Below are 62276 nucleotides of genomic sequence, written 5' to 3' on the forward strand. Positions count from 1 at the left end.
GATATCTAGGTTCCGTTTGATTCTAGAAAATATTTTCTGCTTCTTATTTTCATAAAGTAATTTTCATTTTCAGTTTTTTGAAAATTAAAAAACATGTTTGGTTAATATAAATGAAAATTTGAATTCAAAAATAAAAATAGTGAAAATATATTTGATATCTAATTTATCTAAAATATATATGAATAAATAGTTATTAAATAATTAAATTTAAAATATATATGAATAAATAGTTATACAAATATAATGTTAACGCATATTGGAAATCAATTAAATTGAAAAACATGTAAAAATATTGTTTTAAACAAGTGCACAAAAAGTGTCATTAAAATAAATATATATATAGTTAGTGGTTTTTAGGAGCCTCATATTTTTGAAAAAAAAATAGTGTATCCATTGAACTTCTTTTTGCACTTGATGTTGATGTGATAATGTACGATATTATTGTGGCAGTATACGATGGATGAGGATGTGGTAGATGAGTTTATTTGATTTTTTTACTAAGTTCGAGGGTCTAGTTTATTTTTTAAAAAGTTTGCAGATTTATTTAATTTAAAAAAAATTAAGGTAGTATTTAAATATAAAATATACTAATTATTAATATATTCAATACATTAAATATAAAAATAATACAAAAATAAATTATTAAAAAATTCAATTTAAGGACTACATTGAATATAAAAAAATTTAGAGACCATATTATTTTTTTTGTAAAAGTTTGATGGTTTTATATACCATTAAATAAAAAATTGTTGCTAGAAGGATTTAAACAAAATGTTTTAGATATTTAGGGACCATATTGATTTAAAAACGTGTAAGTTAAGCTAAAATATAGATTTTGTGTTTTCCTATTTTTTAAAATTCCAAAACAATTTTATTGAAAAAATATTTTCATGTTTTCATATTTTTACTTATTTTAATTTTCATTTTTCAGAAATCATTTTCTAATTTTATAACCACACATGTTTTCTTTAATATTTTCTATTTTCTAAGAAAATAAAAATAGTCTATATTTTCTAAAATCAAACGGACTCTTGATTTTTCTTTTAAGGTTTGAGTTCTTCGGTTATAGAAGTTTTTTTTAATTTTTAAAGTAAAAAGTCAATGGTTTTTAAATGGAGTTTTTAATAGGTATTATTCTAAGAAATTTTATATTTATTAGGTAGTTATATATTTAATTTTTTAGTGTCTTTGTTCAAAATTTGTTGTAATATGCAAATTACAGGTTTTTAACTAAAAATTTTATGACATTTATAAATCTTAGGAAAGTAAGGGGACTATTATGTGTTATATGGGAGGGGTCGCGATTCTTTAAAAGTTTTTGGATTTAATTTTTTGTGCTTCTTTTAACTTAATTTTGAAATTAGATCAAAATTTTCATTTTTGGATATATTTGTTTCTTGGATTTCTCTAAGTTTCGAAATGAGGTAAATTAAGTCTTGGTCTACCATTTTTTTTGGTTTTAAGACATTTTAGATTCATTTAAATTTAAAATTAAATAAATTAAATTTCAAATTTTCATTTAAAATTAATAATTTAACAATTAGATTCTAACTGACATTTTATTTTGTTTTATACTTAGTAACATAAGCATAAATTTATGTTAGCAGTACAAGATTAAAAAATTATATATTAAAATTTTGGATGGTACGAAAATTTAAAATTTTAAGACGTGTAAAATTAGATAATTAATATAAATATAAAAAAATTAAAATTTTAAAGGATGCAACTGTACTCCCAAACATCCCTTTGGTCCATCCCTGCTTATATTTACCTTTGAAGTTTCATTCAGACTGTTTCTTGATAAAACTCCATTCCTAATGCATCTCTTAATATATATATATATATATATATATATATATATATATATTATTAAGCTAAGGTGATTACAAAGTATTATTTTTTCTAAATACTCTCAATCATTTGACAATAAAACATAATAATCTTATTGCAATAGTTGGTGTTCGAACCCGTCACCTCTTGGAACAACAATAATTCCTTTAACCGTTGAGATAAATTGATTCTTTTTTATATATATATATATACAGCCATGTTGAGATTTTAATTAATAGTAGGGATCATAGTTCAATTCTACTAAAAAAATCGCTCGAATACGTCAATATAATACTGACATTTTCATGCAAATTAGCAGCATTTTCTTTTTATTGAAGTGATTATATAGAATATATTTAAAAAATTATGTGATAATATATAAATTTACGTTAGTTTTATATGAAGTTATTCAAAATTTTAAAAATCAGATTTTTTATAAATATTAAAAAAACATTTGAAATTTGAATGTCTAGCCAAAATCATTTAACGATAAAAATAAAAGAATGAATACACTCAAACCCATAATTACCTTATTGGATTCCAACTCGTAATTACGATAAATACGGCATTGGATAACGAAGCAGTGAAATTATACTTAATACAGTATTCCGATTCTTTTAAAATTCATAATAATAATACGATATTTGAATAATTAATTTTTTTGGTTGCCTTTGGTTCCAAAGTTTTACCTTGACTAATATGGATTGACCCGAGTCGTAAATCTGATTTTGGTTGGTGAGTCTCCCGACAAGAATATTATGCATACACAAAGACTCGATCCTGAAACATTACTTAAGCGATATCAAGTTGTTTGCCACTTAAACCAATTCCGTGTGTTTAATAATTAAAATTAATTATTATAATACATATCAAATAGGTAATCAAACTATATAAATGTAATGGAAATGAAGAAATTTATTTGCATCGGTGGTTTATACAATATCTGTTGAGGTCATCGTTGAAAGATACGATCAAAACAGCTCTACATTTCTACCCATACGTACCTGTGTCTCGTCAGTGCGACAATAGTCCTGTAAAGCCAGTGATAGTTTGTTTCTGCTGCAAAATCAGCGAACGTGAATATAGTAGTACTATGATACAAAAAAGGAAAAAGAAAAGGAATATGGAAACCGGAAAGTGATATTGGCGCGGCTCAATCTGAGATCGTATCTTACAACCGAGTCCATGCGTAAATCCGTCTTCAGATTGAACCTCACCAATATCGCTTTCTTTATTTTTCTTCCCAAGCAACCAGCAAATTAGACCACGACTGCATCGAGAAGCACAACCCGATGGATGTTTAGAGTTTGTAGGTTTTATACACTTTGCATGCCTTACCGACCAAGAAGAAGAAGAAGAGAAAAGGGTACTTGAATAAAGAGGATATGGCCCCAAGGGCCAAGGCAATAAAATATGATCCTTTTTTCCAGTGTCCCTGTTTGGCCAAAAGAAGCCTACCTTCATGGAGTAGAAGGTGGAGATCATGGCAGTTCTGTTGGTGGTTGTGAATGATTATGACGATGTGGGATCTCTAATCATGATTTTTATTCCTTCATTACTTGACTCAAAATCAAGGCATTTCTGGTGCTAAACTATTAACATGTCTCGTCAATCAAGTTAAATTATGAAAAATCTAAAAAACACAAAACAAGAATGGGACGATAGAAGCATTTTACAGATCAGAGGAAATAAAAACCAGCTAGAAACCAACTACTATCCATGAACAAGACAAACACAGTCTTGATAATATGATGCTTCTTGGTGCACTAAGACATAGCATGTTCGTATATATTATGAATATGAGAGGGCAAAAAAATAGCAAAAGACAAATGGAGGAGACATTCTTCTGTTGATTAAAAAGTGTCTACAGTAAACCTCAAAGTTTCCAGCAAACTATACTTGAAAGCATTGATTTTATATGTATCACAGCTGTTCATCATGGAGTACCACTCAGATCAATAAAAAAACAAAGGCTTGATTTTCGAAGGTTTTAACTCAATTAGGGTTAAAAAAACAACAGATGGAAGTGATGAGATTGTCAACGATGATCAATAAAAGAAACAATTATGATATGGTTTTATGACTTTATTCTACGCACGAGAGAAGGATTAAGGGAGTGATTGCAGGCGAGGATTTAAATAGAGGTGTGCATCACGCTATTATGATAACTATTCAAAAATATTAAATATTGATATTTTTTTTGTATGCACAATAATGATAAATACGGTATAATAAAAAATACATGCGTTTAGAAGCTAGAACCATAGTTTACAGGCGAGGGGAATGATGTTAAGGAGAGCAAATTAAACATGCTTTTTGGGGTTTGTCATGCTTAATTTCCAACAACCCAAAGCGGAGACACCGGCGCTAAAGGAGCCTGCACTCCTTGGGTTTTGCTTTCTTTTAAAGAGGGTCAGCCAGTCAGGCAGGCCCCTCTTTCGCCTTGAAGATTTCTGTTTAAAAATTACATAAAGCAACTTTTAGTTTTTTAAAAATGAAAGCCTCTGGAGCATTGAGATGATTGGGTAATTGGAGACCATTTAGGTAATTGGGTTTCGGGGTTTATGAAGATCCTTGGGTGTTGCATTGCACATCTTTGGATGCGGTGTAATACCCCGAATTCCAGGTCAATAGTTTCGGTTAATCCAAAACCCATCAATAGAGCTCACTAGATTTTTTCCAAGCTATTTTAAACCAATTCTTAAAGGTATTGGGTCTAAGGTAGGCCCAAGAGTTTAGTTAAGTGATAGTTTTAATTTAAGGTAAAAAGGAGAGGTACCTATATAGCAATTTTCCCATAGTTGTTTTAAAGGTTATAAACCCCTTTATATCCATACTTCCATAGTCTACCACAGGAAATCAACCCACCTAAAATATCTTCATTCTTTCTCTTCTTTTCCTTCTGAGTAAGAAAAAGGTAGAAGCTTGTTGAAATCCAAACCTAGTTTGAAGTAACTAAGGTAAGAAATCAAATTCTCATCCCCTAAGCTTCCTTTTAAGCCCCAAATCTTAAGTTTTGAACTTAATTTTAGAAAATAGTTTTTTTATGAGTTTTAAGGAATCAAGTGATTCAAGCTATACTAGAAGGGAATTTGAATTATAGGGAGTGTATTTAAGTGTTATCCAACATTTAGTTGATTAAATAACCCATTTGCATATATTTAGTTTAATGAAAGAGATTGAAGAAAGTTCAAAAGCCAAGGGTAAAAGAAAGATATATTCTTAGATATTTGAAAGAGGTTTTAACACTTGAAGGATTCAGGTAACACACTCACATCTCCCTCATACCATTAGTGGGTCAATAGAAATGCAAATAGCGTATGTTGAGGATTGAAGCATGATGAGTTTATTTTCATGGAAAATTGTATGTTTTAGGTTTATTATATGTTTTAGAGCCTTGTTTATGTTCCTTTGATCACTTAAGACTTTAAGAATGATTGGGGACCTCTTAGGGTCTTTGGATTATGAAAAACAAAGTTTTTCGTTCTTGTTTTATGGTGTCTGCAGGTAGAGTATCGATACTATAGAGATAATATCGATACTTGTTCTTTTGTTTCTAGGTAATATCATGTTTTTTGGGTAGGAGTATCGAAACTCTTTCAAGAGTATCAAAACTTTGGGTCGTAGTTTCGAAACTCCCAGAAAGTATCGAAACTGAGCATTACAGATTGTTTAAAAGTATATGTACTTATATAAAGTATCAAAAATTTTGCAGGAGTATCGATACTCTTGGGCTAGTATCGATACTTTCAGTCTGTTTTAGGCAAAAAGGTCAGTTTTTTAAGAGAATTAGACTCGAGGTACCCCAACACTTCGTTATATCATCAAATAATACTACAAGTGGAATAATATTAATAATTAATCAAACGTGGAAACCAAATAATTAGGGCAAAATAAGAGTAGCCTTGTTTGATGCTCGGGAAATGATTTAGACACTCGAGTTCTTTTAGAAAGCTAGCAGAGTCGAATGTATAGACGCAGTATGGATATGTCCTTAGGGAGGGCGCGAGGCCCTTAAAACTGACTAACTAGAGCGCAAGGTCTGAACACCCGGGAGGGGTGGGTTAGTCGGGGGTATGGTGTCCGATGCAGAAATTCCTGGGGTCATATCCTCAGTAGACTATATGAGTGTGTGAGCTTCGAGATGTAGAGATCCCTCAGCCTCACCATGATGTCTACCATTAGAGTAGAGAGTGAATATCACGATGATATTCACTAATGATTGATTAGCTTGATGTAGCTCTATGATGCACTATTAGTATGACCCTGTTGTTAGTGTGGCACTGAGCTAGTTAGCTTAGCCTACGGATGTTTATGTTGGCAGGTTAGTAGATTGACTAGTTCGAGGAGCTTTAGAGAAACATAGGTCCAGACCCAGATTAGAGCAGAGTACATCTCAGCATTTTGAAGCGCGTGTGTATTTATAAACCCTAATATAAAGTTGAGTTATCAATTATAATTTAAGTGGTTTGTTTATTATTTTGATATGTAAATGATTTATTTTGGGAGCTCTCAATGTTAAAGTTTTCATTATATTTTATCAATGATTTACTCATGCAATTGGTCATGGTTTATGGTTGTTTAAAAGTAAGAATATTGAGAAAATAGTTGTTAAGCCACTTCAGTGATTTAGTGTGACACTCGATTAAGTCGACTGTGTGTTATACTGGTCTAAGGTGTTATATGTGGAGTTATGGGGTTCGCTCGAAGGTTTACATATAGCATGGAGCTTGGGAGCTCGGAGGATTAAAGTTGAGACAGACTGCAAGGAGGCCGTTGATTTACTGAAGAACGCATGTGGAGCAAGAGGTGTTTCCTCCTTAGTGCCACATCTAATTGATCTCTGTCAGCGAAATTGGGAAATATGTGTCGATCATGTGCCTCGTGAGTGTAATTCAATTGCAGACCAGCTCGCGAAGTTGACGTGGAGTCACCAACTTAGTTTGGTGGTGCTGCAAGTTCCACAGGATGAATGCTGTGACGCCCTTCTGGAATTTATGTTGAAGTTTCTGCTTTGATCAACGTGCTGTAGTTGATTTAGCTTATATTTATTTCATTAATGTATTCAAAAAAAAAATGAAAGCCTCTTCTTCTCAGGAGCTCATGATTTTAGGCGACAAGTTCGCGTGCCACTTGCCAGTTACATATCCCCCCACGCCTTGAACCATTTCATTCCCTCCTCACCAGATGATCTAGGATCCCCTGTTCTTTCCTTTTTACATTATTATGCTTTTGAACAACCAGTTCATGCCTTTTTTTATCATGTGACAAAAATTACAATGAAACAAATATATATATTTTAATTCAAAATAAAGAGTGAGTGGGTACATAGATTTCCAAGGTTGGGTTGGTTGATTGAAGGGGTGGGACAAAGAGACACCCATGTTTCTCACTCATGCAGGGATTTCTTCAACTTGTATGGGAATGGTCCATGATCATCATTCTCAAAGCAAACATTCTTCTTTTGCATCTCTTCAATGAAGGAGAGTTGTTGAATGGCTTTTGATTCTTCATGCTTCCTTACTCTCTCCTCTTGTTTGGTTTACTTAGCTAGGTCAAAATGAACCGTAGCCCTAAAGAAGCCGTTGAGCCTCTCTCTTTTCCTGGGTTCCTGGTAGGGAGGGTTAAGAACATCGAAGCAAGATTTAAGGTTTTAAGAAAACGTGGGAGAGAGAAAAGGTTTGCTTTTGGAAGGCTTTGCTTTAGGCACAAATCGACACATTTTCACCTTTTCATGGGGACACCTGAAATTAGTTCATGAGTTGTCGATACTGGTCTGAACAAAAACAACAGCATCGTAAAAGTACAAGAAAGAGACCCTTATTCTTCACTGATTATACTTTCTTTTCATGTCGTAGCAACAGTGCTGGTTTAACAATTTGACATATTTTGATGAATCTCCCAAGGAATTGAACCATTTGAAACAACTTCTAACATTTCGTGAAACTAAAGCATTTTAAAATTTAAAGATAAATCAATATCTTGGAGCATCATCGAGAGAAGAACGATAGTAGATGACAAAACCATATCAGTAACAGAAAAGATCAAGGGTAAAAAGAAGGTTTTAAAATTAATTACTGTTACTATATATAGAGTTTATTGGACGAGACACTGTTAATTTTTAGTCTTAGCACTTCGATTGGTCAATCTGATGAACCGATGATGGAACCGGCTAACAAACTTTTATGATGATGCAAGTTAACCTGTTCGGACATAAAGGAAGTGATGTGGCAGGAATTTTAGTCTACCTCGACGTTCGCATGCTTGCAAAATGGATATACTAGAGCATGGCTAGGAATATCAGGAACTGTTTTTGTTCATATTTGTGTACTATTTATTAAACAGTAAATTTCTAAGTGAGCTCTAATTTTGAAAAGAGTAACTGAATACACATTAGAAAGTTACTCGAATGTAAATATGGATTGAAAAAGATAAAAGATAATAGGATTTTGTTTCGTAGGTTCAAACTTCGATAGTTTTTTGTCCAGGTTTTGGGTTGGTAAAGCCCATTTAATACTGTCGCTGACCATAAAAAATGGTGGATCCATTATAAAAAAAAAAAAAAAAAAGTGGAAATCCAAGGGATCAAACCCTGAACCTCTCTCATGCAAAGCAAGCACTCCACCATTTGAACTACACCTCCGATCAAAATATCAAACAACCAATAATAATTCACACATTTAGTAAAACCGTAACGAGCAGACTCTACACGTGAATAGGTTTTTTACAAGGACACTGTAACCAGATCCGACGTGGTTGTGGCCGGACACATTTCATGGATGAAAGGAGCTGGAGATATATGGGAGAACATGTGTTCATCTCTTTATTTTCTGCTTAGGTCGGTTGTCCACTTGAATTAATATGGCTTGCTGCTTTAGACCAACAATTCATACATTACTGGTTGACCGACAAGATTTGGTTGATTGGAAAACCACCCAAGGATGTGTATAATGCAAATGTGGTTAGATTCATAATTTCAATTGGGTCCCAAAATTCACTCATAAATTTTCTACCCAACCTGTAATTTTTTTTAAGTGGCTTTGAAGGGACAAGAAGACATGACATTTAAGGCAGTTTTATCATGAATGTCATATTTTATACATATATAATATTTGTAAAATTTATAAAAGTAAATTACATATTTAATATTTAAATTATCATTTTTGAAGTAATAAGAGGAGGATGGAGTGTTTTGGAGATAATTTGACAGAGATCCTAAGGTCTTTTGGTGATTAAGAAGATTTTATATTGGAACATTTTAATATGAAATCGATAACATGTGATGTAAGGTTAATGTTTTATTGATAAAACCACAAAATACTTTTTAAGATATGATTGGACCATATCATAAATAATAAGTGAAAGGGGTATGGTAGATTTTATTGTTCGTGATAGATACAATAGGTGGATCTTGATGTGTTTGGTGATTATCTCTAAGAGAATAAGTATCCTTTTAAACATAGTTTAATTTGTAATACTAATTAGAATAACGAGTTAATTTAATTTCTCTAATTCAAGAATTGTATAGATTTGGACTACTTTGAAATATAGTTATATTATATAAAATTTAATAAATTTATATGTCAAGTCATTTGCATTATGTACGATTCTGGTGTTTTTAGGAAGGATGCAGAAAACATTGGAATATAGCAAAAGCGGAATAGGTCGGCTAAAAGTGAAGCAAACTTGGACCCGCTCACCAATTGCTACCTACTTCATCAAAACATTTACCGTGAAATATGAAAGAGATGAAGTGCACAAATTGTTAAATTTTTATACTATTAAAAATTATAAATGATCCTTAAAGTATAAAATGTTATTTTGTTGAGTTATGTATTATTAAAGTTATAAAATAGGTTGTAAAACTCTTAAAGACAAAGAATGAATTTGGAACACATTAATAATCGAATAATTCTTTTATAACTTAATAGTCGAGAGACTCAACAAAATAACATCATATAATCGTAAGATCATTTAATAGTAGTGAGGGTTTAACAAAGCACCGTGCTAAAGTCGAAGATTATTTGTGTATTTTATTCAGATAAAAAATAATATATATTACTATTTTTATTCTTAAACAATTCATATCTAGAAGAAATGATTGAAAATTTTACTTCTATTGGGATTGAACTCACAATCTAGAAAAAAAAATATCAATTGAAAACTTTTATCCATCCACTTTAAAGATTGTTGACAATATATATTATTATTTTAATTCAAAATAATATATTATGAGATATGATAATATAAATCGTTACATACATATAAAAAATTATACATGCTCCATACAATTGTATATTAAAAATAACTTTATAATTAATTGCATTTTACGATTTTATGGTTAAAAATTAAAGTAAAAAAATAAAAAAATAATACTAATTAATGATTAATAAAAGGTGCATTTACGTTTTAATTTGTTATTTATTTAATAATCAAACTTTAGAATTTAGTAGTATTTGTTTTATTGAACTTTAAAAAATAAAACCCGTATTCCAAAAGGCGTAGTAGTAATTCGCCCAATATTAAATTCTACAAACTTTAGCTACCAAAGAAGCGGATTGTTCTTTTTCCTCTTCTCTCGTGCCGTAGCGATTGCACTTTGCTTCTTTTAAAATATTGTTATTGACGTGCATGGAGCTGCAACTGGGACTCGCACCTCCAACTCCTCTTGTTCCCATGGAAATGTTGGACCTAAGTAGCCACGGCTGCCAGAACAGGGAGGCAAAGGGTTCCAACGCTTCGAGTTGGCCTTTGCTAAAACTGGGTCCATCGGACATTGGTATTAACACCAATAACAACAGCAGCAGCATTAGTTCTAGCAACGGCGGCGGCTGCGACAGCAAAAACAGCTGCTTTGATGAAGCAGCATTGCTTTTTGATGAGAGGAGAAGTGTTCCCAAAACGCTGCCTCTTTTGCATTGGAGTGACCAACCAAATGATGAAGACAATCCTAAAGAATTGGACGACAATTCTTCTTCTTCTTCTTCCATTTTCAGGTACTTCACTTTCTCATTTTTCTTTTTGCTCCTTTACGTTGTCTCGTGCCTTCTTTGCAGTTTGAGTTTACCCTACAAATCTGTCGTCTTTCCATTTTTTTATCTGCTTGCTTTCCGGAGCAAAAAAAGCAAAGACTTCAGTTGTTTTTGCTGGATGTGATGAATTTTTGTTTGTCAATCTGCCATTGATGGGATATATATATATATCAAGTCTTTGGTTTGATAGGAACGACGGAGAGAATTTAGTGGGGTGGCCGCCAGTGAAAACCTCGAGGAAGACGCAAGGCCACCAAATCTCCGATGGCGTAGCTGATAATCCCCGCACAATGGCGGCTGAAACGGTAGCTAATGGCAGAGGTGGTAGGGCTTCGAAATCCACGTACGTGAAGGTAAAGATGGAAAGAGTCGCAATTGCCAGGAAGATTGACGTTAGCGTTCACCACTCCTTTGAGGTGCTTAATAGCACCGTGATGAGAATGTTTGGCATACGTAAGTAAACGCCAAACCATGCTTAAACATAACCATAATTTCAAATATATTATGTTGGATTATTAAAAAAAAATAATCTGAATCAACTGTTATTTTTCCATCTTTTTTTACGAACAGCTGCTGAACATCGAGAGAGCTTTAAACTCTCATATCAGGACAGAGAAGGAGACTGGAAGTTTGCAGAAGATGTCCCATGGAGGTACTTTTGTCTTCTTTTCCTAGACTTACATGTCAGACATATTCTCCCTGTTTGTTTAAAACCTTTCTATAGAAACTAAAGGCCCCAAACTTGGTTATTTCAGGACCTTAATTCGCTCCTTGAAATGCCTGAAATTAATTAGATGCAGAGGCTAGCGAGTGTGTTTGTTTATTCATGTTTCTGTCCTAGAAGAATCCTGGCGGCCATTACTTTTTGCATGAATTTTTTAATGATTGTATGTGATACACACTAGTAATGTAACTCTTTTGTAATCTGAAACACTTATGATCAGTTCTAAGACGGCTACAAAAAGACTAATAATTGAATCTGCTTGAACCTTTTTTTTTTTCTTTCTAACAAAAAGCCTGATGTTTTTCAGATGTGACGAACAGCTGTCTTGGGCTATCCTGATTGTCTAGAAAAATTATTTGATGTATCAGTTAACCGTGTCATTTATGATATCAGATTTATAAACTTTAAAATAATTTGTAAATAATTACTCACTTCTTATTTATATATAACGAACAGATAAATATTCACCTTAAAAAATGAAATAGACAAATATTATTGGTTAAGACTACAATTAACGTGGTGAGTCAGGTCTATCTAATAATTTTTCTGTCTGTTTAATAGTCCAAATAGATATTAATATCATTGAACCTAATAAGATCACAAATGCAACTTTTTTTGCGCTTCCCGGTTTTGTCTTGATTAATTCGAACCAATTCGGGTTGCACACCTGGTTTTGATGGTTGAGTCTTTCGATAAGAATTTTCTACATATAAAATGATTTAAATTCAAAACTTACTTAAACGATATCAAGCTGCTTATCACTTCAACTGAGATCACAAATGCAATTTTAAAATGCGAGACGAGGGATATCCAAGTACAAAAGATTATAAAAACTAGTTAAACATGAGCATATATATTGAAACATATGAAGGCGAAGTACGTAGATAGCTATAACAGCTTTAATAAATCCAACCGTCGTGAAGTCGATCGATGCTAAGCAGTGTCCTCTCTCTACATAAACAGTATGTTTCAGAAATGGATTGCCAGAATAATTCAATGAATCAGTACAAAGGTGGCCAAGGCTGAGAGAAGCAAAGATAATGAAAACGAGGGAGCATGTTCCAAATCAGCAGAAGCAACTGTAACGTTGAAAGCAACCTTCTGGCCTTGCTCACAGTGGGTGCCAAAGTGCAGATGAAGTAATGGAATCCCTCCGTGTTTAAAGGTGCCCTTACCCCAGTTTCTGCAATCAGACTTATGTCCGCCGCGTTTCGATTGCAGTGCCAGTTATCGAAATCAGCCTGGTTTCTCACTTGAGCTGCAGTATGATTTCCGGTCTAGTTGAACACTGAAAAGGATTGAAAAGAAAAAGTTTAGATTTATGAAAACAATCAAGAAATTAGGGGTTAATACTGGTTACTTATTGTTTTACCTGCTGAATCTCCGACCTTGCAATCATATCTGTTTGCCCAGCTAGGATAGTAGTCAGTGGAGTTATTAGGGGGAAGATCCCACCCATAATCGTCTCCCACTACGTAATCAGTTGCAATTGCACCCTCCAAAATTGCCATCGCCACCGTTAGTAAGCCAATCAACCTCAAACCGAAGCTGTGGCCGGCCATTTTTCGGCTGTTACTCAGGTCGTCCCTTGGGATAATACCCTTCACTTTTTGCGTCCTTTGACGTCGATTTACCAAGAAAAGTTAAAATGGATAATTTGATAGCTATATGGTGCATATCCTAACGTGTATATATACAGGATGCAAGTCAATTAGAAGACGAAAGTGTATGAGAAAAATGGAGGAAAGGTAGAAGTTTAATACGTTCCTCTGTTTGAAATCTCTTCATTCTGATCGTTTCAAATATGGAGGAAAAGTATTATTGATTTTGAAATCCACATATATCTAACTGTTCTGTTGGGTTTACGTACGTGAGTTGGTTCTGTAAACATCAACAACCTCGGACGTGGTCCATGATCGTTATTTTGTTCGCGATATCCATTTTACCGTAATAGTGTTTGTTATGTTTACAATAACGATAAATATAATGCTACTAAGAACACGATCACAACTGTAATTTGAATCTGTGATCGGAACAGTATAAACAAACTGTTGCAGAGGTTGATGTATATTGTTTTTTCTTTTATTTCCTGCCTGTTTTATTTGATTTGATTGAGACTCTCAATTCGAGGATCATGACCTGGATTCTCCTGTTTTGCAAATAATGTCATAAAACTATAGCTTGCTTCAGCATTATAAGTTCACAATTACAGAATTTATATAGTATGAAGGTCCTTAATTTTCCCAAACACCACCTCCGAAGATCTCTCAACTCCCCTAAAGACCCTGAAATTACGTTCCTCCCAAATACAATACAGAAAGTTAGTCCAAGCAATATTTAAGATACAAACAATTAAACAGTTACCTTTCAAGTTACAGATTAGCCAATCGAGATTTTCTTCCCATGCCCGCAACCTACAAGGGAAGGGAGCCTGCAAGCCTGCAACACAACATCCCACAATCGGCAAGTATACTGACAATCACCAAAAATATAATTCCTAGACTCCTCATCCAACCCACACAATACACATCCTTTGTCCATCTCAATGCCTATACGAGCAAGCTTATCTTTCGTAGGAAACCTATCAAAAATGATCATCCAGGCCATAATAGAAAACTTAGGAACATGCCAAGAGAACTAAATTAGCTTCTGCCAATTAACTTTCTACCTCTTGTCTCTAATATTCTCCCAAATCCACCTATAATTCACCTTTATCCAATCCACACCTCTACTAAACAGGACCTCAGCCTATCCTCTCAACTTAATCAATTTCTTCAAAACCCAACTATGAAACGCTTTGCACTCCACCGACCAGTAATCCTGACCTTTTAGAGCATAAGTCTTGATCCAAGCCACCCACAAGGAACCCTCATCAGTAAGAATGTTTTTAATGATCAACATACAACAAGACCTATTCCAACAAGATAGATCCCTTACCCTCAAACTTTAACCTACAAATTTGCCCCCAACTCACTCTGGCTCCCTTAGTCAAAGCATCACTCCCTTTCCAAAAGAACCTTATGCATAATTGCTCAACCTTCTAATCACAACCTTGGGAAAAACCAGCTACCTGCACCAAAAATTGGATATACTGAATAGCACCGACTTGATAAGATGTAGTCTACCCCCATAACTTAGCTTCCTACGTGACCAAATGGCTAGTTTACCCCGAATTTTCTTCGACAACTGCAAACAATCTTTTTCAGTAAGTTTCCTTGTCACTAAACTCACCACAAGGTACCTAACAGGAAGTCTACCCTCAATGAATCCCATGACACCCTTAATGCTACCCAGAACCCTATTATCCACACCACAAACAAACATTTCAGTTTTATCAACATTTAACTTAAATCCAAAAATTTTATAAAATACCTCACGAACACTCTTCACTCCCACCACAGAATCCACAGAGCCTGTAATGACTTAAATAGATTAGGGAAATAGAGAAGAAGAAAAGCAGAGAGAAAGTAGTAGAATAGAGATGAAAGAAATCTGAATTCATTCAAAATATGTCTGATTTGTTCTTTACACATTATTGTTTTATTTGTTTACAATGTACCATAGAATTTAACTAAATGCCAGTTGTTATCCTTGAATAATCATTCTGTTATTTCCTCAGGTATTTGGCCACTAAATGGGCTAGCTGATCTGTTTGTGGACTTCAGCTCTCTTGTTGGGTAATTGACTTCCCCGTGCTCCTCGCGTGATCACTTATCAGGTAATTCATCCCCAATTCACTATCAATCTCTAACCCTTGACTGCCACTTTCCCCAATTTCTTCTTCGCGTCCTTCGTTTCTTCTCCCTTCTCCCCCGATCGTGACAATACCCGCCGCTGGAGACGATCCTCGTCCCCAAGGATCAAAGCCTGGAAACTGGCCTCTGAGGACAATATAATCCTCCCATGTATCGCTTGTCTCGTCGAGGTTTGTACATCACACCAATAACTGAGTCACGTGTCTGTTTTGTCGATTAATTATTCTTCTACCCAAAACTTTATATGGTTCGATTCGAATTTGATCTTCTTCATCCATGGCAGGAGGATCCATGGAAGAAACTATTGAATCTCTAATATGTTTCTTCAAGAGACGCACAAAAAAGACTGGATGCAATCGCGATGTCTCTGGTAAGTTCAAACGATAGGCAACTTGTCCAATTTTCTCTGTAATTTTGTAAAGCCCATAATATTTTGCTGCTAACTTTAATTTTTTTCTCAAGGCTAGTGAAGTCTGGCGATAAGGTTGCAACTTCAGGTAAACTGTATCCCCAACTGCAAATACTCTTTCTGACATGTGCTTGTCTGCTTGTTGTTTCATTCTGTTGCTTGCATTCTCTAACTGTTCTTTCACTAACTGTCGAATATCCTCTCTGCTTTCTTTGTTGACTTCCCATATAGTTATGATATTCTCCTTCCCTTGAAATGATCCTTTTCCCCAAGGATCAAACAATTTCTTCCTTACAAGGATGTGCATCCCATTTTGTTCAGTCTTTGTGAAAAAAATTTGCATACAAAACTCACCTTTCTCGAGCAATGCCCTTGCCAATGTAAGCACCCACTTGGTACTAGTTTGATTTGCTTCCCCGGATTCTAAAGATAAATCACTTGGCTCCTTGAAACCATGATTAATCCCAACAAACCTCGAATCAAGCTTTGAATAAGGAAACTTGTTCAAAGCATGAAATTCAATACATTCTGCTCCAACATCATCCAAATCTCTTATCACATCACCATTTGGAAGCACATCTCTAGAAAACCTAGGAAGTGTGATCTCTAACAAGGCCTCTATAATCTGATCTGAGTAGCTATCTCTAAATGTCATAACTATATGCATGTACTTCAATTTTGAGCGCCTATAATCATAAAATCCCCCCGTCATACCACCCTTCTTGCTAACTTGATCACCTTCCAAAGTTATGCAATCCAGTCCATCAATTCGAGCAACTCTTGTAGCAACATCTATGTCTCGGTAAATCACCATTCTACCAAACACCTATGCAAAGGCTGAAGCAAATTTGGAAGAAAAGTTCAATTTCTTTAACAGAGGTATCACATCAGAACTTTGTGGATATGTAACATGTGGAGCCTTCACGCGGTTAAGTGGTATGAAAGTAACACGCCCTCCTTTAAGTGAATTAAGATGTTGAATTATCTGAGTTGATGTCTCATCCGTTTCAACAACCACATGAAATAAACTGTTTCCAGTAGTTACTTCAACTGCAGTGAAAAACTTCTCATCACAATTAAGTAGCTCAATAATTGGACCAAACACTCCATCTATATTATATTCTCTGCATATCTTCCTAATAGAATTCAACCCCCTTCTTACATCTCCAGGAGTTGCATGATCAAGGCTCTTCTCTGTTTTCTCAACTTCTGATTTCAGCTTATCAATTTCAGCAGAAAGCTTACTTTCTTTCTCCCATAAGGACTTCCTTTGATCCTGCAGCTTATCTCTTTCTGTTTTCTGATAATTAAACCGAGACTTGGAAATTGAAGATTCCAACTCTGTGATTTCAGCTTTGTGTCTTTCAATAGAACTATCCAAGCGTTCCAACTCCTCATTAAGCCCAAAAGTTTCCTCCTGAAGCTTTTTCTCCTGCGATAAATTTGAATAAAGCAATTTTTCCAAATCCTCAATTTCCTTTTGAAGTCATTTATCACGAGCAGCTTTACTAGAAAACTGAATAGCACAAACTTGTTTCTGATAGAGGATGCTAAGTTTCTTTTCACGCTCTATGATCCCTTTTGTTATATTCTCCTCCTTTGTTAGATCTTTAGACATCTTTCTCAATTGATGATGGTTTCTCCTCTATCTTGTATCACAATAAGTGGAAATTCTCTTCCTTAGTGCATCTAGAATCTTCATTTGATGTTGATGCCCCTGTTCAAAATTTAACTCAGCCCTCATAACAGCCTTGTCATCTTCCATGGTTTGTTTCTGCTGCAACCGTGAATCAACCTTCATGGAACCGGTGATGGATGGGAATACCACATGATCTACTCTTGCTGACATTTTATCAAACACTTGCGAAACATCATATGTTTCTTTTATTGTCATTGAATTTGCTCAGTTTCCAGGCTTAGTGGTTCCTTATCATCTGTCCTTCCTGACAAGTCCTTTAGAATCTGCTCCAAATGACCCTTGTTCATTGCAATCCTTATCTCTAGGTACTGATCTTGCTTCACTAGCTTTGATAAGTCTTCAATCTGCTGTTGAATCGCAGAAAAAACATAGGATGCAACCATTGCTTTGCCAGGATTTGTGGCTCTGAATACCAATTGTAATGACTTAGATAGATTAGGGAAATAGAGAAGAAGAAAAGTAGAGAGAAAGTAGTAGAATAGAGATGAAAGAAATATGAATTCATTCAAAATATGCATGCTTTGTTCTTTACACATTACTGTTTTATTTGTTTACAATGTACCATAGAATCTAACTAAATGCCAGCTGCTATCCTTGAATAATCGTTCTGTTATTTCCTCAGGTATTTGGCCACTAAATGGGCTAGCTGATCTGTTTGTGGACTTCAGCTCTCTTGTTGGGTAATTGACTTCCCCGTGCTCCTCACGTGATCACTTATCAGGTAATTCATCCCCAATTCACTATCAATCCCTAACCCTTGACTTCCACTTTCCCCAATTTCTTCTTCGCGTCCTTCGTTTCTTCTCCCTTCTCCCCCGATCGTGACAGAGCCCTTTCAAAAGATGAGCATATCATCAACAAAGCATAATTGAGTCAGAGAAACCCTCTTACACTTAGGAAGATACTAAAAAAATCCCTTCCTTAGCTTCAACATCCAACAAGCAAGACAAAACATTCATCACTATGACAAACAAGTAAGGTGACAAAGGATCACCTTGTCTCACACCCCTCTTTCCACTAAAATACCCCACCAAACTGCCATTAAAAATCACCAAAAAATTTAGATGCAATAAAATATAAAAAAGGTATTGTTTAATATTTTCCCCAATTTTTTGATAAATACTATAAAAGTTTAATCACTTGACACAAATAATTAAAAAAATCATCTCAATAAGATATTTTATTATTCAAAAAGCAGAAATTCTGATTTAAAGTATATATATAGATCTAAAGACAAACACATGATTTTATGTTAGAGGGAGGAAGGGTGAACTTGAACTTAGGGGGATGAATTTGTATTTATAAAATTTTTAAGGACGAAAATAGATTGTCAATAAAAAATATGTAAAAAAAATCTAAAATATATAATAATTTAAATTTTTAGGAGGACGACTATATCTACTCATCCCTCGATCCATCCCACATTAATAAATATGAAAAACTGTCGAGGAATCTTTCCATTATACAGTCTAAATTTGGCAAAATAAAAATAGTATATTGTATTTTTGAGATGTTTAGTGTTGTTACAAATTAAGTAGTTGTCAACATGTGTAATTAGTATATAGATGGCAAATTTGTGGACCTATTTCATTGTTTTTATTTTAAAGCTTTGGCCTTATTAAGTGGTAAATCCAAAAATATTTTTCAAGGTAAGTACACACATAATAATATAAAACTTTTAAATGGGATTGATACAAATCAAATTTCAAGATAAGCGTCGTCCGTAAAATAAGTAATTAATCGAAGAAAACTCAGATTTCATTATGAATAAATTTTTTTTCAAAATGAACATTGTCGATAAAATAAGTAATTAATCGATTAAAATTTGAATCTCAAGATAAATATGTGTCCACACTCATCAAACTGTGGATCCGTTAGTAAATGCACTACTGTTGCTCAAGTCTAATCTTCCATTTGATATCTCTGTCTTTTCCTCTGCTTATCTAGTGTTTTCTCTTCTATTTTAATATTTGAGCAAGTATAATGTCAAAAATGTTGGGTAATGTTGGGATTTACTTTTTATATACACATACAAATTTCCATCGAATTTTAAACAATTTTTAAAAAAAATTAATAAAATGATATTGTTTGATTATAGAATTAACGGAAGAGTTGATATCTAGCATGACGCCAAGTTTTAGTAATGCTGATCTTTGGGATGGAGTTAGGTTGGGTTGGTGAGACTTGTAAGAAATTTTATTAAAGGAGACAATTAATACAAAAAATAAAATGTACAATCATGTGTCATTTCTTTTAGAAATATTTATTAGAAATTTATGAAATAATGTCAAAAACATAAAATAAAATTATAATTATAATTCAAAATAAAAAAATAAATCAAATCAATCTAAATTATGATAAAATAAACAATTTAAAAATGTAACCGAAATAAATCTAAATCACGTGAAGAACGTCTATTTTGAGGGGGGTGGGGACATGCACCTTTAAAGTTTAGGTCTATATCACAAATAGGGAACTCACGATGTTAAAGTAGTATAAATTAAGTGATTTTAATGATAAAAAAATTTAGGTTTGAAAATTAAGAATATTAAAAATATGAGTGTTCAATATCAATTGATTAAACATTATCTTTAAATTATTAATATATTATATTCACTACATATTAATAAAAAAATTTGTATAAAGTAGCTATCAACGTCTGTAGTTGTGGTACACATTACACAACACATGATGGAATTAAAGTCAAGGCAGAAAACCTTGAAATGGAACATTTTAAGTAAATTGGTTCCTGCTGTCGACTTGAAGATGACACCTGTTAGATTAAAAGTTCAAATTTCAATATTAAGTTATTACCACAAAGGCCCAAGGCTGTTGAAGATATTGGAGAACCCTGGCTAAAATGTGTTTCTAGGCAAGTACGTAATTGATGATAGGGTCAGGTTGACAATTTTTAAAAGCGTAAACTACGTAACTGTTGTTAATGCTTGAGTAATTTTTTATTTTTTTATTAAAGTTTTAAAAGTAACAAATTGATCACTAATGTTATCGATTTGTAATAAAATAATTATTAATGTAATCGATTTGTAACAAAATGATTACTAACATTATCGATTTGTAACAAAATGATCACTAACGTTGTCGATTTGTAACAAAAAAATACTCTACCGTGATACCCGTTAAACTGATGACGTGACAACGTTAAAAAAAAGGTTCATATTTTATTTTACCCCTAAACTACTACTAAAACATCAAATAGTGCTTGAACAATGAATTTATATCTAATTTATCCCAAAAGTTTCCTAATTTTCATTTTTTTCCAAACACTCCACCACCTCGATTATATTCAAACGATATTCTTTACAAAATGAAAAACACACTTAAACAATTAGGAGTAGTTTCCTTGGTATTTGTTTCAACCACACTTAAACAAAACATCTATATTTAGACAATAAGTTGCCTTCTCTTTTGTTGCAAATAAAAGAAGAAGAGAATGAACCATTCTGTTTTTTTTTTCATTATATATTTTAGACAACTAATAACCCACAAACCAAAAATCTAATGCTAAAGAGAGAATAGAGCACACCGGTAAGTACTTTACTCCAATGTAACGCTGTAAGATAAGAACAAAAACGACTTTCGAAGATCGGTATTGCAATTGAAGATAGATTTAGACTTTCAGGTTTTGTTTAAGTGCGGCTGGAACAAATACAAAGGAAAGTGCTCCTAATTGTTTATATGTGATTTTCGTTTTGTAAGGAGTGTGGTTCGTATATAGTGAAGATAATGGGGTATTTATAAAAAAAATTGAAATCAGAAAATTTTTGGGGGTAAATTAGATATAAAATCATTGTTTAAAGACATATTTGATACTTCAGTAGTAGTTTAGGGGTAAAATGAAACATCAACATTTTTGTTAATGTTGTCACCTCATCAATTTAACGGAAATGATGGTGGAATGACCATTTTATTACAATCGATAATATTGGTGATCATTTTGATTGCAAATCGATATCGTTAGTGACTGATTTTCTACTTTTGAAACTTTAGTGGAAAAAACAAAAACTTACTCAAATATTAGTGACCACTGCGTATTTTACCCTTTTTAAAAAGACCATGCAACGAAGACAAGGTTAGGTCGTTTTGCGGGTGGCTGCCACATCTACCACCGATGTCCATTTGTTCAATTAAAGCCATAACTCACAATCAATGAGGGTCTGGTTTTTTAGAAAGAAATGAATCAAAATTTTTATTCAAACATACAAAAATGTCGCTCCACAATCACTACAACAATAAAACTAATCAAAGTATCTGTGTATTGGGTACAAAGTCTGAACTCTGAACTTATGACATATGAAACATCACATAAAAAAAGAAAACAGGCAAAAGGGTGGAACATAATTAGCAGAGCAAAACTAAGGCAATGGACATGATGGCCAGAGAGACGGCGGCAACGAGGGATGAAGCCGAGCTAGGAGAACCGTTGGGGCCTGATCCAGGTATTCCGGGTCCGTTGGGGCTTGAACCGGGCGTGGGGGCGGCAGTCCTTGGACCATTTCGGACATCGACACTGAGCTTTTGTCCGGCGGTACAGTGACCGGGGACACTGCAAATGAAGTGGTACTCACCGAGCCTGTTAAGGGTAATTCTTGCCGGTCCGGTATTATGTGTAGATATGGGATTGTTGGTACCGTTGCAGCTGTCGTAAACAGCTTCAGTCACCTCCTCAACATTATGTGCTCCGGTAACAAAGTTAAACACTTCACAAAATAAAAGGAACATTATTTGTCACAAAGAAAGAAAAATAATCTATGAGGAATTTAACTGAGTTGGATTTTGGGATGAGAAACTCACCAAGAACATCCCCGACCAAGAAGTTCTTATTGTCAGCCCAGTTATCGTAGAATTCAGTATTACCCCCGGTAGGGACAGTCCAACCAGCGGTGTCTCCGACAGTGTAAGTTGCAGCGTATGTGCTCTGCAACACGTTTGAAGCCAAAACAACAGCGACAAGTGCTGCCATGCTGATAATTTTCATCGCCATCTCTGGATATTAACGTCCTGTGTTCTTTTCTTACAGTCGCCCCTAGATCTTTGTTTCTCTCTCTTTCTAATGAGTTGTTGGTTTATCCTTCTTCCTCTAATTCGTTTATATATAGAGTAGTGGAGGCCACGTTACAAGTTTCAGGGGAATTGTTAAAAAAAGAAGAAAGCATTGGGTCAATTAACTAATAGCCATGTGTTTGTGGGGAGCAGTTGTTGAATCGGTAAAAAAGAAACCATCGTCGTATTCATACCATATTCACATTCGCCGATCGTCACCGTCTTTTTAATCTTTGAACTTTCAACACGGGAAACAATGAGGTGTTGTTGAACAATGTTGACGGCTGGATTTTTTTCCCCATTAGCTTTTGTTTATTATTTCAACTTTAAAATCATTTTATAATTTTCAACTTCCTCCTTGCTTTTTGTGAACCAGCAAACGAAGCTGTTCGTTTGTTTAATAATATAATAGTCGAGTCGATGCTTCTTTTCCATAATCCCAACAACGTAATAAAAGTGGTCTTAAGAATTTGATTAAACTATTTCATATTTTAACTTTACCTAAATCTTCGGTTTCTTCTTTGACCAAGTCGCATTTCATACATGGTCTGACATTGCAGACATTTTTTAAAAGATTACCCCTTCGATCCTATTAGTATTAAGTCGTTCTTGAGTAATTATTTAAAATTTAATTAATTTTGATTTTAATTAAAATTTGCAACATAATAATATCTATAAGTATAAATATAATTTAAATGTTATATTTTTAATTTACAATATGATAATGTCTATATTGAACATTTTATCTTTTCAAACTCTATTTTTTAATCATAATCTCTAATAATTAAATCTTAAACTACACTTTTATATAATATTTTTAAAAATTTGTTTCTACATTTAAAAATCATTTTTCATAAGCTATATCAAACTGTCCTTAACAATCAGAACATTCTCTTTACCACCCTCCATTTCCTTCTTTAAGCAAGGGAGAGAATGAACCATTCAGTAAAACAATAATTGTTTATCTGATCACTAATTTATTAATAGAAGTTGTGTAGTATAAATATCAAAAATGGAGAATTTTATTTTATTGGATAAACTATACCAGTAATCACCCAATTATAGCCCTTTTTCACTTTGACCACCATTTTGAATTTTTGTCAATCAGACCACCCAATTATTTAAATGCATTCAATAATACCGTTTGTCGTTAACGGTTAGCAGAAGTGCTGACGTGATAATTAGAAAAAATGGTATAATTACACATTTGGTCACTCTTACATATATATTCTATCAATTTAGTCATAATTTTAATAAATTAAAATAAAAGTAATCTTCAAATGGGATGGTGTCATGTGTCAACGTTCAATTTGATGATTACATTTATTTTATTTTAATTAATTAATTAATTTAAATTTAATTTATGTGTCATCCTCTGGTGAAAAAAATTAAAGCAAATATAGGTGGCAATGGGAATCAATCCTAGGTCTCTTTGGTGAGAAGAAGAAAAACCAACTACTAGGCCAAACAATTTGTTTGGTTCAAAGAAGACTAAATGACATATATATCTTATATCATACGCCAAAGCTAAATGTTTGACCCAAGCTAATATTAAAAAATAAATTTTATTTTTATCATAAATTCACATCTGAACATTATATATTTAAGATAAAATTAAAATTAAAAATATATTTAAATTAAAAATATATTTTAAATATACTTAATTCAATCTTAAAATTATATATATATATAATCTTAAATTCATATGCTTTAGTTTTCTTTTCATTAGAGGGCGAGTTCATAGAAAATAGATATATTAAATTTAAATAAATGAATTAAAATAAAATAAATGTAATCATCAAATTGAATGGTGACACATGGCACCATCCCATTTGAAGATTAATTTTATTTTAATTTATTAAAGTAGTGACTAAATTGATAGAATATATAAGTAAGAGTGACCAAATATGTAATTATACTAATTTTCTAACTACCACGTCAGCACTTCCGTTAATAATGGTTTGATTGAATGCATTTAAATAATTATATGGTCTGATTAATAAAAAAATAAAAAATGGTGATCAAAGTGAAAAAGGGTTATAGTTGAATAGTACCGGTATAATTTTGTCCTAAAACTGTAGCCCGTGATTGGTGTGGATTTGATCCATTTAATTTGTAGGACATGGAGCATGACTCTGGACTCTGCCTAATGCCCCATAAAACTGATCAGCTCAAAGACAATTTATTAATATAATTTGGGCTTAAAATAAAGAACATAGCATCGACTTAGAACGAACGAAGAATTATTTTATTACACAAGTCGGACTCTTAAACTAATATGCACAGATAATAAGTTGGTAAAAAGCACATAAAAAGACGAAAACTTTTCCCTTTGCAGGCCTGCGAAGTAGAATGGAGAGAGTGCTACCCACGGCCAGTAAAGTAGGCAGAGAGCTGCACAGTCCTTGCCATTAAATGGCATAAATTTCCTTTTTATAAAGAGGAAATTAATATATGGGCAACAGAAGAGTGACATTAGATCCTGCAATTTTAAATGTAAAGACTTGAAAAGTCAAAAAAAAAAAACAGACACATTGTTCAAGATGCTGCTGTTTTGTATGCTTTGCTGCATTGAAGGAGGCGAAAGTTTTTTGTTCCCTATTTTCAAACCCAACAAAATTAAAATGCTTATATGATCTATTTAATTGGTTAAATGTTCAAATAAATGTTGAACTTCTAAAAACATCCAAGGAAGACCCTTTCTTTTAACTCACACAAATAAGAACATGCTTGGACTTTGTATGACGTCGTGTGAAACTCATGCATGGAAGGAATGTTTAGTTATAAAGGTTAACTATCGATTAAACTCAATTAATTAATGTGGTGTATTTTAATCAAAGTAATAGGGTTTAATTATTTAATTAAATAATATAAATCAAAGGGGCTGAAATTTTCAATATATGAAATCAAATGATTCATAGTAAGTGTATAAATTACGAAAAATACTATAGAGTATTGCTTTGTGAGTACTTTGATTGTTAAAAGTTATAAAATGGTTACCCAACTATTCATTATGTTCTAAACTCGTCATTTCTGTTACATCATTGACGGTATTATGAGTTGAACGTTAACTTACTGACTGTGATATGATAAAATATGATCCTAGAATCTCAAATGACTATCCTATCTCAGCCATCATATTATTGTCCAGCTTAGACAATCATCAAATTTTTTTAACGAAAAAAGAACGGGTTTGAAACATAATAAATAGTCGGAGTGATCATTTTGTGACTTTTAATAGTCGAGTGATTTAACAAAGTAACATTCTATAGTCGAAATACCATTTTACAATTTTTAATAGTTGCGGAATTTAATAAAATAGTAACCTATAATTAATAAATGGTCTATTTATGTACTTTATCCTAATAAAATAAGACACCCCGGTTCAACTGAATTAAATTTTTTCACGATAAAAAGCTCACTTAAACTATATCCCAAAAGAAATCATCCTATATTTTCTCTTGTAGAATTTAGAATGTATTTAGATTAACTAATGCGAATTATTTGAACTTAATAAGATTGAGTTCGAATCCTTAAAAACACAACAACATTATTTTAATGAAGATTTTGAGTTCAAAAGTTGCCACTCTCGTAGTCCTGTCCGATTTAACGTGATTATTCTCTATTTAGAGGGTTAGGCGAATAGGTGGAGAACCAGCTCGTTTAAAAATAAAATAGCCTTTTCATATTGGCTTGGCTTGTCTATCTAGTTTGGATATCTGATTCTCTCTCCGAATAAGAATTTTCTATTATATAAAGAACATTTCGTTTACTGTTGTGATATCAAAAGTAAGGAGTTGAGGGAATAGAACCTTTTTTTTTGTGTTGGGGGGGGGGGCCCTTCCAAGAGTTGCTTTCTTCTTGTGGTTTATTGCTACTTGTTGCAGCGAAGCACGATTGGTTCTCTTTACTTTACCTTTTTATTTTTATTGGTTTTTATTTGTTGATTCCAGCTTTCTACTTAGAGGTTGCTCTTAGCTTTGTTTTAAATCTTTTTTTTTTAACTTGGAACTTGGAAGACATGTCGACCTGCATCGATGTTGCGCCTGAGCAACTCTGCTACATCCCTTGCAACTTTTGCAACGTAGTCCTTGCGGTATCTCATATCATATTTCTCTTCTTTTTAAAAAAAAAAAAATTGGAGAGATCTCCACTTTTATTTTATGCATATTTTGGTTTTGGTATTTTTGTTCTCCATGTATATATAGTTATATATCATACGAAGATTTCTTTTTAGGTCCCGGAACCAAGCTGGTCCTTGCATCTGCTATCAGTGCTCTTTCGTTTTCTTTTTACTGAGATCTATTGATTTTGTTTTCTGGGGTTTCTTGTTTTTCTCTTCCCACTTACCAGTCAAGTCTCCATCGTCGGACTCTTCTTTTTCTTCTTCTTTTGCAGTCAAAGAAAAGACATAAAATGCAAAGAGGGGTGAAGAGGAGAGGAGAGGGAAGGGCTTAGCGTTAGCTAGATTTTACTAGTTTTTTATTTTATTTCTATGATTATGTTGTTTTTGGTAAAATAATTCTCAACGTCCAAAGTTCAAACACTGGCATTTTGTTGATAATTTGATGAGGAGAACACCTCAACTCCCTTGCTTCACTGCTGTTGTTGAATAGCTTTCCCTTGCTTAAAATATTGCAACAACCTTCTTCCTTGGCTAACTCGGTTTCTTTAGCTAATGGGGAAAGGAAAAAATATGAAGATTCTTTGTACCTTTGATAATTTCCCAGAAAGCACCCTCCTCAAACACATTAAGAAGCCCACCCATGCTCCCTTTGTTACAGTATTACGGTCTTACTATCCATCATCTTCGCAATTTGCGATGAACACGATACCATGGACAAAGAAAACTGCAGCTTAAATCAGCCGCGAAAAATCATAAAAAAAAAACCATTGACCATTACACTACTGACCTAGCTAAAACATATCGTCAAGAAAACCCAGTTGTTCAGAATCTTAGCTGATCAGGGATTCTTTTTCCTTTGTTTCTTACTACATATTATAACACAACTTTTCTCTCAAGTATACTAGCTTCTAATTATGGGGTTAATGCGCAGGTGAGCGTTCCATGCAGCAGCCTGTTTGATATTGTGACCGTCCGATGCGGGCACTGCACCAATCTATGGTCCGTAAACATGGCAGCGGCATTTCAGTCACTTTCCTGGCAAGAGGTTCAGGTGATATAAATAAATATAATACGTGTCTATTTCAGAATCTTCAAAGCCTCTGAAATCTAGGGCTTCTTGAAGTAGTAGTAATTATAAAGAGATGTTACTAAAAGTTTTTTTTTCCAACACCTACTCCATTAAAAAAGTTGCAGAGTGCTGAAACCCTAGCTCGCAGTCGACATGATCAAAACCTATTTTATTTGTTTTCTATAGGTCAAGATTTTGTCATCCGTTTTAAAGATTTTTTAACTCTCTCGAGCCGTTTTCTCATTTTCCTTGTAAGGTCTGCTTTCGGGTACCTTGATTTGGTTGACATGTGAGTTAGGGTTCTTTGGTCTAGTGATTTCTTCCCAAGAACTGTGCAAATAAATGCTAGAACTATAAAAGGGAAAGCTTTGTGAGTTTTGCATTAATTTCGCGCATTAATTTCTTATATGCTAAAGAGGAAAGCAAACGCCATAAGGTTGAAAGGACCCCATCAAAAGAGAAGATGTGTTATCTTCCTTGATTGATGTTTTCTCTTCACAGGCACCCAATTATGCAAGACAGGATTGTAGGACAACTCATTTGGGTTCGTCATCCAAAAGCAACAGGTCTCCGATGCAATCTCCTGCTAAAAATGTCGTCTCTGAAGAAAGGATCGTCAACCAACGTGATTTCACCCACTTTTTCTTGATCATCTGATCAAATTCTTCGTGGTTTGTATCTAAATTATACTCTCTCTCCTTTTCAGCTACCGGGAAGAGGCAGCGAGTACCTTCTGCATACAACCAGTTCATAAAGTGCGTAAACCCTAATGAATTTCATTCACATTACACACACTATTAATTTGTGTAATCGTTGCATGCTTTACTTAATTATGGAATGTTGTAGAGAGGAGATCCAAAGGATCAAGGCCAACAATCCTGAAATAAGTCACAGGGAAGCATTCAGCACTGCTGCCAAGAATGTAAGTAGTTCTTTTCAAGGCTGCAAAAATCCCAACAATTTTTGTCATTCACTCACTTGTTTTGGTTCCTATTTACAGTGGGCGCACTTCCCTCACATCCATTTTGGACTGATGCTGGAAACCAACAATCAAAACTAAGGTGGATGATGTAAGTAGTTTATCCACTTCTTGTTAAAAGGCATATATATATATACCAAGTAATATTTGAGATTAGCAATGCTGAACTCTATTAATTAAATGATTTATAACAGGCCTCTGACAAGCATCACATGTCAAGGACTGTACTGCTCAATAAGTGATTACTGTGTTTTCATGCTGTGGATTGAAATTTGAAGTGAACAATAGTGTTGATCCGATGTGTTTTCTCTTCAGGGACCTGAATTTATATCTTTAGTTTTATTGTATGAAGTAATATTATTTACTTACAACTGATCAGCTTTACTTTGCCTAGCATTGTGATCGTTAACTAGTGCGTGGGAATATACTTGTCTATTTTTTGTGAAAAATCAGAATCTTTAGTAATTAGACTTCTTATTTAATATTTTATGCAACATTTAGTCCTGATATATTAATTATATTAAGATTTTGTAACAACCATTTAGAGACGATACCAGTTTATCATATATTATCCTATAATAAAATCATCTAAATTAATAGCGACTTTGACATTAGACCTATTTTAAGGACTATTCAAATTTAGTGTGATCATATAATGAGCCACTTGACTTGCATAGGGTCAATATGTGGTTCCATTAGTTATCTCTAATGACGATAAAATATTTTTTTATCTGAAAATATTATATTATTGATTGAGTTTAATTCGATTGATATAATTACAAGTATAATATATATAAAAAAAACGTGTGATCGGATACGTTTAAACACTTAATATTTTTAAATGAAATATAAATAATTTTGACATGGTATCAAAAAAATAAATATTGATAACTTACTACGTTAAACAAATATTGAACTCACTTTGCTTGCTCTCAAATCCCAACAAACAGTGGTGGATCCAGCCTTTATTCATAACCTAATTTTTTTCAGTTAGTTACTTATTTAATTGATTGTACTCACCTTAAAATAAAATTGATCGTGCATGGAGGAGGAGAGGGAAAGACAAGTTGCATGTATCAATTTCATTGGCAAAGCACTTAAATCCATTGAATTATTGCAAGACTGAATGGAAGGGGAGAAAAAGAAGAAGCAACTCCTTCATTTGGGGGTCATTTACCGTCATATTATTTGTGTGATACTAATTATGCGTATAGTTTTAGGAGATATATTTAACCAAGATAAATGGTAAAATTATCTATAAAAAGTGATTAATAAATTTAACAGATTTATTTTCACAAGTATAAAATAGTGGGATATAAGGATAAAAAAGAAAATATAAGTGTTGTTGTTTGTTGACTTTTCTAATAATACACTTTGAATAGGAAAATTTTAAAAATTAAAAGAGACATATTTAATGTTACAAAGGAAAAATATTAATTTTGGAAAGCAAATATCTAGGAGAAGTCTCTGTCTGTCTAAGCATAGAGCTACACCAATGTGAAAAGTGGTATTTGGACCACTGTTTTGCTCCATCTCAACATGCACAGAATCTCCAAGAAAGAAAAAGCACTGAACTTCATAAATATATGGTTGTGTATTTCCAATCTCTGATTTTTTTTTCTTTTGTATTCAACCTGTTTGACTGAAAAATGATTTTAGGGTGCTTTTTATATCAGAATCATTAAATTTACTTTTGTGGTGAACAGTATCACTTTGATTCATGAAATGAGGAGACGCATTATATATGCAGAGAGACAGCAATTAGGGCATCTCTGAAAACAACCGGTGAAGTGGAAATGTGGTCACCTCCATTCCCACTGCTCTATTGTAGACCACCCACTTCCGATCCGTAAACACCCACACTTTTTCCCTTTGAATTGCATATGAAAGAAACCCCTTAACTGATCCATGTTGTTTGATTAGTTGAAGAAAAAGAGACTCTTAGGCATGTCATATGCCACAAAAAGCATCAAGTGGTAGGCTTATGAATCTGTTTACTAGATTAAGATTTGTTAGGGAAGTACCACAAACAACAGCAACTGGTAGAATACAATAACTAAACTGAGTAGAGGACTGAGGTTTACATGCCTATTGAGTGACCTCGGGATTTTACAATGTGTGAGCATCTATCCCTCCACGTCCACCTAATCCACAAAGCATGCCCTATCCAATAATGCGAGATAGTAGCAGATTCACAATGAACCAATTATAAAGTTTTTGTTGCAAGCCTTTTTCGGGCATTCAACATGTTGGTTCTCTTAAGTTAATCTAGATTTTAGCTTTAGATGATTCTTTCTCCTGTAATAAGGTAATGGTGCATAACTAATTGAGATTCTCACCGATCAAATTTGGACTCCCACGTCACTCAAAATGGTAAATAATATCATTCTTCTAGCAGTAGCATATGGTATCTTTTCTTATTGAAATGAAAGTCATACTTGACGACCTATGAGATCCGAAGTTGAACGTAATATCTGAAGCATCAACATGGTTAGGGACATTGCTTGATGAAGGGAAAGAAAAAAACAAGGGAAGGAGACAGTCTGCCTGAGCCGCCAAAGCTATACGAAGGTCCTGAATGTTATGTTCCTTTTTGGGCTGATGCAGACTGCTACCCGGTAGTGACGGCACGATGGATGGTGTTGGAGGCTCAGAACAAGCACTGGAAGTTGCAGAAACAGAGAAAGTAAAACCAGTGCTATTACCGGAACTAAACATCCACCTTTGCTCCGGCTTGCTGACAGAAATAGAAGCCCAAATTGGTTTATTCCCTAAGGACTTAGAAGGCTTTTCAGGAGCACCACTGCAACAGTGACCTTTGAGTGATCCTGTCCAATTAATTGATTGGTATAGTATTCTTTGATGTACACATATGAACTCTTAGGAGGAAAAAGAAACAAAAAGAATAAATCACATAAATAACAAAAGTTGAAGTACATGATAGACCTAGGCAAATTTGACAAATAAGACACGAAGTTAGTGCTAATCCTCCTGCACTTTATTCTGCTAATCAGATTCATGAGTGCTAATCATGAAAAAGTACCTGCCCATATATAGAGTTTGTGCTCGCTGCAAGGGGGAGAATGAACCATTCAGTAAATCACTACTCTCGTCTCGTACATGATCCAACTGGTTACAAGCAAGGAGGAAGATGCAAAATGTTTCTCATCCAATCAATCAAATACAATGCAAAATTTTAAATTTCCACACCTTCAATTTAGATTTTGAATGAATAGTTCTGGAGTAAGGGGTTCTTGGAATATTGTGAAGCCAAAATCTGCTTCTTTAACTGTTCGGTGTTGGATAACCACGCTGATCCTTTACCATGGAACCTGGCCAGCATGTGGACGACTTAGGGGAAGGCAATGGAACAAATGGTATGGTTTCAAATTTTTTAATTCAAAAGCAAATGCAAGGGTTTCTACAAGCCTAACTACTCTTAACTTGGGGTGAGTGTTAGATAACACAAGCCTTTTAAGTTGGGATGTGTTGCAAACAAGTACTTACAAGTTCAAATTCTTCATTAATGGAAATCATTTTTCATGGTTTAGTTCAAACATCATGAATATGCAGCAAGTAACACAAGATACATTCGACCAATAAAAACCCCATTAATCACCAAGAAGAGAAACGTTCCAACGAAGAGACTCCTTTTTTCAATATTAAAAAAAACGTGAGTTTGGGGTTCTGAATGCAGGAGCGAATCATTGGAAGGTGTCGAGAAGAGAGAAGGGAAGATTCTAGTAGCGCCGCCGGCTATAGGACGGTAAGCTGGATCGAACAGTTTGGATAGAAAGCAGCCGCGAAAGGATTGGTTCTGCTGAGGATGGGCATACGGTGTGACCGGTGGTCGACGCGGTGGTTTTCTCTTTAGCTTGCCTCAGACGCCACGGTCTGTGTCTCTCCATTTGATTTGAGTCTCTTTTTATCTCTCTATTAGGTATGACTCATAAATATACCGATAAAGAGGACAGAAGATGGAGCGGTACTGTACAGGATTAATTATGTGATTATATACCAGGTATTTTTTTTATTATATATAGAGATGTAACCTAAACCTATGAGATATTGAATAAAACTTCTAGCACCGTCTAGGCACCGAAGACGTAAGCACATTGCTGAACCTCGTTAAAAATTATTATGTTCTTTCGTTTTCTTTACCCGATTCTTCAACACTCTCTTATTCTATCTCAGCACGCATAATCACGCGTCTCACTCATTCTACCTACTGAACTACGAAAGCACGCCTACCTATTGAACTACGAAAGCATGCCTTTCTCGACGCTTTTGATTTTTTGTTCAATACATTTTGGTTTAATAGTCGAAAAGGTGCCCAATGTAGGTCTATTTTTCCAGTTTGGTGTATAATGTTTTTTGGTCTAATTTGGGACGAACGTTACATTCCCTAACTCACTTTAGTGCCAACCGTGACAAACCGTTAAATGCCACCTGACATGGGTATATTAGTAAAAAAACAAGCTTTCTAATTAAAATAATAACAAAATAATTAATTAAATTGAAAAAATTTTAAAAATAGAGAGAAAACCTATTTACCTTTAATCTTAAGTAATTTTCTTTCTCTTCCCTTCTTTCTCTTCCTCGTTAGTCTCTTCCCATTCTTCCCCACCCTTTTTTCTAGAAAAAAGGAAAATTATTGGTGCATTTTCGTTTCATTGTTGAAGAACTTCAAATGATAAGCATGGCATAATCCAATGTAAAACTAATTATGAATACCTTTAAGATCAGCCAAAATTCCAGAAGATTATGTAAGAAATAAAAGAAAGAGAATCTAAATCTAAGAAATAATTCAAAACGTAATTAAAAACAACAAAACCTGCTAGAGGTGCCACAAACAGTGAAACCCAGATCGTAAAAAGAATTAACTTCAACGATGCCATTGTAAACTCAGTCGAGTTTACGATGGATTTAAACCAGAAGCAACATACAGTAGGTGGTGGAACCAACAATGAAGAAAATAATGAGCAAGCCCATGATCCATTCAATTCTCTTGAAAGCGTAAGGCATTCCTAAAACGTTGGCACCAACTATGGCTATAAAAACATTGGCCAATGTCTTTGGATATGATGATTACGGCTTCTGCTCACCTATTAGAGGTGTTTCTTCTCCCGAAAGAGGAGTCATCAATTTTCTCAAAAAAAATGAGGACGAGATCTTTTCCTTATCGGAAACCATGGTTTATTGATTCCTTGACCAAAACAAAATTTGGGTTAAAACGTTCTTCTACATATGGAATTTGAATTTCTTTTGTGTGGAAATTTGAATGCAAAATGTGTAGTCAGTAATCACAAAAACAAATTATATTTATGAATTTAGGGTTCTTCAATTAAATTTCAAAAAAATGGTGGAGAAGCATGGGAAGAGAGTGGCCGGGAAGAGAAGGAAATGGAAGAGAGGGAAAATTACTTAGGGTTAAAGGTAAATAATTTTTCTTTTTCTTTTTTTTCAATTTTAATTAATTCATTTATTATTATTTCAATTACAAAATTTGTTTTTTATTATTACACCCATGCCATGTGCCATTTAACTTCCCAAATTAACTGCCCATCATGACCCAGACACCAAAGTGAGTTACAAAATAAAACGTTCGTCTTAAATTGAACCGAAAAAAATATTAGACACCAAACTAGAAAAAAAGGCATACATTAGACACCTTTTTTTTACTAGGAAGCCCATTTTTTATAATATTGTGGGACCAGTTCTAATAGGCACATCCCACGTTATCACACGAGGTATTTCATACATTTTTTTCTTAAACTATTTAACAAATTGTCATTATTTTTCTTATTATATGTCTTTACTCATTTCCAATCAAATGCATAAAATTAATTATCGTTATTTTCTTGTGGTGTTGGGAGCAATGTCTCTAGTGAAATTCAAAGCATGACAGATTTTAAGTAGGGCATGCTACCTGTGAGGTATCTGGGTATATCAATGGCAACTAGAAGGTTTAATGAGAAAGATTGTTATCCCTTGATTGTTAAGATTAGGGAGAAACTTGGTGTTTGGTCGATGAAAGTTTTCAGCTATGTTGGTAGGCTACAGTTGATTATAGTTGTTCTATTTAACATTTCTAACTTCTGGTGCAGGCAAGTTATTCTTCCTAAGGGGGTTATTAGAAGGATCAAGCAGATGTGTATGTGTTTCTTCTATAAGGATTGAGATGATCCTGCCTAGGGTGGTGATCGAATTGGTTGGCAGCAAATTTGCTCATTAAAAGCTTAGAGAGGCCTTGGGCTTAGCGATTTACTGTGTTGGAATCGTACGTGCAGTTTTCAACTCATTAAATATATCCTTGTCGGGGAAGGCTCTGTTAGGTTGGCCTAGATCAACATGTATATTTTTAAAGGTGTTGATTATTGACAGGTTGATAGCATGTCTCATTTTAGTTGGACCTTGAGGAGACTATTGAAGATGAAAGATGAGGTTAGAGTTTTGTTTGGAGGTGGTGTGAGTTGGGCAATGGTTTGTAATTGGTAGATTTGGGATAGGATTAAAAGCATGAGCCTCAAGGTAAAATGGCATAGGGTTGTGGCTTGGATGATCATCTTGGAAAGCGTTCCTACCAAGGAGAGACTTGCAAGAATAAGAGTGACAATGGATAGTATATGTAATATGTGAGGGGGTTCATGTTAAGACTCGGGATCATCTTTTCATGGAATGTCAGTTCTCTTATGAAATTTGGACCAGGATCTTGCAGTTTTGCGATCTGCAGTGGAATATAACTGATTGGAATAATTCTTTGCAATGGATTGTTGAAAAACTCAAAGGTAAGTTGCTTATAGTTTGTATCCTCAAATTGACTTGGGGTGTGGTTTTTGTATTTTGTATGGGAAGAACGTAACTCTAGGTAGTTTCGAGGGATTGTTAGGTCTATTGAGGAAATTGTTGAATGTTTTAAGGTGGTTGTGAAAATTCGTTTGTAGGTTTGTTCCATCGATAGGCTTGATGGGGTGAAATTTGTTCTATGTAATAGGTGGGGATTTGATTTGGATATGTTTGACTGTATGATGTAGCAACTTTGTTGTTTTCTTTGGATTAATCTACAATTGAATTATCCAAAAAAAAATATTGTTATTGTAATCATCGGTATCCAATATATTAATTGAATAATTCAGGTCAGATATTGCATAAGCAAGAGCGATTCTTTCAACTCAATTTATTATATTTACAAACACTAAGATTCAAATCTCTGACATTGCTTAAAAAATTTAATGTCTCGTCATATTAAACTAACTAATTATTGATATTATATTTCATAATTTTGATTTCGAAAAAATTCAGAAAAGAAAAACTTCTTAAATATTTGGGTAAAATACACAAATGGTCCATTGACTATAAGGTATTATTTTATTAAATCTCTCGACTATTAAAAGTTACAAAGTGGTCCTCCGACTTTAGAGTGTTGTTTTATTAAGTCCCTCGACTATCAAAAGTTATAAAATGGTCACCCATCTATTTATTATTTTCCAAACTCGTCCTTTTCCGTTAAAATTTGGCGTTACTATGTGTTGAATGTTAACTTGCTGACTTGATATGATAAAATCTGATCTTAGAATATCAAATTTTTTAATGGAAAAGTACAAGTTTAGAACATAATGAATTTCCAGATGATTATTTTGTAACTTTTGATAGTCTAGTGACTTAACAAAGCAACACTCTATAGTCAAATGACCATTTTATAACTTTTAATAGTCAAATGACTTAATAAAATAATACCTAATAGTCGGGGAACCGTTTGTGTACTTTATCCTAAATATTTTGAATTTCGAAAAATGTCAGTTTTTCCCATTTATATTTTATTCCATTATTTTTGCAATTATAAGACATGGTAAAGACTAAATATTAATAATATCGCATGCCTAGAAAACTAAAATATCACATAATGAAAAATTCTAAAGGGTTGGAAACAAGTGATCAATATTATTTAATACACATTGAATAGAAAATATATAAATTTATTTAAATTTATTTTAATCCTGAATTATAAAATTTAAAACTTTCAAACACCTTACTCTAATTTTAAATGATTTTTTCCTCAGCAAATAAAACCAAAATTAAAATGTCCTATTAAAAACTTCTTAAATCTAGATGGAGTAAAAGAGTACATTCTACCAAAATAATATAATATATTTTACGAGAGATAAACATTTTTATGTTGACATATTGTTAATAAATAACATTTGTAATTATGATTTTATCATTAATATTGATGTTCCGTTAACATATTTTAATTTATTATTATTATTAATCATGAAAGGTTATAATTTTAAAATTATTAATTTCATCGACGAGAAATAGATTTATCCTTTCTCTATATTTTAACTTTGACTTCCCTTCTAATCCAACCAAAGTTTATAGGTCACTCGATTATTCATAAATAATCTATTAAATATCACTATATAAGCAAACACCATTAGAGAGATTCCAATGAATGAAGAAACCATTTCCTTATTTTATTTCCCCATTTACAAGGATATGGACGGGCTTCAACGATGATAAGCGCTCTCAAGTACTACAAATCTCATCATTTATACAAAGGGTCAAAAGAAACAAAGTGCATATTAACACAACTCAAAAAAGCTAAATACAAAGCTATGTCACAGCTAGTCTTAAGAAGCAGCGGCCAAAGGTGACGGCATTGGAGGAGCTCCATGGTGAAAGCTCTGCTCCAATCTTTCACTCAAATTTTCCCCAACTTCATCTTCTTCATCATCAGCATCCCAGAGAAATCGTGCATATGATGCTAGCACAAAACTGCAAATTCATCACAAATAATAAATTTCTAGTTAATGGTGTGCAGTTTGTTATAAATGAGAATAATCCATTGCTTAAAAGTTAGTTTAGGGGTATTCACCTGTCGTCGGGGGCGGCTTTAACGGCTTGCTCAAAGTAAGATTCAGCTCTCCGCTTATCTTTGTGGGTTTCCCAGATCAGATCGGCGTACATGGACAGAACATTCCCGTCATTTGGATTTCCCAAGATCGCCCTCGCACAGTAATTCTCGGCTTTCACGTAGTCCCCCCGTATCTGTCCCGAATTACGACGTTAGATCCAACTCAAAATTCGAAACTCGTTGTACGAGCTTTATTTTCTGAATAAAGAATTAAATCGGTCAATAAATTAGCTTACCTCCTTTAAAAATCTCGCGTAATTTCCTAGGAGAAGTGAATTTCCAGGATTAGCTTCGATCATTTTCCGATAATGCAAATCCGTAACATCAATTCCGTTATTCGAATCCCAAAACCCCCATTCGTTATCGTCACTGTCGGAACCACCAAAGCCGCCGCCGCAACAGATCTTTCCCCCACCACCGCCTATCCCAAATTCTTCCTCCAACCCATGCGAATCAGTTCTCCACCGTTGAAAACGATCTTCATTTTTCTCCACCTCTTCCTCCTCGACGCATTTCCCATTCAAAAACCCGCTTCTATTCTTGGTGGTTTTTATCTTGGGGACTACTAGATCACTCAAATCAGTCTCCGACACCGCCCTCATCATCCTACGGCTCGAACCGTCGCTCCGCCCTGCAGAAATGGAGCTCGAACACGAAACTGTAAACGAAATGGCTCGGGGTATGGAAATCTGGTACAGTGATTCGGGCTCCGGAGATAAATCCTTCGAGTGTGAGACCCATGAGTTGAATACCCGTATTGATGATGAACTCCTTAACAACATTTTGGTACTAAAATGAAACGTTTATAAAATTTAAGGAAATTTTTATAATTAAGCTAAAGACCTGGATGATTGTAATTTTTTGGGACCTCGCTTCTCTGCTGCGACTGGGAGCTTGAGTGGGCTTGTAGGTTGCAGGGTAAGTCTTTATTGTTCTTAGACTTGAAATTGTCTTGGAATTGTGCCACTTCTTTGATTTTGAAGGAGCGAAATTGTAGGATGTTTCGTAACAGTGATATTTCAGCCTTGAGTATTATTGTTAGGTTGAAAGAGATTGTTAGGCTAAAGTTACCAGCTTTGGGTGCTATAGACGGATTTTTTCTAGCAGTAATCTTGAGGGCTAGGTACTTGCTCTAATTGAATTGCTGGTTTTGAGTTTTAATGCATTACGTGTCATTTTTTTATTTATTTAATATAAAATAATTTAAAAATATAAAGGGTAAATTACACCGTTTCTCACTGAACTTTACTCTCTCTTCTATTTTACTCACCCAACTATAAAATAGAATAGAAGGTGGTTGGGAGTCACCGTCGACCGTCGTAGATGGTAATTGTTTGGTCTTAAATTTCATGATTCGTTTCGCCTTAACACATTGAGTCTGAATCCAACCTATATTTAGTCGGAATTTGCTCCGAAGTCTATGATTGAAAATTGAAAGTGAGGAAGTTAAAACGTTTCAGTAGAGATTCATGGATTTTGAGACATTTTCCGGTGAAATAACCACCAGATTCAGACTCAGGGGGTCGAGACAAACCAACCCATGAATTTTGGGATCGAACGACCACCATCAATGACCGTCGACAGTGGTATTCGACCACTTTTTGTTTCTATTTTATAGTTAAGTGAGCAAAATATGAGAGAAAATAAAATTCAATGAGGAACACTGTAATTTAAGATTAAATAATAATAATAAAATGACATGTTATCACGTTGTTAGAGAGATAACGACAGAGAGAAAAATAATTCAATATATAAAATTCAGTGAGTAAAATATAAAATTAAAGGTACGATGAGTAAAATATGAAAGAAAATAAAATTTATTGAGCACCAGTGTAATTTAAGCGAAAATTAGTTCATGCCAAACAGACCGTAGAGTTGGCATAAACAAACCAGTGGGCTTTTCCCCCAAATCCGCGCTCGACGGGACAAGTACACCATTAGACGCCACGTGACAAAATTCACGTGTACTTAGGCGAGCCATCACCCGTCAGGTTGTGGACACGAAGTGCTTCGACGGCCCTGATTCAATCTCTCCACGAGAGACATTGAAAACCCAGCGGCGTTTCATTTCCCACGGGAAAGTGTAAAACACTTTCCCGCGGTGTCATGATGATGAAAACAGCCCGTGTCCGTATCAGTTCAATTAGCGGCTTGTGGTGGGACCGATAGTGCAAAATGAAGCGAGTGGTGGAGCCCGAGGGATTGGGCTCAACGGTGGAGAGTTTAGAAGCCATCATGCGTGCATGGGGCTGGGTTCCACTATTCATTCATTATACATTTATTCCTCCTCCTTCTCGGATTTATGGGTCCCAATTAGCCCACCAACTTGAAGGCAAATTTCGTATCCCAATTATTCCTTCTTTGAATTTGTGTGATTATTCAACGGAGGTTGCATTCGGTACTGTAAAGAAAATTAGAAAGAAAAAAAGGAAAATAGAGATAAAGTGTTATATTATCTAACATCAAGTTGAAAAATGAAATGTATTTATAATTACTGATTGAAAACGAGTAAGTTGTTCTAGTGAGATGAGGCACTAGGTCTCTTAAACAATGTTAGGAGTTCGAATCTTGGCGTTTGCGAATAGAGTAAATTGGATTGGAGGGTCGTCCTCGTCTCTGCAGTATACACTCTGGATTAGTCGGTCAATAGATCCGATACCAATGATTAATTAAGAAAATGAGTAATGAGAAAATAAACGAGGATTATCATTTTCATGAAAAAGATAATAAATATTGCGTATTATCTATCATTATCTTAAATATGAATAATAAGAATGTGGAAAAGTTATGGATTTCGATCCAAGAAATATAAAATAAAAGCAACAAATATAGGGAGGCGGGCTTCAAGGAGGCCAACAATCCATGTCATGTATCATTGTTAATCTGATTTCTTATCAACGCTACATGTTGGGCTTGTCACAGGAAAGTTTTCACTTTCCTTAACCCACTTTCATCTTCATTGATTCCTACTTGTACCTTATGCCATTGCTAATCCATCTTCTTTGCACCAGATTTTTACATCTCTTTTTGTCTTGCTTGTTACTTTATTAAACCAGAGATGAACTACTGGACTCAGAGCATATTGATTTTAATCTTATACTTTGCAGGGAAATCCAAGTAATTTCTCCATTTCATGATTGCTTTGCAAAATAAAATTGGGTGTGGTGTGTACGTATCGTTTTCCTGGTCCATGGACACATGAAATCCTTACTAGACGCAGGAATAGGATTGAAAGGAATTTATAACACCACCTTGTTGATACGTAGTAGGTTCATGTGAGTGTCTCTTCTTTTTCTTCTTCTACCTTTGCATACAAACCTAGGCATTGCATTGCAGGCCCCGTTATCCTTGTATCTTAGACCGTATTCAATGATATATGATTTGATAAACATGACAGCAATAATACAAATGATTCAAATTAAAGCTTCCAGCCAGTCTCCATGCTTGCAAATGGAGCCCTCACTTTCTGTTTTCTTCACTCCTTGGATTTCAGTTGTTTTTACTATGTGTGATTCGGCAGTTGAGTAGATTTGCAGCAATCTTCATCACTGTTTTGTTACTGCTGGTGGATACTCTCCCCAGTCTTCCCGCAACCTGCAATTAAACTTATCTTTATTCCCACCAAATCAAACAACATAATTGTGAAAGTTTAAGAATCTCCATACACCCGCCAACAGCATATTCCTACGGGCAGCTATTTCGTTTTTTTTTTTCATTTTGGCCAAATTCAAGCTTCTGTTTTCTTATGATCTCTCCCTGCTTGATTTGTATTTCGTTTGTTGTTTCCTTCATTAAAAAAAGAAAACAGCAACAGTTGTGAAAACAAGCAGCAGCAGTAGTAGTCGTTGAAGTGAGGACAAAGGGCTACTATTAGGAACAGGGCAGGGCTACTTATAGACTATCCTTTAATCAGCGCATCAACCCATGTGGTCTGCAATTTTTCCTCTCTTTCCCATGGGATTAGCTATCATTAAATACCTTCTGAATTTGTGAACTCTTTTAGAATTTAGGGGAAGAAATCAATGGTGACCTGACCCATTTTTTTTTTTTTTTTTTCGTTTTAACATCTGTGACCAATATTTTTCGAAATAGTATATTTTCGGTTGAGGTGACACAAAGACGTATCTTTAGGTACGTGTTTTATCTAAGTTTATGCTAAGTAGGAGGCCACGTGTGAAAGGTGTATTTTCGGAGATGTGTTTTATATGGGTTCTGTTGAATCAGATGTCACGCTGGTATTTGTTTTAATAATAAAGATTTTATTTTTATTATTATTATAAATAATTCATATATTATGTAAAGTGTTTTGATTATAATTTAAGAATCATCGAATGTATTTTTTAAATGTGTGTTAAAGATATAGCGAATTTAGGTTTTAGTGTTATATGTTTCAGAGACTTTGACATTCACTCATTCCACGCGACATTAATCGGATGAAATAATAGATGAAAACCAGCTTTGATCTTATTGTAGTTATAGGAAAAATATATGAAATTATAATATTACACGAATTGTTATATATTTATTATTTTTTGATTATCGATCTATTAATTTTATCACTTAATTATTTAATGTAATCAATCTAGTCATTTGTTATCAATATTTAAAGAAAATATTGATGCATAAGTTAATAAAATTAGTAAAATTACACATTTAATCTTCAATAGTTACATATTTTATCAATTTAGTCTTACTTTTAATTGGTTTACTTTAACATTTTTTCTATATTTAGAAGGTAGAATTATTATAATATTTTAAAATTAATAATTAATTTTTTATAATAAATAATATTAATTATTATACTAAATAAATATCATAAAATAATTTTTAAATAAAAATTAAAAAAAATATTTAGGTGTACATACATTGAGAAATTATAGAAAATGCAATTACATTTAAATATTAGAAACAAAAACATTCATTTAAATAGAATATTAATTACATAAAGGTTAATTGTTATGTGATAATAACAGAGCTGGACATTTTTTTATATTGTGCTCGATGTTTCTACAATGGTCACATCGTTTTTGTTTTGTTGACTTATCCCGAATATCCATATCACAATGTATTCTAGTAGATTTTGGACGACCTGAGTCCCTCAAAAGCAATGGATCTAGTACAATTGTAAGCCAACTTTGAATCTAATCTGAGTCTCTTTCGTTTCCTATGGGCCTCTTTCGTTTCCTATGGGCGGAAACTCAAATTCATATACCTTGAATACTTGTGAAAGTTGGTATACGAGATCAACATAATTTTTGTAGTCCAAATGCGAATGTGAGCAAGCTGCAATGACATGAGAGCATGTATATTTGAGTGCTTGAAAGAAACCACAATCGCACCACCTCTCTTGCATATTAACTCTGAAAGAGTTAGCTTCAATCCCTTGCAGCGGAATTTGCATTTCGGTTACACGAAACAATTCACGTGTGCGAGAAAAATTTGTAACCAATATCCCATTTGATGCAACCATTTTTTTCTGTAAATCAACTACTAGTCTTGGGTGATAAATATGGTTGTTTTGCATCAAAGTAAGAGCTTGTCCACCAAGATTTGCAAAGAGTTGACCCAAACGAAAATAAGTCGTTTTAACCAACGCCATGACTGGTAAATGACGCGCCCCCTTTAAGGTTGAATTTATTGCTTCAACCAAGTTGGTTGTCATATGACCATAGCGATACCCCCCGTCATACAGATTTGTCCACATTTATTTGTTGATGTACATAATGTACTCGCACCCCTTCTTATTTTTGCCAAACAGCTCTTGTAGCATAGACTCAAACCTTTGAGGTAAGAGTTCGTAACCTAAGTCATTAGGAATATGTAATAGTTAATATGAAATATAAATAAGTAATACGAAAATGATAGAAAAATTGGGAAAAAGTAACATACTCATCCGCACGACTAACTAACGTTCATCGTTCTTCTTGTATTTTCCGTAATAGTTTGCAGCAAAATGACGGACACAATAACAATGTTGAGCATGTGGAGGTCTATACATTGTACCCAGAGACTCCATTGTTGCTTTTATCCCGGCTTCTCGGTCTGAAATAATGCATACTCGTTCCTTGGTGACAACATGTAAACATAAATTTTTAAGGAAAAAACTCAGGACTCAGTATCTTCTTCTTGAACGAGGGCAAATGCAACATGAAGAATATTGTGGTTTTCATCTTTGACCACAACCAATAATAAAACTTGATTGTATTTCCCATACAATAAAGTACCATCAATTTTGGCAATTGGTTTACAGTACTTAACTGCATTAATACACTGTGGGTAAGTCCAAAAGACACGATAGAATTGGCAGCGATCGCAAACCACTCGATCATTCACGTAATGATGTTGAGTTCCAAACTCAACAATTGTCCCGGGATTGAGTCTTTGCACAACATGAAACCAACTGGACAGCTCGTTGTGAGAGGAATCTCATTCGCCATAAAATTTGCAAATGCCATTCTGTTTTACCAACTAAGTTTTTTTATAGGAGACGGTGTACCCATATTGTGACTGTACAGCATAAATCAACACTGCAACAGCTATATGAGAGCTTTGCTTCACAATGGGCATGATTGCTTGGCAAATAATGTTAGAGTCCAAGTTGGGATGATCTTGGTTTATACCTCTTGCACAACACGTATGAGGATCGTTGTATCTGCAGACATTTCACTTTCCATTATAACTGCAAACAAAAAAAATATAATTAGTACAAAAAATAATTAATTAATAAATTTATATAAATAATAATTATATAAATATTATTTTAATAAAAATTAATATTTATATAATTATATTACTATAAAATATAAAAACTATTTAAAATAATTCTAACTTAAAAATAAATATCTTACCACTAATAAGAAATTTAAAACTCAAATAGTTGGAGAATTTGAGTTATATAAGAGAAGATAATATAATTTTGATGTAAAGAATGAAGGAGGTTGAGGGGGTTTATATATGGGAGGAGGAGAGGTGGTTGGGGGAAAACGGATAGGATTATTTATGGCATTTAATGGAAGGCAAATCCTCGGGGATGTGCCTTCCCCACGTGGCATTCGATCCAGCATAATCACGTGAAAGCGCATCCCCGGAGATGCGCCTTTCACACGTGACATCCAACTTAGCATAAACCCAGGTAAAGCGCATCCCCGAAGATGTGTCTTTGTGCCACCTCAACCGAAAGGGTGCTACATAGAAAAATATTACTCAGAAGAAACTAAAAAAAAAACGGGTAGCCGAAATCTCTGCCCTATTATCACTCCTTTTTTTTTTCTTTTCTATTCTGTCAACTTCTTCTAACCTGCTACCATAATACTAATCTAAAGCATAAAACAATCATCATCAGATGGAAAGTTTTGCTTTCTAGTTTTTCCTTGATTTAACTACAATAAGAGACTCAAATCATGTGTTTTGTCAAACAACAAACAGACAGATATCATCATCAACGTCTTCTTCTTCTTCTTCTTGTTTGAACAAATAGATGCATAAACAAAATCAGTTGCATGTTTCTATATGATAGCTGTTTAAAATTTTAAATACTTTTTGAATAAAACAAGTGGAGTGACACAATAATGACAATGAATTTGGGCTTTATTTTCAGTCACTTCGTGTCGCCCGGATGAGACAGGGTTTTCACTTTTATTAGTGTTTTTGTTCCCTAAAAACACATGTAAATGTGGCGTTTGGCAGTGGCAACGCTCAGATTTTGCTGTAATTTTCCTGAAAACCACAGTAAAAGTATAGTAGCATACTTTGTGATCCGGGGTGATTTTATAAAAAAAATCACACTGAACATAAATTAATTATCAATCATACATTATTTCATTAATTTTTATCGATCTATCATTCTTTTTAGTAAGTAGCGGATCATTGTCTGTACTTTCACGGGATTTTATATGAATTGGTGTCACGTCGTGAATGGCTCGGGTTAACATCCTCGCCTTATCCAAGTTAACGCCACGAAATGATAGACGTGAATCGTCATCCGTGCCTTTATGAGGAGTCTGACATGTGTCAGTAAGACGCAGATAACCATATGCGGCTTTCATTTTTTGTTTCGAATTTCTCGTCTTTTAAACTCTCCAATCGCCTCTAAATAACACCCCTTCAGCCGTAAATATCACCGCATCAATTCCTCCTATATTTGCTTCACAATTTCATTCGATCTTTTATGGTAATGTAATTATTTTAATATATTATTTTTATTTTATATATGATTATTTTAAAAAATATTATATTAATTATTTTCTATTATTTTTTGCGGTTGTAAAATTAAAAATTATGATCATACGTCGAGATATTTTTATAGATACGGTAACAATATAAAATTATATTATTTAAAGTATCGTGAGTTTTTTTTTAAAAAAATTATTAGGTTATATTTTAATACATAGACTATATATTTAATTAGGCGTATTTCAACTATTGTTTTAGCAGATATAAGACTCTCAATCTTTCAAACTCTCATAATGACGTCTATTTCAGTTATTGTTTACTATGATATAGAAATTTAGAAAGATAAAATCGGCATCTTGTTCGTATCAAATCATTTTGTCAAAATATCATTAAAAAGAAACATAACTCTTGAGGAGCTGATGACGAAGATTTCAAATAATGTTCATATTGTAAATACTAGAAGATTGTCATCGTTTCAGTACAGATTTCCAACATCGGCATTGCCGTTAACTTATACAACATTTGAACTATCGAACGATGATGATGTTGCAATAATGGTAGATTCTTAAAATCATTATTCATATGTCAATACAAAGATGTATGCGAAATTTGTTGAAGTGTGTGTTGTTCGTGATATGTTATTATGCTCCCACTATGAGTTGGCTCAACAAACTGATCAAGTTAACAATCCAACTACATTAATGTGTAATGATTTTAACGCTATAATGGAAAATTCACATCATGGTGACATCCCATCAAGTTTAATGGGGAGACATTCATGAACAACTTCTTACGATATGTTCCTAGGTGGCTCCACAAACAACCCAACCTCGACTAAATACGTCCATATGCAGGTTGATATCTCTAATTTAAGATTACGAATGAAGGGATCTAATATACGGTCTCTATCCTAATTTAATAAATATTATAGAAATTCAAATATAAACTAATACTAAAAATTAAATAAATAAAATATCAACAATAATTATAATTAAAATTAAAATAGAATTTAAAATTGTTACTATATTAGCAAAATACCTCGAAATATGATGTTTATCCAAATGTAACAGATCACATTCCATTTTATAACTGTAAAAAATAATAAAAAGTTAATATAATACAATTTAACAAAATAATAAATTATTAATTTATTATAATATAAAAAAATATTTTACATTCTTAATAGAATCTGGTCGAGTTTGAGCTTTAAGAGTATTTGAGCTAGTTTGAACTTTGAGAGGATTTGAGAATTTGGTGTGTGTTTGAATGAAAAATAGAGGGGTAATTATAGGGAGAGGGAGGGAATAATTAATGTAGGAGGTGTGAACGGTTGAAAATTAAATGAAATGTGCGTATCATCATCCGCGCCTTATAGACACGTGTCATAATTCTCAGAAAGGTGCGGATGGCGATACATGTCCTGACGTGCTGACGTGACACCAGTTCGGATAAGGCGCAGATAATCATCCGTGCATTTCATGACGTGGTGCTAACTCGGACGAAACTCCGCAAAGGCGCGGATGACGATCCGCACCTTATCAGAAACGATGAAAGATCGGTAAAATTTGAAGAAGTAATACATCTCAGGTAATTATTTTCTGTCATATTATTTTGGGGTAAAAACGCCGTGATCCGGTGTAGTTTTATAGGATAATCCAATAATTAACAGCCTTCCATTCACATAAATGAACATAAACTAAGCAAAATTATGATAAAATTAAGATCCTCTTATTGTATGTAACAAACAGATTAGCAGCGGATGATATGGTCCTCCATCATATAGCTTAGGTCATTACTTCACCTTCTGTTTTTCCCTGTTGAGTGACAGACTTTTCTGAAGGAGCATTCCACTTTCCGTGGAAATTAATTACTACTGCAACTACTACCATTACATCCCTTGGTTTTACAAGTCATCAAAGGCCAGTAATTTTGGATAACGAAAACATGATTTCAGACTGTTGACACAAATTTAAACACCATACTGGTTGGACATGGAGAGTGAAAAATATATAAACAACAGCAGAACATGCTGCTACTGTGTATAATACTTCATTATTGAGCTTTTTTGTAATTGCATATCTTTATATCTTAAGATAGAGGTTTGATTAAATAATTCGAAATGAATACAGATTAATAAAGAAAAAGTGAGCAAAGGGTGAGTCAAGTCTGCGTACAGAGAGATGAAAGAAAATGTAACTTCAGTCAATTCACCCTGGAACATGATGACAGAGGGTAGCTATTTCTTGATTGTGAGACTTCATCATTATTTCTAGAGTTATATTCTATGGGACCCCCTCCCATTCCCACACAACTCTGATCAGAAAGATGCATTCTATTTTCCTTTCTTTTATTAGTTCCTGCTTCTTGTAGTGAAATTGATGAGACTTGAGAGAGACGGTTGAGGCAAACTCACCCATCACCTTCTCTTTGCCATCAGATTATTAACACCTTCCTTGAGAAACAAACAAGCTCCATCCTCGCAGACAATACCTGATGGCTTCATTTAAACACCACCCTCTGGAGCTAAAGGTTTCTGTACTCAATGTCATGCTCATCTTTTACCTCACGTTTTCCCCTTCCAAATCAGGTAAAACACACACAAACACCAATTGATCTCATAACACACACACACATACCCACCGTAAGATTCTATGCTGTTTTGTTGTTAATTGGAGATCGTTTTGTTTTTGGCACAGTTGGGTCAGTATCTGTAGCAGGTAATAATGATAACAGTAGTTGGAACCAAGAGAAATTGGTTCTGGGTTCGAGGCCTCCCAAGTGTTTTAACAAGTGCCTCAGCTGCAGACCTTGCATGGCTGCTTTAGTTGCTTCTCATAATCATAGAAATATTCGAAGCTATTCGTATCAAGGTGATGAAAGCTATTATCTACTGGCCTGGAAATGCAAATGTGGAAATAAATTCTTTCAACCTTGAGCATATATATATAGCTTAAATCCCTGTTAGCTTACAGTATAGACTTTTGCAGTGTAGTTTGAATCTTTGTTTTCCGATTTAGTGAAGATGTTAGTATCTGATATTTATCATTCTACTTCTTCTAGTGTCATAAAACATCAATTTGACTCTTTTATTTTTATGATTTTATTTAAAATTAATTATTTTTTAATTTAGTTAAATAAAATTATCATATGACGACAACGCATGATTTTTCAACAAAAACTAATGAGATGGTAATTGCGTTAATCGAATGAAAGTAGAAGGGTCAAATATAAAGCCGTGTTTGTTCTTTCTTTTAATCATTTTGTGATATTGCAGAAGAATCAGGATATTTTGCAGTTCCAATATCCATTTTTTTATGGAGTGTTTAGCAATTAAGAAGGTAGTTCAGGTTTATTTGTTAAAGCAAATTCCGATCTTGATCGGCATGTTGAAGCTCAAAATTCAATCAAACTGAGATCCAGTAACACAATAATTGCAGTTGTACAATTCTTGCAAGGGTAACCCTACAAGACCCAGGACACTTGGAAAACATGGGGAAAAAAACAAACCAAAATGAAGGTTTCGGCAGCCATAGCCAAAGCACAGCAATCTGAGGCACCTAAACATTTAGCTTGTCAAAGCAGCCCCTCTATAGAGCTAAAAAACAAAAGGAAACACTGGAAGACTCTTAAAAGAAAGATGGACTGATTTGAACAACAGATTTAATAGGACTGAAAAAGAGAAAGGGAGCTAGAACAACAGTTCATGCAGAACACATCCAAAAGCTAGGATGATCACGATTGGAAACTCAAAAACCATGACTTGATAATGGATCTCCAGGAACCATGGCTACGTACAACAGACTCTCCAGCGTGTCATGAAAGCCTGCAAAAATTTAGATGGGTCGGCCATCTGCCAAACAGCCAAAAGTCCCCGGGAAAACACCAAGCCATAGAGCAACCAACATAGCTCTACTAAGTCGAACCGAAAAAACTGTGCCGAGTGTTGCTACCACTGTGAGCTGACTATATGAGTTTCTTATTTCTACCGTCTTTAACGTTGTAAGTATAGTTGTTTCAGGTCGACCCTCGATTAGAAAAGGATGTCACATCTCCACAGGCTCTCCACAAGCATCTCAATGGTTTGCGTGCTGATTGAATTGCAGTGCTGGAGATTCAACCCCACCAGGGTCTTGCCCAATTTTTCCAGGAAGGTTAAGCTTTTGTTTGATACCCCGGAACAACCAGAAAATGAAAGGACTTGCAGATTGAGTTGCTCTGCATGAGACAAGGCAGCAACGCCGACATCGGTGATTGCACACCTTGACACATCCAAGTCGCTGAGGAAAACACAATTGTCTGCAACCGCAACCAAACTTGTATCGGTAATCCTCCTGCAACCATCTAGATTGAGCAATTCGAGGGTTGCACCATGTAGCCTTGTCAAGGACACGAGGATCTCATCAGTCAAATTTAAGCAGCCACTCAGTTTCACTTTCACAAGTCCTGCCTCACAATTCTGTAGAAGAGGCAGAAGACCTACATCTGTGATGCCGCATAGCCCGCTTAGATCTATATGTTGAAGCCTAGGGCACAATTTGCCTACCATAGCCAAGCTGACGGTTCCAAATCCAGGGCAGTTCCTTATGGACAAGAATTTAAGGGAATTGCATGGGGAGGACAAAGGAACTCCCAAGGATATATCCTTAATTCCCATGCATTTTACCAGGGTAAGAGAATTTAATTCACATTTTGAGAGAACACCGATAATCCCGTATTGTGTGACCCTGTTGCACTCTTCCAACTGCAGGCACTCAAGAGAACCTGTAGACTTGGCAAAAGCCACCAATCCATCACCAGAAACAAAGTAACACCTGCGGAGGCACATCTGCTTCAGGTTTTTGCACCCCTTTCCAATGGCTTCAAGACTAACATCGGTTACCCCCAAGCAAGAAGTAATAGTTAAAGAGATCAATCTTTGGAGACCCAGAGCATTACCCATCACCCAAAATCCCTTCTCGCTTACATTTTGTAGACCACTGAGCACTAGATTTGTCAGAGACTTGCCATAGTGTCCGATCACAGCAAGAGAAAAATCTGTGACGCTCAAACCCTGAAGCTTAACCTTTGAAAGGATGGAAGATGCTGATGACAACAGGCTTGAAACTCCATGATCACCAACAAGTGGGCAGTCCTTGATAGAGACAGACTGCAACTTGGGGCAGAGCTTTCCGATAGCTTGGAGGCCCTCATTTCCAATCTTTGGGCAGGATTCGATGCTCAAAGCAGTCAATTTAGGACAGTTCTCAGCGATGGCAATTAGCCCCTTATTTGAAACCAAAGGGCACTGGCAAAGGTCAAGCTTCTCCAACAAATGGCATTCTTTAGCTATTTCAGACAGACCTTCATCTCCTACACGCGGGACGTTCCATAAAGAAAGTACCATGAGAGAGGGGCAACAACGGGATATGGCAAATAGTCCAAAATTATTTACTCCACGTGAAGAGGTGCTTCCCCTAATAGAAAGCTTCCCCAAACCACCATGACCGCTTGTTCCAACGGCAACAGCAGCAAGCCTCATGTCAGTTGCTTTCTTCCCTTCCAAGCACCTTGTAAGATAACCATCCTCCTCCTCAGATGAGAACATCTCAACATCATCAGAACTTGACTCAATATTCTCCTTGACCATCTTTGATGACTCATATTCGCCCTTACGGATGCTGGTCAGAAGCATAAGCCAGTGCTTTGAGACACAAGCACAGGAGCCCCTTTCTCTGCCCCCGTGAACACGCTTAAAGATCTCGACAAGGCATTCGTCAGGAAGAACATGGATTGATGGTTGCTTATTCTGCTCAACCTCTGTTTCCCCAAAGATAAATGGGGCACTGGTACGAGCTCTTTTACTAGGAGGGCAGTACACATCCACTTGAGAACTGATTGAGCATAATCTACCCAAGTCTGCCGAATTTGTATAAAAGGACCCTCCAGAACAGAAATCATTTTCACCTGAAATTCCAGTAAACATATCATCATCACCTGCTTAAAAGGATACTACGATAAAATCAGACATATTCCTACAAAAATATTTCTTTTCCCCTTCCAAGAACAATCAAACAACATACAAGCAAGATAGATTATTTGGTAAAAGCTTCCAACTTTTGATGCAAATCCTCAATGATTCAAACCTTGTAATACATATTCATATAACTAATGAATCCTAAATCCTTTGCCTTCATTTTCTAGTTCAAAACTAACACTAGCTAAAACCAAATAATGCTTAACAAGATCAAGCATATAAAAAACACCCAAATAAAGGTTATCCATATCAAGATAGATTATTATTACCGTTTCAAATTATTTATAATCAATCTAAGAAATAAAAACATGCCTATAAACTCAATCCCAATCTTTACAAACAAAAAAGGAAAAAACAAAAGCTTACCACCGTAATTAACAAGAGCAGGCATGGTTGAGTCCCAAAGCAGAAACCTTTCTGAAAATCCTCAGACCCGAAAATGCAACACCCAAAAAGCAAAAACACTAGAAAAGCACAGACCAAGTGTAACCCTTGAAAGCTTGAATGCATCAGAATTTGTTCAGAAGGAAGAATACTGAAACCCCAGTAAATAGGGGAAAAAGAAGATATGTAAGAAAGAAGAAGAGAGAAATGTGTTGGGCGCTGAAGCACAACACAAAGAGTTCTATTTATTTGGTCGGGGAAAAGAGAAAGAAAATGCCGAGTTGAGAAATTTCCATTTGATTAGTAATTTAAAATTCATGTTTTTGGCTGCAGACACATTATCTGACAACTTGTCAACTGCACATGCAATGTATCTTTCCTTGGAACCTGTTTTCTCTTTCTTTAGTCCAACCAAACTACCGGTTCCGGCTACTTGCCTTTGAAATTTATACAGTGACTAATTGTTTTGGGATTTTGCATGCTAAATTATTTTCTATCTTGTTAATTAAGTATTGAATATTACGTGGTTCATGACAGGTCTGGTTTCAGTTTCACCCCCTTTATCTTAACTTCCATTGGTATTTAATCAAGATTGATTTTAAGCAGAGAAGATATATTTATTTTGTTTAGGGGGAAAAGGCAATGATTTTGTTTTCTTAGTTTGATGGTTAAAGACCAAGTTGGACTATAAAACTCAAAATTTAAAGGATAGTGACGGCGCACATTAAGATAAGTGCTTGCATTATCTTTGTTTAATTTGGCAATGGTTTTTGTTCATCAACCACTTAACCAGAATGAAATCCATGTCTCTTAAAGAAACCATTTTCTTAGATTTTCAATTTCATGTTATTATTTTTATAAAACATTTAATATATAGCAGAAATTTATTAAGATGTTATATAACATAAATGATATTCTCTATGTATTAGTAAGAGCGTCTCTTTTGATTTTAAAATTCTCTAATTCAAAACGTCATACTAAAAAAGTTAACAAATAACAACACTTATATTTTATTCCTTACTCTTATATGTCTCACTTTTTTATATCTATCGAACTAAATCAGTCAAATCTATCAATCATCTTTTAAGGATAATTTTGTTATTTCCCTTGATCAAATGTGCTTCCTAAAACTATCAATATACGATATAAATTATGGGACTGAGAGAGTAAATTTTAAAAATAATTATAATATAAAGTGGTTGAACCTCATTACCTTGCGTTACTTTGATTTGACAAAATAAATAAAAGCTTAAAACAAGAAAATGGGGCCTAAATAGGCAAATGGGTTGCGTTAAAGATAAATGGAGAATTATGTACAATGAATTTGATTAGCTCATTCTTTTAAAGAATGGGAAGGGATCATATTTTATGAATCTATCTTATGTAGGTCCAATAAATGACAGCAAACCAAATATAATTTTTGACCGATTGATTTTTTTAAAAGAGTGAAGAAATGGTTAGAATCATTGAATTGAAGGTTTAGAAAATGTTAACTCTTATATATATATATATATTGGTTTCGATTTTTTTTGAATGGTTCTAATTCATTTATTCAAAATGGGAAAAAATTTATCGACTATATAGGCATAGTGGTGATAGTTTATATAGGCACAGTGAAGTGTTTAGGCTATGTTTGTTAGCAAAATGAGATAAATGCTAACATAAATTCTTTTACTTTTTTCTCATGTAATTTTTTATTTTTACTTAAGTCATATATGAACTAAAATTAAACATTTTGTTAAATTAATTTTATTAAAAATTAATTTTTATTAACATTAAAGATACAGGAAAATTTTATGAAAGAATTTGACAAAGTTTATGTTAATAAAAATTAACTTTTAATTAAAAAATTGGCATATTCTGACAAATACATGAATTTCATGTAATTTTATTGTATCTTTAATGTTAATAAAAATTAACTTTTAATTAAAAATAAATTTATCAAAATATTTAATTTTAGCTCATGTGTAATTTAATAATAAAATTTAATAGATCAAGTAAAAAACTAAAAATTACATGAGAAAAAGGTAGAAGAACTCATGTTCTTTTATCCCACATTGCTAACAAACATAGTCTAAACAGTCTACCATGCCTATATAAACTAACATCGTTAGATCTTTAAACTCGTGAAGTTAAAGTGTATTAATTTACATCTCTAGTCCCTATAGTATTATTTTTGTCAAATTTAATTGATGTGCAATTTTTTTATGTGCTTTACATATGTGTTGTTAATGAAACTTGCTTTTTGTAGAAAGCAAGTTTGTTTTGATATAATCTGATGAATGAATTTCTCTTTGACCTTGTGTTTTGTTTAATGCGAGGTATTTTCTTAAATTTAATATTAGATCTCGTGTTTTAAAGAAAGCAATGTCCTTTTAATCGCGTTTTACAGAACTCGATGTAATCTTCAGCAGCAGACAGTTTATGAAGTATTTTTTCAAATAATGACTGATGAGAGTATTTTCCTAACTAATGAATATTTGGGGGTTTTAAATTAATAACGCCAGATACAGTGCTCCCTCAGCGTAAAAATGTAAATAACATGATCAAGTTGAACAACCATACTATAGAAAAAAGAAGAGGGGTTATAACAATCACATTACAATTTGCAGCTGATGGTCCATCATGTCGTTTCAGAAGATAGCATAACAAGTTGCAGTATAGCCTGGCTTATCTCTAATGCTTATGCGATAACTGAATGTCAGAAGAGCCAACCATTCAAACCATTTCATCCCCTAACGGATCGGCTCAAACATTTTTTTTTTCTTCCAGTGGATCAATCATGGAGGTCGCCAATCAATTCCGACCAGATTTTATGTCTTTATTGAGCAAATGCAAACCCCGCTTGCTCTTTTTGTATATTAATCCACGTCTTTACGTTTTGATTCAAGTGATATATGTATATATCAAGTTGAGATATTATTTCAGCGAATACCAGGGGAAACAAGTGTTTAATTGAAGTAAAAAAATGACATTTGAGAGAGGAATATTGGCAATTTGAAGGAAGCTAAGAAACGAAATGTCTTGGTTTGGTACTATGAATCCAACCCAAGGGTCGGGATCCTATCTTTTTGTTTATTTTAATGGACAAAAGAGGGACTGGGAGTTGAGTTTGTTGCCAAGTGGGGGAGAATGTATGGACTCAAGTTGCTACTTTTGGTTGGCTTCGGGTCAAAGATTAGATTTTTTTAGGTTTAAAAAGGTATCAATTATTTTCTGACGAATTAAAAATTCATTCGACTGCTCTGCCACGTATCTGTATCATGATCATTAAATCCTTTTAATATTAAAAATCACAAAATAATCATCTGATTATAGAGTGTCATTTTATTGAGTCCCTCAACTATTAAAAGTTACAAAAAGGTCACTCAAATATTTATTATGTTCTGAACTCGTCATTTTCTGTTAAAAAATTGATGGTATTCTGAGTTGAATGTTAACCTACTGACTGTGATACGATAAAATATGATTCTAGAATCTCAAACGACTACCATATCAGAGTCATCATATTAACATACAACTTAGGCAACCGCCAATTTTTAACAAAAAAAGGACGAGTTGGGAATATAATGAATAATCTGATGACCATTTTATAACTTTTAATAGTCGATGGACTTAATAATGTAACATTTTATAGTTAAAGGATAATTTTGTAACGTTGAATAGTCAAGGGACTTAATAAAGCAATACCCTATAATCAAAGCACCATTTGTATACTTTATAAAAAAAACCAAAATTTTATGCATCTTTGATGAATTAAATGAAAATATATTATTAATAATAATAATATATATATGGTCTGATTCGTTTAAATTATATAAAATTATATACTATTAATTCATTAAATAAAAAGAAGAAAATAAGGTGAGAAATGACATATATACTCGTACAAATTGCAGTGTATAATAAGACGAGCAATGATTCGGGAAAGGATGCTTCATGTGAAGGAGATCCTAAGTTGATTCACTCGATTGCCTTCATTGCATGCGTTTGTGATATCGGAAAATGGTCAGATGAATGTGAAAATATATATGCTATTGATCCTTGTGTTTGATCAAGATTCAGTAGGTGGAGCAATAGTTTATTATAAGAAGATGGGTTATCTTACCATCCTCAACATTTGAGGCGTTGGCAGCCGGCTGACACGCGGGATGTTTTGCTCAAAATACCCGTATCAAATGAGTCCATGCAGCTATTTTGTTTATTAAAGAAGCTATCATGCCCTATACATGTCTCCGGGTTCCCAGATCATGCTTGCTTTTGGTACTCTTAAGAAGTAAAACTTGATCCTCTCTATTTGTCCAGTGGACACAATCTGCAAATTTCACCTACATTCAATGTACTTTTGTGAGTGATCCAGCATTCAATGCCAATCAAAGAACAGGATAAGCTAAGCAAGATTTGATTTTCATTTCAACAGCATTTTCTACTCGCTGAATGTCACTAAATTTTGATGAAAAAGTTAAACGCGCCTTTAGTATTACATGAAACTACAAAATATTTAAAAGGATAATATTAAGAGAAAACCAAAAAACATATCCAAAATGTTAAAAAAAATACTATATATATATAAGTTATTTTTTTAATTAATCGCTGGTATCCGATCTATGATTGACTAATCCAGATCGGGTATTGTAGAGGCAAGGGCGACCCTCACAATTCAGTTTGCTCCATTCGTTAACGTCAGGATTCAAACCCCGATATTGCTTAAAGAACATAGTGTCTCATCCCACTAGACCAACTGGTATTACCCTATCAAATATTGTTGTTGAATTTATAAATTTTAGCTAATTTAAGTTTATATAAATTAAACTATCTCAAGAAACTTAAGGTCCTGGATTATAAACATACTTAGAGTCTATGCTGAAAATAATTAAAAACTCACAACCATAATAATTTTCAATTACACTAATTTTCCTGAATTTTTTAAGCTATTTTTTATTAAATTAAGGTGATTACAAAGTAATATTTCTCTCTGCACCTGTTTTAAATATTCTCAACCATTTAACAATGAACATTCAATCACCCTGCTACAATAGTTGGTGCTCGAACCCATAACCTCTAAAAACAACAATAATTCTTTCAGTGATAAATTGGTTTATGCTCTTTTAACTGTTTTTAGTTGTTTTCCCGTATTATATATTCTATCATTTCGGTTTTCTATCCTACGGCCTGTAACACTAAATTTTATTGGGTTCCTTTTTTTTTAATAACAACAAGATTTTTATGTGTTCTTAAAGTTATTCCATAAATAATGAGATCCTCTCTCTTAGAATTACATATAGTCTTGAGATATTTTATGATGATGCGATGTTAATAAGTCATAAATTTTATAAAATATAAGAAGTTCTCGACTATATAAAAATATATCTATAAAGATCGAACAAGATGGAATCAAAGAACAAAACATAATTAATTTATAAAGATGCACCTTCAGCTAAACTACGAAAATAAAGATACTGTTTTAGATGCAACTTGCTAGATATGGTAAGCGACATACACAATCACTTCATATTCGACTACAATACAACGATAATTTTTTTGTTCAATGCGTCTTGTAGAATTTCATTCAAAATATGAAAATGTAATTACGATAACACCTTTCGATCCTTACATCCGTCAATATTAAAGATGTATTGTCTAATCATAGTAAGTCATCGTCTAAATTCATGCGCCCTTAAATTGTATGCACCTTCACTTGCTATAACATAGATCTAATATTACGATCCAACAACGAAATTTTATACTTCAGAGATATTATTATTGTGATCGAGACAAATAATTCAGATATACTCTAATACCAATTATTATAAGATAATGACAAATAGTGAATCATGCAAATAAAAATGATAAAAGAAAATTAAAATTTACGGGAAAAATCACAAAAAATACTAATTAAAAGGAAAAAAGAATGCACGAGGGTTTGAAAAATCAACTTAACTTGTAATTATAATCTCTATTATCTATTTATAAGAATAATTACTTTTAATTAATCTAAGAGTAATTATAAAGTGATATCTGTTTGAAAGATTATCAATAGTGTATTCAAATTCGAGACATATAGAGATAACAACCATTCATTTAATCATTAGCTAGGATAACTTAATTGCACTATAAGAATAATTATTTAATTGCAAAGAAAATTAATTACAAAAGAAACATACGTAATTATAAAATCTACTCAAATTTATTTTCTACTTTTAGTCAAAAACTAATACAAGAAGTATAACGAATACAAAATAAAATTAATGAAACTTTAACAAACAAAAAAAAAATATACAAATATCTTCACCTAGTAGTACTTAAAAGAATTTATCAATTGGCTGTTCGTTTGATAGATATTATTATTATAACATCTTTGTTATTATAAATTTAAAAATATGTAATAACAAATTAATTTTAGTGGTCAAAATATTTGTTATTATCTCTTAAGTCTCAAGTTCGACTATGTCATATGACATAGTTATGTGCGGATTTTTTGTCAAATAATTGAGAGTCTTTGAACATATATTGTCTTGTATACATCTTATATTTATAAAAAAATAAAATTTGAAAATTATTAATTGTTAGAGTGATTAAAGATACTTATGTTATTTTATTTTGTGTGAATTCGAAGCTCGATGATTACCTTAAAAATATAATATATCTATAATTAATAAAAATGTTTAAACGTACAATAGCTTTCATTTTTAAAGATTTTTTAATTGCATTTTACAGATTTTTAAAATTATAAAGAATACATATTTTATCAAAAGATAATACTTAAAAAGCTTTTACCATATTTAGCCTCTTTCTTCGTCTTCTCTCTCTTTCTTTTTTTCTTCTTCTTTACAATCTGTGTCCATTTTATTAATCAATATAATTTTTTATTCTTTAATTTTATTTAACCGGTGGTGATATCGATTTTGATGTTGGTTGCCGCCCAATGATGATATTTTTTATTTGTTTTTTAGTTTTTTAATAAGAATAATTATGTATTTGTGACATGTTCTCTGTCTTTATAACACATTTATCTCTGTTTTTGTGTTACGTTTTTCTCCGCCTTTTGGTAGTTTACGGTTTTTGCCGTTGTTTTCGTTTATTTTTTTTCAGGGTTGGATTTGACATCTCCACGTCTGATGAAGATGACGCTTATTTGTTATCATGATGATTTTCCCTTCTTTGGACCATCAGGTTGATTTAGATACGCGTTTTGTATTTGTGAATAGTTTTTTCACGTCGTTTGTCTCTGATTTACGATTTATCGGTGGCGTTCAGTAGCTTCATCTCTTTTGTGGTTTGTTTGTCGATGCAGTTATATTTGTTCGTATATTTATTTTGTTCAAGTTTTTTGATTGGATTTTTTAATATTTTCCTTATTTGGTCATTGTGTGATCTATGTGATTAATTTTTGTGTAAATTATTATAAGAAAATATCATAATTATAATTTTGTTTATATTTACGTTATACTTATAAATCTTCATTATAATTTTCGAAATTTTATATTTTTAATAAGCTTTCTATAAAAAAATGTTTTTACCATATTAGTGCGTGAAGTTAACATTTTTAGCCATGTTACTCGTTGACGTTATTCCGCCACCCCCCTTTTTTAGCCGTAACTAACGTCGTTTATATATCATATTCTTAGGGTACAAAATCGAAGTTATTATATACTTTTATTAGTTATTCGTATAACCTACAAATGATGAATGCTAAAACTAAAATATAATTATTAAATTATTTTTTAACATATGAAACACTTAAGCACACATGTGCATGCAATGATGCAACATTGCAGCCAATTTGGAAAGAATGTTTAATCTATAGTTGTCGACACAACTCCTAAAAAATTTGGAATTAATGTGGACCGTCTACAAAAATTAATTTTGTTGGTAAACTAATCGATTATACGGGTTTCAATTTTTCTTTTATCATTTCAGTTCTCAAAGAATTGATTTGGTTCATACATCTGTGTTCGGTAGATGAGTATTTTAACGGAGATTTTTCTATTTACATAAAAATTTAAATTCAAATTTTAATTAAATAATATTAAGCTACTTATATTTTATCTAACCTCGTCGATATATGCGTTTTTCTTTATCAATTGTTCTGAATGGTTAAATTAATTTTCTTCGCCCAGAGTAATGTTGGAATTGTTCCAAACGTTTGACAAATTAATGGAAACATCAACAGAACGTCATCACCACTAAATCAAGTGGCCAAAAACCCATTATCATATATTATTTAGTTATTTAATGGCGGAGATCCTTAGCTTCAAACTGCCAGCCTCTCCATTTTTATTAGGCCAAAATAAAGACCACTAATCAGCTTACCTCACCCACTCAAATTCCTTCAAATTATCTAGCTCATAACAAAAGTAATGCGATTTTGATCAAATTATGGGGTAATTTATCTTAATTAAGTTAATTTGAGAATGCTGGTTAACTTAAGCAAAAAGTATTGGCTCTTTTTTTCTGACTAAATGTGTGAGGTGGTGGTGGTTGTTGGGGGGGGGGGAGGGCAATACATAGTGGACAACTTCATTACAAAAAGAGGGAGAAAAACATGTAAAAGAACATTAAAGCCATTGCCTCTTTTGTTTTTATTTAAAATTGGGCAATTGAATAATGTTTAAAGAAGTTAATTAGTGAGGTAACTGAGGGGGCAAGGGTAGGGGTGTTCAAATAACCGAATTAATTCGGTTAACCGACCGAACCGAATTAGTTCAGTTAATTCGATTCGGTTACCGAATTAGTTCGGTCGGTTAACGGTTAAGAAAATTTTTAGAATTCGGTTAATGGTTAATTCGGTTCGAATTCGGTTAATTAACAAAAATTAAATTTTAAATTTTAAATATATTATATATAACATATGGGCTCAGCCCAAACCATTTAAAACCCAATTAATAATTTAAGATCTAATAACTTTTAAACCTAAATAAATATTAATTAATTAAAAAAATTATATAAAATTTTTATTTTATAATTATATATTATTTAAATTAATTGTAAACTGTTTTTTTAATTAAAAAATATTAAATATATTATATATAACATATGGGCTAAGCCCAAACCATTTAAAACCCAATTAATAATTTAAGATCCAATAACTTTTAAACATAAATCAATATTAATTAATTAAAAAATTTATCTGAAATTTTTATTTTATAATTATATATTATTTAAATTAATTATAAACTTTTTTTAATTAAAAAACATTTAATTTTTATATAAATTAGAAAATTTAAAAAAAAATTCGGTTAATTCGAAAATTAACCGAAATTTATTCGATTCGGTTAATATGTTTGGAAAAAAGTTCGGTTCGATTAACGGTTAAAGAAAAACAAAGTTTGATTAATTCAGTTATGATTAATTAAGTTCGATTCGATTTTAACCTAATCAACAACCCTAGGCAAAGGGATCTAGGAAAGCATCTAAATCAGCATCTTTATACTATTACCCTGGGATTGTGTTATGTCATGTGCCTTTTTATTGATGTGGTTACCTTTTATGGAAGCATTCTTTTTTTCAGGGTAAACTACACGTTTAATATTTAAAATATCAATTTTTTTATTTTAGTATCTAAACTTTTAAATTTTTTAAAAATCATATTTAACGTTTATTTTTTGTTTCATTTTAGTATATCATCATTAAAAATTTAACATGTTTAATACTTAAACAATCAATTTTGACATGTTTAGTACATAAACTTTTAATTATTTTTTAAAATCTAACGTCAAGTTTTTAACGAGGGTATTAAACCGAAACAGAAAATAAATGTTAAATATGATTTTGGGGAAAAATTAAAGTTTAAATTCTAAAATTGAAAAATTGATAATTTTTAACTGATACCTCTCCATTTGCAGAAATGTGATCGGTTGATGTATGAAAATTTTCACATGGCTTGTCTAATCAGCGCTCAAACGTGTTGGGGACAAGACAAGGGCCGCTGATTATCGCGTAATTAGGCCCTGATTATTGGGTCATTATTCATTGGAAAACCTACTCATAATTCTTTTGGACTTGTTTTGCACCTCGATTATTAGTGCATTTTAGGGGCGTAATTAGTAAATATTAAAAAATTAGCGACAAATATATTTAATTAATTATAGGAAAACAAGTCAATTTTA

The 62276-nt window shown here is 33.3% G+C and overlaps 6 protein-coding genes and 1 pseudogene across 9 annotated transcripts; 3 read left to right on the forward strand and 4 right to left on the reverse strand.

Moving 5' to 3' along the window:
- The first annotated feature begins 10461 nt into the window (after nucleotides 1-10461).
- Nucleotides 10462-11669, forward strand: LOC120166503 (auxin-responsive protein IAA9-like). Its single transcript, XM_039175766.1, has 4 exons — nucleotides 10462-10826; nucleotides 11053-11315; nucleotides 11433-11514; nucleotides 11618-11669. The coding sequence occupies exons 1-4, from the start codon at nucleotides 10462-10464 to the stop codon at nucleotides 11667-11669; spliced, it is 762 nt and encodes a 253-aa protein (XP_039031697.1).
- A 910-nt stretch (nucleotides 11670-12579) lies between these two features.
- On the reverse strand, nucleotides 12580-13148 carry LOC120166532 (annotated as a pseudogene).
- Nucleotides 13149-21635: 8487 nt separating this feature from the next.
- LOC120166416 (stellacyanin-like) lies at nucleotides 21636-22534 on the reverse strand. The gene is made up of 2 exons (XM_039175668.1): nucleotides 22262-22534; nucleotides 21636-22167 (listed from the first exon to the last, which is right to left on the reverse strand). Exons 1-2 carry the CDS (start codon nucleotides 22449-22451, stop codon nucleotides 21809-21811), a joined length of 549 nt encoding a protein of 182 aa, XP_039031599.1. The 5' UTR covers nucleotides 22452-22534; the 3' UTR covers nucleotides 21636-21808.
- Nucleotides 22535-26332: 3798 nt separating this feature from the next.
- On the forward strand, nucleotides 26333-29099 carry LOC120166417 (axial regulator YABBY 5-like). 3 transcript variants are annotated; one of them, XM_039175670.1, is made up of 7 exons: nucleotides 26333-26606; nucleotides 27568-27687; nucleotides 28207-28330; nucleotides 28412-28460; nucleotides 28552-28627; nucleotides 28706-28779; nucleotides 28879-29087. In XM_039175670.1, exons 1-6 carry the CDS (start codon nucleotides 26532-26534, stop codon nucleotides 28763-28765), a joined length of 504 nt encoding a protein of 167 aa, XP_039031601.1. In that variant the 5' UTR covers nucleotides 26333-26531; the 3' UTR covers nucleotides 28766-28779; nucleotides 28879-29087. The 3 variants fall into 3 exon arrangements, with proteins under 3 accessions (XP_039031601.1, XP_039031600.1, XP_039031602.1); XM_039175669.1 differs by having other exon boundaries at nucleotides 28706-28775; nucleotides 28879-29086; XM_039175671.1 differs by lacking the exon at nucleotides 26333-26606 and adding an exon at nucleotides 26771-26938 and having other exon boundaries at nucleotides 28706-28775; nucleotides 28879-29099.
- Nucleotides 29100-37168: 8069 nt separating this feature from the next.
- LOC120166415 lies at nucleotides 37169-38668 on the reverse strand. 2 transcript variants are annotated; one of them, XM_039175667.1, is made up of 5 exons: nucleotides 38126-38666; nucleotides 37972-38092; nucleotides 37835-37932; nucleotides 37560-37732; nucleotides 37169-37459 (listed from the first exon to the last, which is right to left on the reverse strand). In XM_039175667.1, the coding sequence occupies exons 1-5, from the start codon at nucleotides 38378-38380 to the stop codon at nucleotides 37315-37317; spliced, it is 792 nt and encodes a 263-aa protein (XP_039031598.1). In that variant the 5' UTR covers nucleotides 38381-38666; the 3' UTR covers nucleotides 37169-37314. The 2 variants fall into 2 exon arrangements, with proteins under 2 accessions (XP_039031598.1, XP_039031597.1); XM_039175666.1 differs by having other exon boundaries at nucleotides 37835-38092; nucleotides 38126-38668.
- A 9410-nt stretch (nucleotides 38669-48078) lies between these two features.
- On the forward strand, nucleotides 48079-48720 carry LOC120166382 (polygalacturonase-like). The gene is made up of 2 exons (XM_039175637.1): nucleotides 48079-48357; nucleotides 48467-48720. Exons 1-2 carry the CDS (start codon nucleotides 48264-48266, stop codon nucleotides 48703-48705), a joined length of 333 nt encoding a protein of 110 aa, XP_039031568.1. The 5' UTR covers nucleotides 48079-48263; the 3' UTR covers nucleotides 48706-48720.
- A 453-nt stretch (nucleotides 48721-49173) lies between these two features.
- On the reverse strand, nucleotides 49174-52476 carry LOC120166380 (EIN3-binding F-box protein 1-like). Its single transcript, XM_039175634.1, has 2 exons — nucleotides 52150-52476; nucleotides 49174-51713 (listed from the first exon to the last, which is right to left on the reverse strand). The coding sequence occupies exons 1-2, from the start codon at nucleotides 52172-52174 to the stop codon at nucleotides 49801-49803; spliced, it is 1938 nt and encodes a 645-aa protein (XP_039031565.1). The 5' UTR covers nucleotides 52175-52476; the 3' UTR covers nucleotides 49174-49800.
- Between the last annotated feature and the right edge of the window lie 9800 nt (nucleotides 52477-62276).

Source organism: Hibiscus syriacus, unplaced genomic scaffold (genome assembly GCF_006381635.1).
Source record: "Hibiscus syriacus cultivar Baekdansim isolate YM2019G1 unplaced genomic scaffold, ASM638163v2 tig00111640_pilon, whole genome shotgun sequence".
In the NCBI taxonomy this organism is placed as follows: domain Eukaryota; kingdom Viridiplantae; phylum Streptophyta; class Magnoliopsida; order Malvales; family Malvaceae; genus Hibiscus; species Hibiscus syriacus.

Coding starts and splice junctions, on each gene's coding strand:
- LOC120166416 (XM_039175668.1), bottom strand. CDS start 22,451: ATGGCGATGAAAATTATCAGCATGGCAGCACTTGTCGCTGTTGTTTTG. Junction 22,168..22,261: donor CTTGGTCGGGGATGTTCTTG/GTGAGTTTCTCA, acceptor TATTTTGTGAAG/TGTTTAACTTTGTTACCGGA.
- LOC120166503 (XM_039175766.1), top strand. CDS start 10,462: ATGGAGCTGCAACTGGGACTCGCACCTCCAACTCCTCTTGTTCCCATG. Junction 10,827..11,052: donor TCTTCTTCTTCCATTTTCAG/GTACTTCACTTT, acceptor TTGGTTTGATAG/GAACGACGGAGAGAATTTAG. Junction 11,316..11,432: donor GATGAGAATGTTTGGCATAC/GTAAGTAAACGC, acceptor TTTTACGAACAG/CTGCTGAACATCGAGAGAGC.
- LOC120166380 (XM_039175634.1), bottom strand. CDS start 52,174: ATGCCTGCTCTTGTTAATTACGGTG. Junction 51,714..52,149: donor TGCTCTTGTTAATTACGGTG/GTAAGCTTTTGT, acceptor CTGGAATTTCAG/GTGAAAATGATTTCTGTTCT.
- LOC120166382 (XM_039175637.1), top strand. CDS start 48,264: ATGGCTTCATTTAAACACCACCCTCTGGAGCTAAAGGTTTCTGTACTC. Junction 48,358..48,466: donor GTTTTCCCCTTCCAAATCAG/GTAAAACACACA, acceptor TTTTTGGCACAG/TTGGGTCAGTATCTGTAGCA.
- LOC120166415 (XM_039175666.1), bottom strand. CDS start 38,380: ATGTTGTTAAGGAGTTCATCATCAATACGGGTATTCAACTCATGGGTC. Junction 38,093..38,125: donor CCACCAAGAATAGAAGCGGG/TTTTTGAATGGG, acceptor GAGGAGGAAGAG/GTGGAGAAAAATGAAGATCG. Junction 37,733..37,834: donor ACGCGAGATTTTTAAAGGAG/GTAAGCTAATTT, acceptor AATTCGGGACAG/ATACGGGGGGACTACGTGAA.
- LOC120166417 (XM_039175670.1), top strand. CDS start 26,532: ATGTCGACCTGCATCGATGTTGCGCCTGAGCAACTCTGCTACATCCCT. Junction 28,461..28,551: donor GCATACAACCAGTTCATAAA/GTGCGTAAACCC, acceptor GGAATGTTGTAG/AGAGGAGATCCAAAGGATCA. Junction 28,628..28,705: donor TCAGCACTGCTGCCAAGAAT/GTAAGTAGTTCT, acceptor TCCTATTTACAG/TGGGCGCACTTCCCTCACAT.